Source organism: Neoarius graeffei, chromosome 2 (genome assembly GCF_027579695.1).
Source record: "Neoarius graeffei isolate fNeoGra1 chromosome 2, fNeoGra1.pri, whole genome shotgun sequence".
NCBI lineage: Eukaryota > Metazoa > Chordata > Actinopteri > Siluriformes > Ariidae > Neoarius > Neoarius graeffei.
The window spans coordinates 42,264,649-42,336,737 of record NC_083570.1 but is presented as its reverse complement, the minus strand read 5'-3'; the positions used below and the strand labels follow the sequence as shown (position 1 = coordinate 42,336,737).

Here is a 72,089-nt window from a genome sequence, read left to right as displayed (position 1 = left end):
CGATTGGATTAAGGTCAGGACTTTGACTTGGCCATTCCAAAACATTAACTTTATTCTCCTTTAACCATTCTTTGGTAGAATGACTTGTGCACTTAGAGTTGTTGTCTTGCTGCATGACCCACCTTCTCTTGAGATTTAATTCATGAACAGATGACCTGACATTTTCCTTTGGAATTTATTTTATTTTATTTGACCTTTATTTTACCAGGGTGAGTCCCATTGAGACATTCAGCCTCTTTTACAAGGGAGCCCTGATATACAGACATATAGACATTGCACAAAGTATGACGAAACAGAAACAAAGCACATACAAACAGGTTCAACAAAACATGTATAATACTGGAGAGATTAAAATACAAAAACAAGTAAGCAAATCAAGACAAATATCGCACAACACAGAAATAACTGAATGGTTAGTTAGTGAAAGCATTTACAACTGTCAGATCTAAGGTGTTTGAGTAGCTTTTTAAAATGGTTGAGAGGAATAGCAACAGATAACTTAAGATCTTTTTGAAGGCGATTCCAGCACCAGGGAGCTGCAAAGTTAAAAGCTGTCTTACCTAACTCAGTCTGTGTTCATGGTGTGTCTAAGAGTATAATATTATTTGAACTCAAACTATAAGATGTGTGTATTTGAGACAGTAGATTAGAAAGATATGAAGGCAATTTGCCAATAATACTTTTATAGATAAAAATATGCCAATGGATCCATCTGCGCAGTGAGAGAGAGCTGAAACCAGTCAACTCAGAGAGAGTGCAATGATGAGTGCGTGGTTTGGCATTTGCAATAAAACGTAGTGCACCATGGTAAACTGTATCGAGGACGTGTAGGGTGGTAGAGGCAGCATTCATGTATAAGATGTTGCCATAGTCCAGTACAGGAAGAAAGGTGGCATTTATCAGTTTCTTTCTAGCTTGAAGAGTAAAACATGCTTTGTTTCTAAAATAAAATCCAAGCTTAAGTTTCAGTTTCTGGGCCAGTTTCTCTATGTGAACTTTAAAAGTGATCTTATCATCAATCCACAAACCTAAGTATTTGTATACTGAGACTTTCTCTATACATTGGCCATCTAGGGTGGTCATTATTAGGGGAGTGGAAGCTAATCGTGATTTAGTGAATTGCATGACCTTAGTCTTTTTAGCATTTAAAATCAATCTTAGGTCAGCAAAAGTACTCTGTAATGAGTTAAAGGACTGCTGTAACAATTGGTTCGCTTGAAACAGGGTAGAGGCATCACAATTTAAAACTGTATCATCTGCATACAGATGGATCTTAGCATTTCCAACAACAGAGGCAATGGTGTTGGTGTATATGGTGAAAAGGACTGGACCCAATATTGAGCCTTGGGGGACCCCATTCATGACCTCTATGGGCAGAAAACTGACACCGTCAGCAACAACAGTTTGAGTTCTGTTGAATAGATAGTCCTTAAACCAGCCAACAGCCTTTGAGCTCATGCCAATGTTAAGCAGCCTATTTAGCAGGATAGTGTGATTGACTGTGTCAAAGGCCTTGGACAGGTCAATGAACAAGGCAGCACAGCTCATCTTCCTGTCCAGTGCCTTTATAATGTCATTTAAAACCTGTGATGCTGCAGTGATGGTACTATGCTGGGTCCTGAAACCCGACTGTGCCGGACGAAGGATCTCATGCTGTAACATAAATTCCTTAACCTGGGTGTTTACTAGGGACTCCAGGATCTTAGCAAGAACAGACAATTTTGAAATTGGATGGTAATTATCTAAATTAGCATCCACTGGTATAATTCAGAATTCATTGTTCCACCAATGATGGCAAGCCATCCTGGCCCAGATGCAGCAAAACAGGCCCAAACCATGATACTACCACTACCATATTTCACAGATGGGATGAGGTTCTTATGCTAGAATGCAGTGTTTTCCTTTCTCCAAACATAACGCTTCTCATTTAAACCAAAAAGTTCTATGTTGGTCTCATCCATCCACAAAAAATTTTTCCAATAGCCTTCTGGCTTGTCCACGTGATCTTTAGCAAACTACAGATGAGCGGCAATGTTCTTTTTGGAGAGCAGTGGCTTTCTTCTTGCAACCCTGCCATGCACACCATTGGTGTTCAGTGTTCTCCTGATGGTGGACTCATGAACATTAACATTAGCCAATGTGAGAGAGGCCTTCAGTTGCTTAGAAGTTACTCTGGGGTCCTTTGTGACCTCGTCGACTATTACACGCCTTGCTCTTGGAGTGATCTTTGTTGGTCGATCACTCCTGGGGAGGGTAACAAGGCTCTTGAATTTCCTCCATTTGTACACAGTCCATCTGACTGTGGATTGGTGGAGTCCAAACTCTTTAGAGATGGTTTTGTAACCTTTTCCAGCCTGATGAGCATCAACAATGCTTTTTCTGAGGTCCTCAGAAATCTCCTTTGTTCGTGCCATGATATACTTCCACAAACATGTGTTGTGAAGATCAGACTTTGATAGATTCCTGTTCTTTAAATAAAACAGGGTGCCCACTCACACCTGATTGTCATCCCATTGATTGAAAACACCTGATTCTAATTTCACCTTCAAATTAACTGCTAATCCTAGAGGTTCACATACTTTTGCCACTCAAAGATATGTAATATTGGATCATTTTCCTCAATAAATGAATGACCAAGTATAATATTTTTTGTCTCATTTGTTTAACTGGGTTCTCTTTATCTACTTTTAAGACTTGTGTGAAAATCTGATGCTGTTTTAGGTCATATTTATGAAGAAATATAGAAAATTCTAAAGGGTTCACAAACTTTCAAGCACCACTGTACCTCAAGGTCTCCTCTTGGTTGGACATGCCTGGAAAACCTCCAAAGGAAGGAGCCCAGGAGGCATCCTTATCAGATGCCTGAACCACCTCAGCTGACTCCTTTCAACATGAATGAGCAGCAGCTCTACTCCAAGATCCCTCTGGATGTCTGAGCTCCTCACCCTAAGGGAGAGCACAGCCACCCTATGGAGAAAGCTCATTTCAGCCACTTACAGTTAGGTCCATATATATTTGGACACTGACACAAATTTTGGGGTTTTTTTTTACCTGTTTACTGAAACATATTCAAGTTATAGTTATATAATGGACATGGACATAAAGTCCAGACTTTCAGCTTTCATTTGAGGGTATCCACATTAAATTGCATGAAGGGTTTAGGAGTTTCAACTCCTTAACATGTGCCACCCTGTTTTTAAAGGGACCAAAAGTAATTGGGCAATTGACTCAAAGGCTATTTCATGGGCAGGTGTGGGAAATTCCTTCGTTGTGTCATTCTCAATTAAGCAGATAAAAGTCCTGGAGTTGATTTGAAGTGTGGTGCTTGCATTTGGAAGATTTTGCTGTGAAGAAAACATGCCGTCAAAGTAGCTCTCCATGCAGGTGAAACAAGCCATCCTTAAGCTGCGAAAACAGAAAAAAACCATCTGAGAAATTGCTACAATATTAGGAGTGGCAAAATCTACAGTTTGGCACATTCTGAGAAAAAAAGAAAGCACTGATGAACTCATCAATGCAAAAAGACCTGGACACTCACAGAAGACAACAGTAGTGGATGATCGCAGAATAATTTCCATGGTGAAGAGAAACCCCTTCACAACAGCCAACCAAGTGAACAACACTCTCCAGGAGGTAGGCGTATCAATATCCAAATCTACCATAAAGAGAAGACTGCATGAAAGTAAATACAGAGGGTTCACTGCATGGTGCAAGCCACTCATAAGCCTCAAGAATAAAAAGGCTAGATTGGACTTTGCTAAAAAACATCTAAAAAAGCCAGCACAGTTCTGGAAGAACATTCTTTGGACAGATGAAACCAAGATCAACCTCTACCAGAATGATGGAAAGAAAAAAGTATGGTGAAGGCGTGGTACAGCTCATGATCCAAAGCATACCACATCATCTGTAAAACACGGCGGAGGCAGTGTGATGGCTTGGGCATGCATGGCTGCCAGTGGCACTGGGTCACTAGTGTTTATTGATGATGTGACACAGGACAGAAGCAGCCGGATGAATTCTGAGGTATTCAGAGACATACTCTGTGCTCAAATGCAGCCAAACTGATTGGTCGGCGTTTCATAATACAGATGGACAATGACCCAAAACATAAAGCCAAAGCAACCCAGGAGTTTATTAAAGCAAAGAAGTGGAATATTCTTGAATGGCCAAGTATTAGAAATGAACATTTTATTTACAATTATTTAATTTGTCCAATTACTTTTGAGCCCCTGAAATGAAGGGATTGTGTTTAAAAAATGCTTTAGTTCCTCACATTTTTATGCAATCATTTTGTTGAAGCTCATCTGTGGCAAGGTGCCAGGGGTGGATGAGATTCTCCCTGAGATGCTGAAGGACATTGTTGGCCTGTCTTGGCTGACGCGCCTCTTCAGTGTCACGTGGAGGTTGGGTACAGTGCCACGTGGAGGTTGGGTACAGTGCCTGTGGAGTGGCAGACCAGGGTGGTGGTTGCTCTTTTCAAAAAGGGGGACTGGAGAGTGTGTTCCAATTCTAGGGATATCACACTGCTCAACCTCCCCGAGAAAGTTTATTCCAGGGTGCTGGAAAGGAGGCTCTGACCAATTGTCAAATCTCAGATCCAGGAGGAGCATTGCAGATTCCATCCTGGCCATGGAATGAAGGACCAGCTCTTTACCCTGGCAGGATTGTTGGGGGGGTTCATGGGAGTATGACCAGCCAGTCTACATGTGTTTTGTAGATTTGGAAAAGGCTTATGACCTGATCTCAATCCAATTGAGTATGCATTTCACTTGTTAAAGACTAAACTTCAGACAGAAAGGCCCACAAACAAACAGCAACTGAAAACCGCTGCAGTAAAGGCCTGGCAGAGCATTAAAAAGGAGGAAACACAGTGTTTGGTGATGTCCATGAGTTCAAGACTTCAGGCAGTCATTGCCAATAAAGGGTTTTCAACCAAGTATTAGAAATGAACATTTTATTTACAATTATTTAATTTGTCCAATTACTTTTGAGCCCCTGAAATGAAGGGATTGTGTTTAAAAAATGCTTTAGTTCCTCACATTTTTATGCAATCATTTTGTTCAACCCACTGAATTAAAGCTGAAAGTCTGAACTTCAACTGCATCTGAATTGTTTTGTTCACAATTTATTGTGGTAATGTACAGAACCAAAATTAGAAAAATGTTGCCTCTGTCCAAATATTTATGGCCCTAACTGTATATCCATGATCAAATCCTTTCGGTCACTACCCAAAGCTCATGACCATAGGAGAGGATTGGAACAGAGATTGACTGGTAAATCAAGAGCTTTGCCTTCTGGGTCAGCTGGCTTCACCATGACAGATCGGTACAATGCCTGCATTACTGCTAACCCCGCCCCAATCTGCCTGTCCATCTCACACTCCATTTTACCATCACTCATGAACAAGACCCTGAGATACTTAAACTCCTTTACTTGGGGCAGTAACTCACTCCCAACCCGGAGGGAGCACTCCACCGTTTTCTGGCAGAGAGCCATGGCCTCAGACTTGGAGGTGCTGACTCTCATCCCAGCTGCTTCACTTTCAGCTGCAAACCACCCCAGTGCTTGCTGAAGGTTACACTCTGAAGAAGCCATATCATCTGCAAAAAGCAGAGATGCAATTCTGAGGTTCCCAAACCGGACACCCTCCTCACCCCGGCTGTGTCTTGAGATCCCATCCATGAATATCACAAATAGGATCGGCGACAAGAGGCAGCCTTGGCCAAGTCCAACACCCACTGGGAACGTGTTTGACTTTGTGTTGAGAATTTAGACACAGCTCACACTTTGGTTGTACAAGGACTAGATGGCTCATAGCAATGGCCCTGATACCCCATACTCCCACAGTGCCCCCCACAAGAGCCCCTGGGGAACACGGTCATAAGCCTTTTCCAAATCTACAAAACACATGTAGACTGGCTGGTCATACTCCCATGAACCCCCCCAACAATCCTGCCAGGGTAAAGAGCTGGTCCTTCATTCCATGGCCAGGATGGAATCTGCAATGCTCCTCCTGGATCTGAGATTTGACAATTGGTCAGAGCCTCCTTTCCAGCACCCTGGAATAAACTTTCTCGGGGAGGTTGAGCAGTGTGATATCCCTAGAATTGGAACACACTCTCCAGTCCCCCTTTTTGAAAAGAGCAACCACCACCCTGGTCTGCCACTCCACAGGCACTGTACCCAACCTCCACGTGACACTGAAGAGGCGCGTCAGCCAAGACAGGCCAACAATGTCCTTCAGCATCTCAGGGAGAATCTCATCCACCCCTGGCACCTTGCCACAGATGAGCTTCTTGACTACCTCAGTGACCTCTGTCAGAGATATGGGTGAAGCTTCCCCAGAGTCCTCAGGCTCCACCTTCTCCATGGAGGATGTGTAGGATGGCTTCAGAAGTTCCTCAAAGTGCTCCTTCCACTGCCTGACAATATCCCCAGTTTGGGTCAGCAGTTCTCCCCGGCTGCGCACAGCCTGAGGCAAGCCCTGCTTCCCTTTCCTGAGTCGCTGAACAATTTGCCAGAACTTCCTTGAGGCAAACTGAAAGTCCTTCTCCATCAAGTCAAGTCAAGTCAAGTTTATTTGTATAGTGCTTTTAACAATAAACATTGCTGCAAAGCAGCTTTGCAGAATTTGAACAACTTAAAATATGAGCTAATTTTATCCCTAATCTATCCTCAACGAGCATGTCTGTGGCGACAGTGGCAAGGAAAAACTCCCTCAGACGACATGAGGAAGAAACCTCGAGAGGAACCAGACTCAAAAGGGAACCCATCCCCATCCAGGCAACAACAGACAACATGACTATAACATTAACAGTCCTAACATAAAGTCAGCTTTGTTGATGCTATAAACCCCCACCGACGGAAACCCAAGCGCAAAACTGTTCACAACAACCGTAGTCCCAAAGTCAGCAAGTCAACTGCAGTCCTAAAGGCAGCGAGTCAACTTCAGTCCTAAAGTCAGCAAGTCAACTGCAGTCCCCAGCCACAAAAGCACCACTGCAAGAGTCCAGAGTGTCCTCCAGGCACGACCCCCAACTGTCCACATGGGGCCACCCTCCACAGGAGGAATGCGATGAGACTCCAACCAGACACAGGGCACCAAGATGGATCAGGCAGGTCCAAGGAGCAGAAGAGGTCAGCATCTCAATCTCAGGACCAACATGTAACTCAGAGGGACAGATTGGGGGGGGGGGAGAAGAGAGAGAAAACACAGGTTGTTAGGTATGCCTAATGTCACCTGAATAAGTAGGAACAGTATACATATTGCACTGAGTACAAGCAGGGACTCCAGCAACTAACTATAACAGCATAGCTAAAAGGGGAGAGCCAGAAGGTAACACAGGCATGAGGGAGCCCCAGGACATAAAGCAGCAGCCACTACACCATGAACAAACTCGAGTGAGCAAGCGAGTGGGGACTGACAGCATCCATACATCCCAGTTTACCAAAACACTCTATGTCTGAGGACCCTCCAGATCTACACCTTTACCTCATAAACACCATTAACAAAAGGCTTGACTAAACAAATATGTTTTCAGCCGAGACTTAAACACTGAGACTGTGTCTGATTCCCGAACACTACTTGGAAGGCTGTTCCATAACTGTGGGGCTTTGTAAGAAAAGGCTCTGCCCCCTGATGTAGCCTTCACTAAACGAGGTACCAGCAGATAGCCTGCACCTTTTGATCTAAGTAGGCATGGCGGGTCATAGAGGAGCAGAAGTTCACTCAGGTACTGTGGTGCGAGACCATTCAGTGCTTTAAAGGTTAATAGTAGTACTTTATAATCAATATAAAATTTGACTGGGAGCCAATACAGTGTGGATAAGACAGGGGTGACATGGTCATATTTTCTAGTTCTAGTAAGGACTCTTGCTGCTGCATTTTGAACTAACTGGAGCTTGTTTATGCACTTATTGCACTCCATGGCCTCCCCAAACTCCTCCCACACCCGGGTTTTTGCTTCAGCAACTGCCGAAGCTGCAGCCCTTCTGGCCTCCTGGTACCTTCCTGCTGCCTCAAGGGACCCCTGGGCCAACCAAGCCTGAAAGGCCTCTTTCTTCAGCTTGACGGCTTCCTTCACTGCCGGTGTCCACTAGTGGGTTCTTAGGTTACCACCACAACAGGCACCGACGACCTTTCGGCCACAACTCCTACCAGCTGCCTCTACGGTGGAGGCTTTGAACATGGTCCATTTGGATTCCATGTCCCTAACCTCCCCCGGGATGCATGAAAAGTTCTTCCGGAGGTGGGAATTGAAGTCCTCGTGAACAGATGACCCTGCCAGATGTTCACAGTTCACCCTCACTACACACTGGGGTTTGCTAGTACTGTCCGGCAGCCTCCCCCACCATCTGATCCAACTCACCACCAGGTGGTGATCAGTAGAAAACTCTGCTCCTCTCTTCACCCGAGTGTCCAAGACATACGTCTGCAGACATGATAATATGACCACAAAGTCGATCATCGATCTTTGGCCTAAGGTGTTCTGGTACCAGGTACGTTTATGCACTACCTTATGCTCGAACATGGTGTTTGTTATGGCCAATCCATGATGAGGACAGAAGTCCAACAACAAAACACCACTCGGGTTTAGATCAAGCAGGACGTTCCTCCCAATCAGCCCCTCCAGGTTTCTCCATCATTGCCCACATGAGCATTGAAGTTCCCCAGGAGAACCCCTTCCAGGACACCACCCAGCAACTCCAAGAAGGCTGAATACTCTGCACTGCTGTTTGGTGCATAAGCACCAACGACAGTCACAGTTTTCCTCTCAGCATCTTGCAGTTGCATAGAGGCAACCCTCTCGTTCTCCGGGGAGAACTCCAACACAGTGGCACTCAGCTGGGGGTTCGTGAGTATCCCCACACCTGCCCAGCACCTCTCACCCTGGGCAACACCAGAAAAGGAGAGAGTCCACCCCCTCTCCAGGAGTTTGTTTCCAGAACTGGTGCTGTGCTTGGAGGCGAGCCCAACTATATCTAGTTGCTACCGCTCTGCCTCCCGCACCAGCTCCGGTTCCTTCTCTGCCAGAGAGGTAACTGTGGCAGTGGGGCATGGCCTAGCGTTGGTTTGTGAATGGAGGGCGGGGCCAGGGAAGGTGAGTAGCAAAGTCAATGCACCTGTGGCTAATTAACGTTGTGTGTCTGTGTTGCATTGATAGAGGATAGAAAAGGAGGGAGAGAGCAGAGAGAAGGGGGCTCTCCCGACCAGAACACGTGTGTGTGTTGCGTGTGTGACTGTGAGAGTGTGAGTGCATAAAGCTGAAAAGCTCTGAAGACAAATAAAATAAAGTGTGTGTGTGAACATCAACTCCCGCCTGCTGTGCTTCTGTACTCCATCCACATAAGGGAACTGTTACAGTGGTGCCAAAACCCGGGAGATACAGAAGGGAACTACCACATGGAGTCCTCCCCATTCAAAGAGCTCATCCAAGCCCTCGCTACCACCCAGCAGAACCAGCTTCAAGCGCTGACCCCCCTCCGGAAGGAGCAAGAGCAACACTTTGAAGCCTTGATGCTGGCCCAGCAGGAAGATTGCCAGGCATTCTGGCATCTACTCACGTTGGCAGGGGCTTCAACCATCACCACGGCAGACCCTCCTCACGTCACCCTCACGAAGATGGGCCTGCAGAATGATCTGGAAGCTTTCCTCGCTCTCTTCAAACAAGCGGCCGAAACACGGGGGTGGCCGCTCAAGCAGCGCACAGTGTGCCTCCTCCCATTTCTGACTGGCAAGGCACAGCTCACAGTGCTGCAGCTCCCTGTGGACAACCAGCTCAAGTATGCCAACCTGAAGAAAGCCATTCTGCAGCGTGTCGGCTGCTCCCCGGAACAACATTGCCAGCACTTCTGGACGCTGATGTTGGAGGAGGTCAGCCGTCCGTTCGCATTCAGCCAGCAACTCTGGGACGCCTGCCAGTGGTGGTTGAAGGCGGAAGACCGCCAGGCTGATGGGGCTCATCGATCTGGTGGCACTGGAACAGTTTACCTCTTGATTTCCGGAAGGAACAGCGGAATGGATCCAGTGCCATCGCCCGGCGTCGCTAGAATGAGCCATCGAGTTGGCGGAGGACCATCTGGAGGCAGTTCAGAAGGCAGGCGGATGGTACCTCTCCTCGTTTTCTTTCTCTCTCTCCTATTCCCCCTCTCTCCCTCTCTTCCCCAACCCCTTCCCCCACCGCAGAGGCAGCGTCTGGCTCCTCCTCAGCTGGCCTGTCGCACCTGTAGTGTCCTCCCATCTCCCTCTTCCGTGTCTGTGTTTTCTCCCCCTCAGATGAGTGATGCCCATAACACCGGTGCAGAGGGAAAGCCTGGGCTGGTGTGCTGGTGTGGCGGGGAGCAGGAGCATCTCCCAAGCCAGGGCTCCACAACGGAGGTGGAAGCTGTGATCTGCATCACTGATGCACCAGAGACCGCCCCCAATCAGGCCAGAATGTATCGCATACTGGTAAGCATTCAAGGGGATACATATCACGCATTGGTGGATTCCGGTTGTAATCAGACCTCAATCCACCAAAGCCTGGTGCAAGGTGAGGCGTTGGGGAGAGCACAAGTGGTGAAGGTGTTGTGTGTGCATGGGAATGTTCACAATTATCCTCTAGTGTCTGTCCATATTCTATTTCGGGGCCAAAAGCATAGAGTTACGGAGGCGGTTAATCCTTGTCTCACCCACTTGCTGATTTTGGGGACTGATTGGCCAGGGTTTCAAACTTTATTAGAATATGTAGTATGGAGCGGGTCCTGCCATAAAACATCATGGGAAGATCTCAGTGTGACATTGACTGGAGAAGCTGTCACAGAGCCATCCACGTCATCACTGCATCAGGATGGTATGAGGAGTGAGGAGCAGCCCTCCCCTCCTCCCGCTCTTGGGGAGTCCCTCGAGGATTTTCTTTTACAGCAGTCATGAGACAAGACTCTGCAGCATGCGTTTGACCAAGTGAGAGTAATTGATGGTCAAACTCTCCAGCCAAATGTGGCACCTGTCTTCCCGTACTTCATGATTATTAGATAGACTGGATCGAGTGACACAGGACACTCAAACCAGTGAACAAATAACCCAGTTATTAATCCCTAAGAGCCGTAGGGAACTCATATTCCATATGGCTCACTTTAATCCCATGGCCGGACACTGAGGGCAGGATAAAACACTAGCCCAAATAATGGCCCAGTTCTATTGGCTAGAGATTTGCCGGGACATTCGTCGGTGGTGTGCGGCGTGCCACGAATGCCATTTAGTAAATCCACTCCAAAAGCACCTTTGCGCCCTCTCCCTCTAATTGAGATCCCCTTTGAAAGAATTGGTACAGATCTCGTTGGGCCATTAGATCGGTCAGCACAAGGATATCACTTTATTTTAGTTCAGGTGGACTATGCAATGCGACATCCGGAAGCGGTGCCTCTCCGCAATATCTCAGCATGCAGTATTGCAGAAGCGCTCTTCCATATTATCTCCTGGGTCGGGATTCCGAAAGAAATTCTGACAGACCAAGGCACTTAGTTTATGTCACGCATACTGCACAAGCTGTATGGGTTGTTGAGAATTAAATCTATCTGCACCAGTGTTTATCACCCACAAATGGATGGTTTGGTAGAGAGATTCAGTCAGACACTTAAAATTCCGATTCGGAAGTTTGTAAGTGAAGACGCACATAATTGGGACAGATGGCTCAAGCCCCTGTTATTTGCAGTACGAGAGGTCCCGCAAGCCTCCATGAGATTTTCCCCGTTTGAATTATTATATGGGTGAAAGCCACGTGGCATCTCGGACATGCTGTGGGAAAATTGGGAGGAGGAACCTTCACCTAGTAAAAACAAAATTCAATATGTTCTCGAGCTACGCGCAAAGCTCCACACCCTCGCGCACTTAACCCAGGAGAATTTGCAGCAGGCACAAGAACGTCAAGCCCAGCTGTACAACAGGGGCACGCACCTTAGAGAGTCCACTCCGGGAGATAAAATACTCGTATTATTGCCCACGTTGAATTCCAAATTAGTTGACAAGTGGCGAGGGCCCTTCGAGGTCACACGCCGAGTCGGGGACATTGACTATAAGGTGAGGCGAATGGATAGGGGTGGGGCTCTACAAATATACCACCTCAACCTATTAAGTGTTGGAATGAGGGGGTCCCTGTGGTGTTGGTATCGGTAGTTCTGGAGAAGGCTGAGCTGGAGCTAGAGGTTAAAACAACCAAAACCGCAACCCAAACCGCTCCGGTTCCTTGTGGAGACCACCTCTCACCAGCCCAACTCACGGAGGTAGCCAAGTGGCAGGAGGAATTTTCTGATGTGTTCTCGCCCCTTCCCAGCTGCACCAACCTCATTAGAACACCACATTGAAACGCCCCCAGGGGCGGTGGTGCATAGCCACCCATACCACTTACCTGAACACAAAAAAAAGGTGGTTTGGGACGAACTCAAGGCCATGCTTGACATGGGCATAATCGAGGAGTCACACAGTGACTGGAGCAGCCTGATGGTCCTGGTACCCAAGGCCAACGGGTCAGTCCGGTTCCGTGTGGACTATAGAAAAGTCAAGATGGTGTCTAAATTCAATGCGTACCCAATGCCTCACACTGATGAGTTGCTCAATTGGTTAGATGCGGCTTATGTTTATTCGACACTGGATTTGACGAAGGGATATTGGCAGATCCCCTTGACTCCTCTATCCCGAGAGAAAATGGCTTTTTCCACACCATTTGGATTACACCAGTTTGTCATGCTTCCTTTTGGGCTCTTTGGGGCTCCCACTATGTTCCAGCAGCTCATGGACAAGATCCTCCGCCCCAACATCACCTACAGTGGTGCTTGAAAGTTTGTGAACCCTTTAGAATTTTCGATATTTCTGCAGAAGTATGACCTAAAACAACAGCAGATTTTCACACAAGTTCTAAAAGTAGGTGAAGAGAACCCAGTTAAACAAATGAGACAAAATATTATAATTGGTCATTTACTTATTGAGGAAAATGATCCGATATTACTTATCTGTGAGTGGCAAAAGTATGTGAACCTCTAGGATTAGCAGTTAATTTGAAGGTGAAATTAGAGTCAGGTGTTTTCAATCAATGGGATGACAATCAGGTGTGAGTGGGCACCCTGTTTTATTTAAAGAACAGGGATCTATCAAAGTCTGGTCGTCACAACACATGTTTGTGGAAGTGTATCATGGCATGAACAAAGGAGATTTCTGAGGACCTCAGAAAAAGCATTGTTGATGCTCATCCGGCTGGAAAAGGTTACAAAACCATCTCTAAAGAGTTTGGACTCCACCAATCCACAGTCAGTCAGATTGTGTACAAATGGAGGAAATTCAAGACCATTGTTACCCTCCCCAGGAGTGGTCGACCAACAAAGACCACTCCAAGAGCAAGGTGTGTAATAGTCGGCGAGGTTGCAAAGGACCCCAGGGTAACTTGTAAGCAACCGAAGGCCTCTCTCACATTGGCTAATGCTAATGTTCATGAGTCTACCATAAGGAGAACACTGAACAACAATGGTGTGCATGGCAGGGTTGCAAGGAGAAAGCCACTGCTGTCCAAAAAGAACATTGCTGCTCATCTGTAGTTTGCTAAAGATCACGTGGACAAGCCAGAAGGCTATTGGAAAAATGTTTTGTGGATGAATGAGACCAAAATAGAACTTTTTGGTTTAAATGAGAAGCGTTATGTTTGGAGAAGGGAACACACTGCATTCCAGCATAAGAACCTTATCCAATCTGTGAAACATGGTGGTGGTAGTATCATAGTTTGGGCCTGTTTTGCTGCGTCTGGGCCAGGACAGCTTGCCATCACTGATAGAACAATGAATTCTGAATAATACCAGCAAATTCTAAAAGAAAATGTCAGGACATCTGTCCATGAACTAAATCTCAAGAGAAGATGGGTCATGCAGCAAGACAACGACCCTAAGCACATAAGTTGTTCTACCAAAAAATGGTTAAAGAAGAATAAAGTTAATGTTTTGGAATGGCCAAGTCAAAGCCATGACCTTAATCCAATTGAAATGTTGTGGAAGGACCTGAAGCGAGTAGTTCATGTGAGGAAACCCACCAACATCCCAGAGTTGAAGCTGTTCTGTATGGAGGAATGGGCTAAAATTCCTCCACACCGGTGTGCAGGACTGATCAACAGTTACTGGAAACATTTAGTTGCAGTTATTGCTGCACAAGGGGGTCACACCAGATACTGAAAGCAAAGGTTCACATACTTTTGCCACTCACAGATATGTAATATTGGATCATTTTCCTCAATAAATAAATGACCAAGTATAATAGTTTTGTCTCATTTGTTTAACTGGGTTATCTTTACCTACTTTTAGGACTTGTGTGAAAATCTGATGATGTTTTAGGTCATTTTTATGCAGAAATATAGAAAATTCTAAAGGGTTCACAAACTTTCAAGCACCACTGTGTGTGGCAGTCTACTTGGATGATATAATCGTATATACAGCAGTGACTGGCCACGGCACATAGAACACCTTAGGGCCATCCTAGAGTCACTGAGGCGAGTGGGTCTCACAGCCAACCTGAAAAAGTGTGCAATTGGGCAGGTGGAAGTACAGTATCTGGGTTTCCACTTGGGTTATGGGCAGGTGCATCCCCAAATTGACAAGACAGCAGCAATTGCAGCCTGCCCAAGGCCTAAGGCCAAAAGGGGGGTGAGACAATTCCTGGAGCTGGCTGGCTACTATCATAGGTCCAGACCTAATGATTCGGACATCTCCACCCCGCTGACTGATCTCACTAAAAAGGGAGCACCAGATCCGGTCCAGTGGACGGAGCAGTGCCAACAGGCTTTCACCAGGGTAAAAGCTGCACTGTGTGGGGGGCCACTCTTACACTCCCCTGACTTCTCTCTCCCCTTTATTTTGCAGATGGACGCATTGGACAGAGGGCTGGGGGCCATTTTGTCCTAGGAGGTGGAGGGCAAGGAACGCCCCATGCTGTACCTCAGCTGCAAGCTCTCAATGCACGAGAGTAAGTACGGCACCATGGAGAAAGAGTGCTTGGCCATCAAATGGGTGGTCCTCACCCTCCAGTACTACCTGCTGGGGCACCCTTTCACCCTCTGTTTGGACCACACACCCCTCCAGTGGCTCCACCGCATGAAAGATGCCAGTGTGCGGATCACCAGTTGGTATCTCCCCCTCCAGCCATTTAAATTTGAGGTGGTCCACAGGCCGGGGGCGCAGATGGTAGCGGCGGACTTCCTGTCCTGTAAGGGTTTGGGGGGGGAGGAGTCCGCTGCAGGCCTGATGGCTCCCCGGCCTGAGTCAGGCAGTGGGGGTATGTAGCAGCGGGGGCATGGCCTAGTATCAGTTTGTGAATGGAGGGCAGGGCCAGGTAAGGTGAGTGGCAAAATCAATGCACCTGTGGCTAATTAATGTTGTGTGTCTGTGTTGCATTGACAGAGGATAGAAAAGGAGGGAGAGAGCAGAGAGAAGGGGGCTCTCCCGACCAGAACACGTGTGTTGTGTGTGTAATTGTGAGAGTGTGAGTGCATAAAGCTGAAAAGCTACAAAGACAAATAAAATAAAGTGTGTGTGAACATCAACTCCCACCTGTTGTGCATCGGTACTCCACCCACATCAGGGAACTGTTACAGTAACGCTCCATGTCCCAATCACTAGTCTGCACTGCTGAGGATCAGCATGCCCGGGCTCCCACCTTTGCTTGCCACCCGGCTCACAATGCACCCGACCCCAGTACCTGACCTCGCAGGTGGTGAGCCCACATGGTGGCGGCTCTAAGTAATTTCTTTGGGCTGTGCCCAGCCGGGTCCCATAGGCCAAGGCCCGGCCACCAGACACTCGCCAGTGAGCTCCCCTCTCTGGTCTGGCTCCAGGAGGAGGCCCCGGTTTCCCGCTCCAGGGCAAGGTGCTGTAGCTCCTTTTTTGCCATTTCATTGTTGTTTTGAATCGCTCTTAGTCTGGCCCCTCCCCTGAAACCAATTTGCCTTGAAAGACCCTACCAGGGGCTATTGCCCCCGATAACACAGCTCCCAGGATCACCCAAACCCCTCCACCACCTTACGGTGGTGATTCTTCGGAGGGGGACTGAATGTCTTCGCTGTTCAAATCTGTTTGAATTTTGCTACATGAACCAAATAGCATATATCCTGAACAGAAAAAAACAATGCTTTCTAGTATATGTTGACTGTGTATTCACATACAGTGGTGCTTGAAAGTTTGTGAACCCTTTAGAATTTTCTATATTTCTGCATAAATATGACCGAAAACAACATCAGGTTTTCGCACAAGTCCTAAAAGTAGATAAAGGGAACCCAGTTTAACAAATGAGACTAAAATATTATACTTGGTCATTTATTTATTGAGGAAAATGATCCAATATTACATATCTGTGAGTGGCAAAAGTATGTGAACCTCTAGGATTAGCAGTTAATTTGCAGGTGAAATGAGAGTCAGGTGTTTTCAATCCATGGGATGACAATCAGGTGTGAGTGGGCACCCTGTTTTATTTAAAGAACAGGGATCTATCAAAGTCTGGTCGTCACAACACATGTTTGTGGAAGTGTATTATGGCACGAACAATGGAGATTTCTGAGGATCTCAGAAAAAGTTTTGTTGATGCTCATCAGGCTGGAAAAAGTTACAAAACCATCTCTAAAGAGTTTGGACTCCACCAATCCACAGTCAGACAGATTGTGTACAAATGGAGGAAATTCAAGACCATTGTTACCCTCCCCAGGAGTGGTCAACCAACAAAGATCACTCCAAGAGCAAGGTGTGTAATAGTCGGTGAGATCACAAAGGACCCCAGGAGAACTTCTAAGCAACTGAAGGCCTCTCTCACATTGGCTAATGTTAATGTTCATGAGTCCACCATCAGGAAAACACTGAACAACAGTGGTGTGCATGGCAGAGTTGCAAGGAGAAAGCCACTGCTCTCCAAAAAGAATGTTGTTGCTCATCTGCAGTTTGCTAAAGATCATGTGGACAAGCCAGAAGGCTATTGGAAAAATGTTTTATGGACGGGTGAGACCAAAATAGAACTTTTTGGTTTAAATGAGAAGCGTTATGTTTGGAGAAAGGAAAGCACTGCATTCCAGCATAAGAACCTTATCCCATCTGTGAAACATGGTGGTGATAGTATCATGGTTTGGGCCTGTTTTGCTGCATCTGGGCCAGGACGGCTTGCCATCATTGATGGAACAATAAATTCTGAATTATCCCAGCCAATTCTAAAGGAAAATGTCAGGACATCTGTCCATGAACTGAATCTCAAGAGAAGGTGGGTCATGCAGCAAGTCAACGACCCTAAGCACACAAGTAATTCTACCAAAGAATGGTTAAATAAGAACAAAGTTAATGTTTTGGAATGGCCAAGTCAAAGTCCTGACCTTAATCCAATCGAAATGTTGTGGAAGGACCTGAAGCGAGCAATTCATGTGAGGAAACCCACCAACATCCCAGAGTTGAAGCTGTTCTGTACAGAGGAATGGGCTAAAATTCCTCCAAGCTGGTGTGCAGAACTGATCAACAGTTACCGGAAATGTTTAGCTGCAGTTATTGCTGTACAAGGGGGTCACACCAGATACTGAAAGCAAAGGTTCACATACTTTTGCCACTCACAAATGTGTAATATTGGATTATTTTCCTCAATAAATAAATTACCAAGTATAATATTTTTGTCTCATTTGTTTAACTGGGTTATCTTTATCTACTTTTAGGACTTGTGTGAAAATCTGATGATGTCTTAGGTCATATTTATGCAGAAACATAGAAAATTCTAAAGGGTTCACAAACTTTCAAGCACCACTGTAAGTAGCTGGTTATTTTAACCAGTATGACCTAAAAATAAAGCAAAATGTAATCCAAGCATGGAGCTGTTAAACGAAGCGATACTGATACAGTTCCACAGTTAAATCCACCATACAAGTAAATTTTGGATTTGTGCAATCTGACTTTAGTTCCTTGGCACAATTTCAGTCTCATCCAATGGAAAGGGACCACAGCAGGAATACCACTGTCCAGGCAGTCTATTACTTTGTTACTGTAACCAAGAACATTGTTTAATTAAAATCTAGAAGACAATTGCTCTTAGTTATCTAACTTTAAATAAGTTTATTGAATACTGTGAAATGCAGCAAAATTAATAGCTGTTGTCAGAGATCACAAACAATTTTATTTATTTTTCATTTTGGGTTGTTCTGAAGCAAGACAATATATTTCATTCCCCTTCCATTGTTCCAACTTATAGATGGAAACCAGTTAGAATGAAAAAAATAACCCGCTATAGTAGCTATCACAGACCACTGTTGTCAGAGTTAAGGTTATGCTGCAAGAAAATGGGGGAACTGCTGTCAGACATTTAATTACAACACACCGAAAGCATATAAAAGCATTGAAATACTTACTTTTGAAATGTACAGTGTCTTGAAAAAGTATTCATCCTCCTTAGTGTTTGTCCTGTTTTGTTGCATTACAAGTTGGAATTAAAATGGATTTTTTGGGGGGTTAGCACCATTTGATTTACACAACATGCCTACCACTTTAAAGGTACAAATTGTTGTTTATCTGTGACACAAACAATAATCAAGATGAAAAAAAAAACAGAAATCTGAAGTGTGCATAGGTATCCCCTCCCCGCAAACTCAATACTTTGTAGAGCCACCTTTTGCTGCAATTACAGCTGCAAATCTCTTGGCGTATGTCTCTATTAGCTTAGCACATCTAGCCACTGGGATTTTTGCCCATTCCTCAAAGCAAAACTGCTCCAACTCCTTCAAGTTAGATGGGTTGTATTGGTGTACAGCAATCTTCAAGTTATGCCACAGATTCTCAATTGGATTGAGGTCTGGGCTTTGATTAGGCCATTCCAAGACATTTAAACGTTTCCCTTTAAACCACTCCAGTGTAGCTTTAGCAATGTTTAGGGTCATTGTCCTGCTGGAACATGAACCTTCGTCCTAGTCTCAAACCTCTGGACGACTCAAACAGGTTTTCCTCCAGAATTGCCCTGTATTTTGTGCCATCCATCTTTCCTTCAGTCCTGACCAGCTTTCCTGTCCCTGCAGATGAAAAATATCCCCACAGCATGATGCTGCCACCACCATGCTTCACTGAAGGAATGGTGTTCTCAGGGTGTTGGGTTTGCACCACACATGGCATTTCTCATGATGGCCCAAAAGATCAGTTTTAGTCTCGTTTGACCAGAGAATCATCTGTGTTTGGGGAGTCTACCAGATGCTGTTGGGCAAACTCCAAACATGTTTTCTTAAGTAATGGCTTTTTTTTCTGGCCACTCTTTCATAAAGCCCCACTCTATGAAGTGTACAGCTTAAAGTGGTCCTATGGACAAATACTCCCATCTCCGCTGTGGATCTTTGCAGCTCCTTCAGTGTTATCTTTGGTCTTTTTGTTGCATCTGTGATTAACGCCTTCCTTGCCTGGTCTGTGGGTTTTGGTGGGCGGCCTTCTTTTGTCAGGTTTGCAGTGATGCCATATTCTTTCCATTTTGCTATAATGGATTTAATGGTGCTCCTTGGGATATTCAAAGTTTGGGATATTTTTTATAACCAAACCCTGAGCTATACCTCTTCACAACTTTGTCTCTGACATGTTTGGAGTGCTCCTTGGTTCTCATGTTGCTTGCTTAATAGTGTTGCAGAGTCAGGGTCCTTCCAGAACAGGTTGAGTTATACAGACATCATGTGACAGATCATGTGACACTTTGATTGCACACAGGTGGATCTTAATCAACCTATTATGTGACTTATGAAGTGAACTGTTTGGACCAGCTCTTATTTAGGGGTTTCATACAAAAGGGAGTGAATACCTATGCACACGCCAGATTTCAGTTTTTTCATTTTAATTTTTGTTCGTATCACAATAAAACAACAATTTGCACCTTTAAAGTGATAGGCATGTTGTGTAAATCAAATGGTGCTGACTCTCAAAAATCAATTTTAATTCCAGTTTGTAATGTGACAAAACAGGACAAACACGAAGGGGGATGAATACTTTTGCAAGACACTGTATTATATCTCCAAAACCTCTGGAAGTTTATGATCCTCCAAACCATGTGGATAGCATGACAATTCAATTTATGATATTAGATTATCCATTATGAAACTATACACAGTGCTATAATTCCAACACGGTTCACCAGATTTGGATGCAAATATCCTCAAATTAATACTGAATTAAAAAAAAAAATGGCGGTGCGTACACATGCAGCATCTCCTCTCTGTCCCGACAGAATGGTGTTTTCATGTTTTTTTGTGCTTTAAAACAGCGTGCATCTGTTCGTCTTTGTCGCGTCCGTCAGTCTTAAGGCACACATACTCCCGTGAGTTTCTGCTTGACATCCGCAGAACTATATTCATGGATATAAATCCAGCGGACGCTGAAGTGCTACAGTATGCAATTAAGGTTTGCTCTGGAGGCCTGCTCAACCACCGAACCCCACTCCTGCATCCAGCCCACAGTGGAGGCACCACAGGGAGAACATGAGGAAGCAGAAGAGGGGCAAGCGCAGAGGTATCCGGGCTAGGCTAGCGGTTAGCCCTCACTGGCCGGCTATCCCTACCATCACTCTGGCCAACGTACGCTCGCTGGACAACAAGCTGGATTATGTCCGCCTACTCCGCTCTTCTTCTAAGTCTGTGAGTGAGTGCTGTGTCCTTGTGTTTGTGGAAACATGGCTTAACAACAGCATCCTGGACTGTGCCATTCAGCTAGCTTGGCTAACATGCTACCGGTCAGACAGAGCACTAGTCGGGGGGGGGGGGGACTCGCAGCGGAGGACTCTGTGTTTACATCAGTGATGCCTGGTGCCGTGATGCTGTTGTGGTCTGCTAACACTGCTCACCACTGGTGGAGTTTATAATTATTAAGTGCCGACCATTCTACCTGCCGAGGGAATTTACAGCCATATTGCTGGTAGCAATATACAGCCCTCCCGGCTCCAATAACAACAGGAGTGAAGCACTGAATGAACTCTATCAGCACACCAGTGAGCAGCAGACAGCCCACCCAGATGCTTTCCTCATCCTGGCTGGGGATTTCAAATCATGCAAACCCCAAGAGCGTGTTTCCCAAACTCTATGGACATAATCAACTTTCCCCACACATGGAAACAATACTCTGGACAATGTTTACACCATGCATAAAGGCGCCTACAAAGCCCTCCCCCTCCCCCACCTTGAGGCCTCAGATCATTCCACTGTTATGCTAATGCCAGCATACAGGCCACTGGTTAAAGTCACCAAACCAGCTACAAAGCAGGTACGTGTGTGGCCAGAGGGGTCCTCAGAGGCACTCCAGGACTGTTTTTCCACCACTGACTGGAGCACGTTCAGACAGGCGGGCACCTACAACAACACTACAGATCTCCAGGAGTACACGGAGACCGTCACTGTCTACATGAGGAAGTGCATGGATGACGTTACAGTCACCAGAACCATCTCCATTAGGGCAAATCAGAAACCATGGCTGACAGGAGAAGTCCACATGCTCCTGAGGGCTCGGAACACTGCCTTCAGAGCTGGGGACGAGGTGGGCCTGAGGACAGCTAGGGCCAACCTGTCACGAGGCATCAGGGTGGCCAAGAGACAGTATTCCAGGAACATTGCCAACTACTTCAATGATAGCAGAGACACCAGGAACCTGTGGCGGGGGATTCAGACCATCACAGACTACAAGCCCTCGCCGCAGACCTGTGATAATTCCACCTCTCTGCTGAATCAGTTGAACGACTTCTTCGCTCGCTTTGAGGCAGACAACAGCACCACAGCACAGAAGACCCCACCACCTCCTGGCGACCAGGTGTTGACGCTGTCCCCAGACAGCATGAGGAGAGCTCTCAGGATAACAAATGCATGGAAAGCCCCGGGTCCTGATAACATTCCTGGTCATGTCCTGAGAGACTGTGCTGAGGAGCTCACAGATGTCTTTACAGACATCTTCAACATCTCGTTGAGCCAGGCTGTTGTCCCCATGTGCCTCAAAGCCACCACCATCATCCCGGTCCCGAAGAAGCCGTCTCCCTCCTGCTTCAATGACTACTGCCTGGTCGCACTCACTCCCATCCTCATGAAGTGCTTCGAGCGGCTAGTCATGTGGCATATCAAGTCTGCCCTCCCCCCCGCCCTGGACCCTTTCCAGTTTGCATATCAATCCAACCGTTCGACCGATGACGCCATCTCCACTGCCCTCCACTCAGCCCTCACCCACATGGAGAAAAAAGACTCGTACGTCAGAATGCTGTTCATAGACTTTAGCTCAGCATTCAATACAATCATTCCTCAGCAGCTCATTCATAAACTGGACCAGCTGGGACTCAACACCTCCCTGTGCAACTGGCTGCTGGACTTCCTGACGGGGAGACCACAGGCTGTACGGGTCGGCAGCAACTCCTCCAGCACCATCACACTGAACACAGGGGCCCCCCCAAGGATGTGTGCCGAGCCCCCTCCTCTTCACTCTGCTGACCCATGACTGCACACCAATATCCAGCTCCAATCTCTTCATTAAGTTTGCGGATGACATGACTGTGGTGGGTCTCATCAACAATGGTGATGAGACAATCTACAGGAGTGAGGTGAGCCACTTGGCTATGTGGTGCAAGAACAACAATCTCCGCCTGAATGTGGAGAAGACAAAGGAGATTGTTGTGGACTTCAGGAGAGCGCACACCCAGCATGCTCCACTAACTATCGACGGTGCTGCAGTGGAGAGGGTGAGCAGCACCAAGTTTCTGGGTGTGCACATCTCTGAAGACCTGTCCTGGAGCAACAACACCGCATCACTGGCCAAAAAAGCCCAACAGCGTCTGTATTTCCTCTGCAAACTGAGGAGAGCAAGAGCCCCGGCCCCCAACATGCACACATTCTACAGAGGCACCATCGAGACCATCCTGACCAGCTGCATCAACATGTGGTATGGCGCCTGTACCGTGTCCTGCTGCAAGACTCTGCAGCGCATCGTGAGAGCAGCTGAGAGGATCATTGGTGTCTCTCTCCCCTCTCTTATGGATATCTATAACTCCCGCCTCACCCGCAAAGCCATCAGGATTGCAGGTGACCCCACCCACCCATCTCACAGCCTCTTCAGCCTGCTGCCGTCGGGGAGGAGACTGTGGAGTCTCTGGGCCAAAACCAGCAGGCTCAAGGTCAATTTCTTTCACCAGGCGGTCAGGAGGCTCAACTCCCTCCCTGTTCTGCCCCTCCTCCCCCCTCTGCCCCCTGCCACAGATTCTGCCTGCTCACACCCCTGCCCCCCCCTTCAGCATCTGACATCATGTCACCCTCACAGTTCCAACACATACATACACACACATACATACTCCCAACACTTATTCACACACTGAACTCAGGGACTGCACATTTCACTTTACCTTGCTTATTTGCACTATTCCGCACTACCTCACCTTAACAGCTATTAGTTTATTGCTTATACTGCTTATTTCATGTTTACCTGCTATACCTCAAGTGCCCTTGATGGTTTATTTTATGCCATTTTGCTCCAATTTGTGTGTGTATATATATATAAATAAAAGTGTTTAGTCTATGTCTGTGTCTGTTTCTTGTCTAGTGTTTATACTGTTTATATTGTTTTTCAGTTATTCTATTTTTATTTATTGCATTGCCTGTTTGCACCGTGGGTCAGAGAGGACTGAAATTTCATCTGTGCTGTATGTCGAGCATGTATAGCATATTTGACAATAAAGTTGACTTGACTTGAATGTGAAAGCACTTTGAGGTCATATTCATTATTTAATTTTAACTCCAATTTTACTGTGCTGGACATAAAATAACTTTGTCAGTGTGTACACTCACTGAACACTAGTAGGAACTCCTGGACACCTATCATTCATGCAATTATCTAATGCGCCAATTGTGTGGCTGCAATGCATAAAATAAAATCATGCAGATACAGGTCAGCAGCTGCAGGTAAATGTTCACACCAACCATCAGAATGGGGACAAAACGTGATGTCAGTGATTTTAACTGCATCATGATTGTTGGTACCAAATGGGCTGGTTTGAGCATTTCTAGAACTGCTGATCTCCTGGGACTTTCACAAAAAACAGTTTCTAGACTTTAGTCAGAATAGTGCAATAAAGAAGAAACATCCAGTGAGCAATATTTTTGCAAATACCTTGTTTATGAGAGAGGCCAGAGGAGAATGACCAGACTGGTTCAAGCAGACAAAGGCTACAGTAACTCAGATAACCACTTTGTACAATTGTGGTGATCAAAATGCACAATGTCAAACCATGAGCTTGATAGGCTATAACAGCAAAGATCACGTCAGGCTACACTTTTGTCAGCCAAGAAAGTAAGTTGAGACTGCAGTGGGCACAGACTTCCCAAAACTGGACAGATGAAGATTGGGAAAATGTAGCCTCTTCTGATGAATCTAGATTTCTGCTGATACATACAGACGGTAGAGTTAGAATTTGGCACCAACAGCATGAATCCATGGACCCAACTGTTCTTGTGTCAACAATGAAGGCTAGTGCAGGTGGTGTAATGATGTGGGGAAAGTTTTCTTGCCACATTTTGGGTACGTTAATACCTATCAATCATCTCGCGTGCCATAACCCATTTGAGTATTGTTGCTGGCCATGTGCATCCCTCCATGGCCACAATTTATCATCATCATCATCATCATCATCATCAAACGGCTACTTCCAACATAACACACCATGTCACAAAGCAAATGTCGTCTGAAACTAGCTTCATGAACATGATAATAGATACTAAACACATTACGACTGGTGATTCCAAACATGAAAGGAATCAGATCGATGTGTGTTTATATATCCCAAGCATACAATCAATAGAATTTCTGACAAGCACACAATTCTGCAAAGCTGGCTTACTCTGCTCTTACATACACAGGGTATCTGCACATTTTTCAAGTACAAATTTAAAGACTTTTAAGACCTTTTCAAGACCTCTAAATGGAAAAATTAAGACTGTACCATGGCAAAGAAAATGATAAATACGACAACTTAAAACTGTTTTCTGCAATAGCTTTTTTTACTAACTTTAAAAAGAATGCACACAATTGGTGAACAACAGGGTGCATCAATGGCAACTGTTAGACATGCAAACAGCTGAAGCAAAGTCGTGTGTTTTGGGCCTGCAGAACTACTGTAGCAGCAAGGAGAAGACTGGTGTTTACTGGAGAAAACACCACGAATCATTTCAAAAACGAAAACAATAAACGGCAAGTAGAACCAGCTGAACAACCTTAGCCGGCATTATTTCAATCCCCAAAGATTATCTTTGATGTGTGATTGTGTCCGACAGCAAAATCAGTCTGAGTGTCGTACAGTATACAGCTGGCTGAGGAAGTTCTCAAGTATCTTCTGCATTATAGCAGGTAACAGCATAAACCTGTTTATGCAGTCATACAGTCATCAGAACGTTACATTAAACACAGAAAAACAACTGTCACCTTTCATAACCATTATCAATATTAAGCAATGTATTGTAATAACTAAACTAATTATCATCAGTGCAATTGTTATATCAATGTTCATTATCCAAAAATAATCATTAATTATCTATAATCCATGAATAATTGTTTGTATTACTACTACTACTAATAACTACTTTTTTAATAATAATTAAAAAACCCTCAATTTTATAACATTTTAATAATCACTACTTATTAGCTATATTAATTAATAATTAGAGTAGCAATTATAATTCAGTATTAATTACTACTTAATTAATAAACAGTGATTATCAAAATGCAATTTAATAAGTAGTAATGATCAACTACTAAATTATACTAATAAATAATAAGTAGTGATTATTAAAATGCTATAAAATTGAGTTATAAGATTAGTTAAAATTATTATTAAAAAATTATTATTATTATTATTATTATTAGTATTATTAGTATTAGTAGTAGTAATACAAACAATTATTCATGGATTATAGATAATTTGTTTTTAATAGTGAACATTGATATAACAATTGAACTGATAATAACATTAACAAGTATTACTAGTAGTATTATTGTTTATTATTAGTAGTAGTACAGTTATTTTATATCAGTGTTCACTATTTAAAAAAATTATCTATAATCCATGAGTATTTGTTTGTATTCTACCAATTACTACTTTTTAATAATTTTTAATAACAATTTTATAACATTTAATAATCCCTAGTACTTATTAATCACTAATTCATAAGTAGTAATGATTAATAATCAATAATAATTAATATTACTACTAATTATTATTAGTGGTTGTTAATATTATTCTTATTATATTAAAAACACTTGTAGACGATAAGTAATAAAACAAACTTTTTGTACAAATTTATACTGTACTATATTTAGAATTATTGTATTTTCTGGAGTTCTTTTTAATTGAGTTTTGAAATAAAGGTTGTTTATATATTTATATTAAACAGTACAATAAACAATGTTAATTATGTAAAAAAATGATGCTAATCATTATTATTATTTCCTATAAGCCCCATTTTCCACCTGACTCTTGTGCGCATGCGCGAACCCCCCTGTGTTTCACTCCGGAGTGCTTGACCTCTAACACACACACGCGCGCGCGCCTCGTGTCTGTGAAAAACCAGTTTCCCAGTCCGCAGTGTCCCCAGTGCTGCGTTACCGTCTTTAAAACACATTTGTGCGATCCAGCGCTTTTTATCGCAAACGATTCTTCTCCTTATTTTGGAGGTATTTGTCATCCCCCAACCACTTGTCGTTAAACAGACATCTTCCTATAATTATCAACGCTTTCTAGTGCCCGCGTAAGCTACCTGCGTGTCTCTCACGCTTCACAACCACCACACCACACCACACCGCCTCCAGTAGCCTCCTAACATTAGTTCTTGATCTACGGAATGCACAGAACGCACAGAACCAATGCTGCCCCCAAAAGGTACGCTGGTCACTTTTAAAATTATGGATAAAAAAATACCCCAAACCAGATGGAGACATTTCACTTGTTCGGTCCAATATTAAATTTAATACCTCCCTTTCGAAAATTCCAGTCATTCCAAAAACAATTTAAGATGTTTTTAGGCCTTGAAAACCGAAAGTTGTATTTAAAGGAACAGTCCACCGTACTTCCATAATGAAATATGTTCTTATCTGAATTGAGACGAGCTGCTCCGTACCTGTCCGAGCTTTGCGCGACCTCCCAGTCAGTCAGACGCGCTGTTACTCCTGTTAGCAATGTAGCTAGGCTCAGCATGGCCAACAGTATTTTTTGGGGCTGTAGTTAGATGCGACCAAACTCTTCCACGTTTTTCCTGTTTACATAGGTTTATATGACCAGTGACATGAAACAAAGTTCAGTTACACAAATTGAAACGTGGCGATTTTCTATGCTATGGAAAGTCCGCACTATAATGACAGGCGTACTAACACCTTCTGCGCGCTTCGACAGCGCATTGATACCGTCACTCCTGAGTGTAGCTAGCTGAGCCTAGCTACATTGCTAACAGGAGTAACAGCGCGTCTGACTGACTGGGAGGTCGCGCAAAGCTCGGAGAGGTACGGATCAGCTCGTCTCCATTCAGAAAAGAATATATTTCATTATGGAAGTACGGTGGACTGTTCCTTTAAGACTTTTTAAGGACCCGCGGGAACCCTGGTACATATTGAATACATTTTATATATCAGCAATACAGAGCACAGCCATCTATCATGGAAAGAAAATTACAAAGTAGCGAGAAAAAAAATTAAGAATTTCTGGCTTTCTTCAACACTTCTCTGTATGAAACATACAGCTACTGTGTGTGTTCATTTTTCCATTTGGGCACAGAGTTTTAATCTTAGTAGCCTCAGACAAAGATTTGTTTGAGGACAGAAGGATGAATTTCTGAATTCTGTAGGTTCTGGAGTAGATGCTGGACTGTAGCTCTCCGACCCTGAGTCTGCTTCCACATCACCAGAGCTGCCAGCACCTGACTATGACTGCTGTGAGGATGATCTGCACGGCAGCGGGAGATGTCCACCGATGTCAAGCCCAAATCCAGCATCACCATTTCCCACTCCAAGCCGAGCCGAGCCGAGCCGCCAGCCTATTTAGTTGCTGATCAGATGGAACCATTTGGAGGACATGTTCAGGAATGGCCCACTGAGCTGGGGGGAGAGAGAGAGAGAGAGAGAGAGAGAGGGTCATTTTAACCACATCTCCAAACTGTATCCGATTTATCATTTAAATCTAATGTAATTAATTTTTGAAAATCTAATATTCGAGGAAGTATAATTTTAGCTGAGGCCATACTACTACAAACTTTTTAGGAATATAGAAAAAAAGCAAGCAAATAGAGAAAACGAACCAGTTCAACAACACCACAAATACAAAGGATATACAAATTTACAGTTATGCAAAGTTCTAACTACCACTGGAATTTTCATATTTACAATTTGAGCATTACCACATTATCTAATCTTTTTTTGTTCGCAACAAGTTAGACATGATTGCTTCAATTTCTGCTGTTCAAACAAAGTTAGTACACATGCCCAGTTTCTTTTGAGAGACTTTTCAAACACCCCACAAAAGCAAGGACAGCGAGGAGCAGAGTTAGGGTGATCAGGGACCCTGTGCTTGAACTATCGTTGGGACCCTAAACACCATGACATGAATCTACAATTGCTCTAACCAGAAAAAAAAAGGCAAAACAGCAAGTTTTCACTGAGCAACACAGAGAGAAACTGAAAGAGATGGGCAAAGGAAGAGTCTAAAATTATAATTACTAGCCATCAAAAGATGGTGACAAAGGTGAGCAAGTCATTTATCAGAAATGTGTGTGTGTATTAGAGAAAAAGAAGAGATTACCATGGCAAGAAAAAGGGAAAAAAAGACAAGACCAATAAGAGCAGCAACTCTTACTGAGTATTCACAACACACACACAAAAAAAATAAAATAAAATATACAGAAAGCATGAAATTGTTTCATGACATTCTAGACAAGACAAGCTACACAATATTGCACAACTTCTTTTGGAACAATAGTCAAATATTCAGAAGATAATGGAAAAAAATCACAGACATTTTCACAGAGCACATACACTGCAGGAGCACACCTAGATGAAGCGTGCACACACATGCACACCCACAACCAGACAAAGTACTGCTTCAGTGAAAATCTTTAACTAACTAGAAAATGTCAATTTCAACAAGACTAGCTAACATTAAATAACATTTGGTAAGCTAACAGTTTTATAAGCCTATTGCCTCAGTACATCTAAAATGAATGTTGTTTATTACATTTAGATTTTAGTCAAACCCGATGGTCACATCCCAGCATTTTATCAGGACATGTACAGTTTGACAAAAAAAAAAAAAAACTAGAAAATGTAGCCAGATTTTTTTTCTTAGATTTTCTGCCTTCACCTCAAATCATCTATAGCTATAAGTTATCCTGAGGATAGCTGGCTAGCCGTACATGTTCAGCCTCTCTCGGTCAGTTCTCCAAATAACATGAGCCACCAATGGTATTTAAATCACACGTTTTCTTGTGTTTATGCCAGTCAGTCACCAACTAATTTTACTGATGTGATGTTCTAGACAAATCAACCAGTTTATCAACCAACATTAACTTACCCCATATAGTTAGCATCACCATTTAACTGTAGCTACCTAATTCTCCTGATAAGAATACCAAGATAACCTTCCTGAACACACCCTCACACAAACAGACACCAGACACAATATTATGGTAGACGAATTTATCATCATTTCAATGGCCGATGGAATACATTCCTTTCTGTTTATGGTTAGATGGTGGATGTTAGATGTTGATCTATAGCAGGGGTGTCAAACCTGATCCATAAAGGGCCGTGTGGCTGCAGGTTTTCATTCCAGCCATGCAGCAGCACCCTGATTTGGCTTATTCAATCAACTGACACACCCACCCTTTAATCAAGGGTGGGTGTGGCTGCAAGTATTTGACTGTGTGAAGACAGTTCAGTTGATTGAATGAGCCAAGTCAGGTGTGCTGCTGCATGGCTGGAATGAAAACCTGCAGCCACAAGGCCCTTTATGGATCAGGTTTGACACCCCTGCTCTATAGAGTACTGCAGTGCATAAGGAGTGGGTTATGTAGTTTAGTGTTTCCAAGATGGCAGCGCGGCAGTAGCACACAGCAGCCTCTCCGGATCCAAAATGATGCTTTTTTTGGTGTGTCGTTTTGTTCTTCTGCTCGACCCTGTACAGCACATGGACATCAGATCAACTGGTGTTCATATCCACCATCGCCAGACACGCCTTCAATGCAGATACCACGCATAAGTCATAAAAAATAATCTGCCGGAGAAGCTAAGCGACCTCGGCCTGCTGCGAGGAACAGGCCTCCAGTCCTCGGCCTCGCCTGAAGCTGGTGACACGGGGATGAGTCATCGAAAGCGGTGTGCGAGGAGGTGGAAACACAGCAAGCGTGGGTGTCTCTGTGCTAGGCTAACAGCTAACCCTAGCCAGCTGGCTTTCCCATCCATTCTACTCTCCGATGTCTGCTCCCTAGAAAATAAACTAGACTATATCTGGCTCCAACAGACTACCTGGCCTGAGTTAGAGACTGCTGCGTCCTTGTTTTCACGGAGATCTGGCTCAGCAACCGAGTTCCGGACACCGCCATTCAGCTGGATGGGCTAGCTTTGTTCTGAGCCAACAGAGATGCGGTAAGACTCGCGGAGGTGGCTTGTGTATTTACATCAACACAGAATGGTGCAGGAATTCAGTGCCAGTCTTTGGTTATTGCTCATTGCTAGTGGAGTTTGTGACTGTTAGGTGTAGACCGTTTTATTTACCACGCCAATTCACTTCCACATTCATAACCAGAGTTTATATTCCCCCCGGCGCTAATACGAAGAGTCAGATAGAACCAGCATATAACATGTGACGAGTCTCACCTGTGTCTTATTACTGGCATTTTATTTATATATGTCTCTTGTGCTCTTGCAGCGAAAGGTCTGTAACTAGAGAGAGAGTTGAGCAATCAAGCACCGTGTGTGCACGCTTGCATAAAGCAAAAGAAGTCACTGAAAAGTGAAGTAAAGCAGAAAATAATAAAATGCACCTTTTCTCAAGCCTGTCTCCCACTTCCTCATTCCACACAAGCTCCCAAAGTGCTACATCATCTCTTGATCTCAACCCCAAATGTCTTTACCCAAAGAGTATATATTCCCCAGAGTGCATATTCACTCTTATTCTATCCACATTCACTGGATATGAGCAATTGCACGCTCTGATTGGCTACTCTACTACTAGGCCATCAGCTCATATATCATAAGTAGAGAAAAACAAAATGGCAGTGTGTGTTGCTGAACCAACCAAGGATGAAATAAAAACTCTACTCAAAAACAAAACGCCAAAAAATACAAAAAACTAGATAGAACTCGACGCCAACAGTGTCGATGGGGATGCCTCCGCCTGGTAGACTACACGCCTTATTAAGTTGTGATTTGGGGATGGACATTTAACCTCACAATAATCTTGACCTGGTGAAATTACTTGCATTAGCCTTGGAGACATTGTGCTCACAAGGTTTTCAGACAGACATTTGACCTCACAGTGACCTTGACCTTACACCTTTTGATCTCAAAATCTAATCAGTTTATCTTTGTCCCCAAATGCACAAATGGTGAAAGTTTGGTGAAATTCCTTTGATTTGCCTTGGAGATATTGTGTTCACAAGGTTCTTGGACAGACATTTGACCTCACAGTGACCTTGACCTTAGACCTTTTCATCTCAAAAACTAATCAGTTCATGTTTGTCCCAAAGCGCACAAATGGTGAAAGTTTGGTGAAATTCCTTTCATTAGCCTTTGAGATATCGCGTTCACAAGGTTTCGGGATGGACGCACGCATGGACCAGTGGCGGCTGGTAGTCTTTCAAACAGGGGAGGCTGGTCGGTTACGCTATTTCCAGATTTTAAAAGAAAAAAGAAAAAACACATCAATTTTGCCCATACTCTTGCCTCTGATCTGGCTGATTGTTGGCAGGGTCACAAACTGTGAAATAACAGGTTCTTTTGGTCCATTAGCCTACTGTCCAATATACATGATGGTGGTGTTGGGGGGGGTATATTTTAACATTTTATATTTTAAAATTGTGGCATGTTGTTTAAAAATTGATTATTGAAAGAAGTTCTTTGTCAGGAACCTCAGCAGTACCAGCAGAGTGTTCTGGAATAGGCACAAGCACTGACCTTGGGGAGCCAAACATAGAGCTGGGTGCCACACATTTCATTCATTCAATGACACTTTCCCTATATTTTACTTATTTTGACTGAGGCAAGGCAAGTTTATTTATATAGCACATTTCATACACAATGGCAGTTCAATGTGCTTTACAGAAGTAAAAACAAAAACAGTAAACAATAGAGAAATAAAATTACATAAAATAATTTTATTTTAATTCTAAAACAATTAATTAAAAGAATTAAAAGAAATTAAAAGAAAATAAGAATTAAACAATAGTAAAAATAAAATAATAAAATGAAGTAGTTCAAATAAGATGAGAAAGAAAGAAGAAAAAAAACCCAGCAGAATAGAATAAAGAATAAAATAGGATAAAGTTAAAGTAAATTTAAAACATGCAGAGAAGTAAAGATTATAAAGAATGTAAAGAAGACAATATTAATTATTTAACAGAAAGCATCTGAAAACAGCTTGGTCTTTAACCTAGATTTGAAGCTGCCAACAGCAGGAGCATTTTTAATGTCCTCTGGGAGTTGGTTCCATAGCTGCACTGCATAGTAGCTAAAAGCTGCTTCACCACACTTTGTTTTAACAACTGGTTTTAATAGTAAATTTTTCTGTTTTGATCTGGTAGATCTGATTGGGTTAGGCCGCTGCAACATATCAGAGAGGTAATTGGGCCCTGTACCATTTAGAGATTTGTATACCAGCAGCAATACTTTAAAGTCAATTCTGTATCTGTAATTCTGAAAAATGTTTTATTGACAATTTTGATAACCCTTCACTTTTTATCCACGTCTGTAGTGTGAAATGTTCTCGGCTGTGTTTTTGTTTAAAAATGTTTTCCAAATTGTAGCTGTGTTTAATTCATATCCAGAAAAATATATATTCCAATATAATATACTCAGCATAAACATTTTAAATAGATTCTATATTTTTGGTCCATCCATGACATATTACTAAAGTAGCCTATTTACTGTTGTTGATGTGGGTCACTTGCTGTTAGCCAATTCACTTTCTCGTACCAGGAGAGCTGAAAGGAACGAGTATTATTCCCTACCTTTTTCACCTAGTCAATTTGAGATGTTGGTCCACCCTGCTCTTTAATTTTAATTTTTTCCTCGAAAGGAAGACTGGCAAATACTTCGCCAAAATTAAATCAGCAATGCTTGGCATCCGTGCGCAGCTTTCTTGCTAGCTGACTAGCCCCCTCAAGTTCAAGTTCAGTCACTCAAATAAACGAAACTTCTGGAACTAAGATAGAAACTTGACAACACTATATTTACACTTTATTTACAATGAAAATATATACAAACTAAAAAAGTTGGTAGAAACCGTATGTAATGAATGAAATCGAAATGTAAGCTGATCTCTTACTATACACCACAGTACTTGCGAATCTGCATGGGACTGAACTGAGATTCACCGCTGCCTGTCTATATTTGAAACGAGCTGTCAATCAAAGAAAATATCTGGCCGCTTTCACCAATCACCAGTCTCCTCATGGAAAGCTTTGCCATGTCCCTCCCACTGTGAGACTGGGAGTCCGTGGGGCGGGCGTTTTCGCAGTATTTGTCCAATAACCGTCTTGCATTTTGATATTGAAAAGCGCATAGCTCCCAAATGCCATTGAAGTCCACTGAGGCTGGGAGTCCGTGGGCGGGCGTTTTCGCAGTATTTGTTGAATAACCGTCTTGCATTTTGATATTGAAAAGCACATAGCTCCCAAATGCCATTGAAGTCCACTGAGGCTGGGCTGCATCGCGCTGTCACGAGGGGGAAAAACTCACACACACATTAGGCGAACTGGGGAAAGTTATAACGGAATGATTTCGCACTGTAGTTGGGTTGAGCACATATTTCTATGATTGTGGATCTGAAATAGCAATGTTATAAGGTCGGCTATAACATAAGCCTAGCGCAATTCATCCTACACGATGTTCGTCATTTTTAGAGGAGGCTGAGCCTCCCTCGTTGTCTTAGAGCAATCGCCCGTGGCATGGACGGACGGACGCACAGACAACCTGAAAACATAATGCCTCCTGCACCTTACGGTGGTGCAGGCATAAAAACAACAAATTATGGAATAATAGTATTTAATGGTAAAAACATTTTTTATTTTTCAAGAATTATTATAGCATTTTTCACAAATTGCTACTGTCATTTTGCCAGTTTGTTTACATTCCAAGCGGAAATGAGTGCAGAATGTTTTGTATAAAGTTTTTATTTATCGAATTTGCAAAAAATAAAAATGTTCCATTTCTCAAAATCCAGTGATTGTGGATAGAATAAAACAGTTTTTCCGCTCAATCTCATTGTACATGGCTTACAGCCAACCCGGTGCTACGCACCTCATTGGCTATCAGCTCATGTACGACTCGATTTTGTGGAATAGCTTATTCACTGTAATGTCACCAAAATCACTGCACACATCAACAGTCTCCTGTTAGTGATTTTGCTGACATTACAGTGAATAAGAGTGAAGTTATTGAATATTTTTTTAGCATGTCTCTTCAGTCTTGCACTTTTTAGACAATCCCTGTGCACTTGTCTCACAGCTGGCTGTACACAGAGACCAGTGTTATTTGTCCAGCTTGGAGAGCAACTCATTTTGATTAAAATTAGGCTGTAGCTTGTTGTCTACCTTAGTACAGTAGGAAAAAGACATCTATTGTGTTTTAACAATGTTTCACCTAAGAGTTTTTGATCCGGGAAGTTTCAATCTGTGAATATATTTCCAACTTTACCGCAGTTCAACCCAAGCATGAAATACAACTTGATGAAATCATGTAAATGAGCCATTTTACCCAGTTTATTCTCTATGCACCTCATTCAAACCATAGGTTCAAACATGAGTTTAAAGTTATCATGTTATACCAAATTATCATGTAATAACATGAAACATTTCACGTATCCATCCAGCCATTATCTGTAGCCGCTTATCCTGTACAGGGTCGCAGGCAAGCTGGAGCCTATCCCAGTTGACTATGGGTACACCCCAGACAAGTCGCCAGGTCATCACAGGGCTGACACATAAACAATCATTCACACCTACGGTCAATTTAGAGCCACCAATTAGCCTAACCTGCATGTCTTTGGACTGTGAGGGAAACCAGAGCACCCGGAGGAAACCCACGTGGACATAGAACATGCAAACTCCACACAGAAAGGCCCTTGTCGACCGCTAGGCACGAACCCAGGACCTTCTTGCTGTGAGGTGACACTGCCAACCACTACACCACCGTGCCGCCCTATATGTCACGTAATAACGTGAAAAATATATATTTTTACAACAAACTTTTCAAGTTATTAGGTGATACTGATTTTTTTTTTTTGTCCTGGTGTGGCAGCAATATGCTTCTGTAATTTTTGAGCCATTTCTGTCTCGTCTCTTCTCGTCTTCTTCCACTTATCCGGGACCGGGTCGCGGAGGCAGCAGTCTAAGCATGGAAGCCCAAACTTCCCTTTCCCCAGACACCTCGGCCAGCTCCTCGGGAAGAACACCGAGGCGTTCCCAGGCCAGCCAAGAGACATAGTCCCTCCAGCGTGTCCTGGGTCTTCCCCGGGGCCTCCTCCCGGGGGGACATGCCTGGAACACCTCCCCAGGGAGGCGTCCAGGAGGCATCCAAAAAAGATGCCCGAGCCACCTCAGCTGGTTCCTCTCGATGTGGAGGAGCAGCGGCTCTACTCCGAGCTCCTCCCGAGTGACTGTGCTTCTCACCCTATCTCTAAGGGAGCGCCCAGCCACCCTGCGAAGGAAACTCATTTCAGCCGCTTGTATCCGCGATCTTGTTCTTTCTGTCATTACCCAAAGCTCATGACCATAGGTGAGAGTCGGAACGTAGATCGACCGGTAAATTGAGAGCTTCGCCTTTTGGCTCAGCTCCTTCTTCACCACGACGGACCGGTAAAGCGACCGCATCACTGCGGAGGCTGCACCGATCCGCCTGTCGATCTCACGCTCCATCCTTCCCTCACTCGTGAGCAAGATCCCGAGATACTTAAACTCCTCCACTTGTGGAGGAGAGCCATTTCTGAATTTTTTTTATTTTTTTTAAATTAACCTGGGCACCAAATTCTTGTTTTGTATTCTATTAAAGATGTACAGTTAGGTCCATATATATTTGGACACTTACACAAATTTTGTTTTTTTTACCTGTTTACTGAAACATATTCAAGTTATAATTATATAATGGACATGGACATAAAGTCCAGACTTTCAGCTTTCATTTGAGGGTATCCACATTAAAATTGGATGAAGGGTTTAGGAGTTTCAGCTCCTTAACATGTGCCACCCTGTTTTTAAAGGGACCAAAAGTAACTGGACAATTGACTCAAAGGCTACTTCATGGGCAGGTGTGGGCAATTCCTTCGTTATGTCATTCTCAATTAAGCAGATAAAAGGCCTGGAGTTGATTTGAGGTGTGGTGCTTGCATTAGGAAGATTTTGCTGTGAAGAAAACATGCGGTCAAAGGAGCTCTCCATGCAGGTGAAACAAGCCATCCTTAAGCTGCGAAAACAGAAAAAAACCATCCGAGAAATTGCTACAATATTAGGAGTGGCAAAATCTACAGTTTGGTACATCCTGAAAAAGAAAGAAGGCACTGGTGAACTCATCAATGCAAAAAGACATGGTCACTCACAGAAGACAACAGTGGTGGATGATCGCAGAATAATTTCCATGGTGAAGAGAAACCCCTTCACAACAGCCAACCAAGTGAACAACACTCTCCAGGAGGTAGGCGTATCAATATTCAAATCTACCATAAAGAGAAGACTGCATGAAAGTAAATACAGAGGGTTCACTGCACGGTGCAAGCCACTCATAAGCCTCAAGAATAAAAAGGCTAGATTGGACTTTGCTAAAAAACATCTAAAAAAGCCAGCACAGTTCTGGAAGAACATTCTTTGGACAGATGAAACCAAGATCAACCTCTACCAGAATGATGGAAAGAAAAAAGTATGGCGAAGGCGTGGTACAGCTCATGATCCAAAGCATACCACATCATCTGTAAAACACGCCGGAGGCAGTGGGCTTGGGCATGCATGGCTGCCGGTGGCACTGGGTCACTAGTGTTTATTGATGATGTGACACAGGACAGAAGCAGCCGGAGGAATTCTGAGGTATTCAGAGACATACTGTGTGCTAGGGCTGAACGATTTTAAGAAAAAATTGAATTGCGATTTTTCTGGCAGATATTGCGATATCGATTTCAACCACGATTTTTTTTTCTTTAAATCAAGTTTCAGTGCAAATTAATTAATACAATGAATTCCATAAAGCTAATGCAAGAATGAAAACTGAGGTCAACAGATTTCAAATGTAGGCCTGTTTATTAACATTGAGTGCCTGAGGAACAAGTTATAATAACTTAAAATAAAAATAAAAAGAGAGCCATCTTTCTTAAGTAAACTTTTGCTTCTTTTACTTTTCCCATCTACAACATATCATACATAAAAAAAGGATCAATGGCTCAGCAGCATCAAAATATTGCACTTTTGTAAAAGAATGTACATAAGCATTATAAATTATAACTAGAGACAATTCCCCTGTGGGAAATTGTGAGAGTGATGCAGTGCGCGTAGCAGTCACAGTTGCAGGAGCTCTGAGAGGGAGCAGCCCTATGGAATGCCATTTGAGACTCATCGGTCTTCTGTTCGCTCAAAATAGGTGCCATGCGCTCAATGTTGGTTTTCTGTTTGCGCATAAATGAGTCTCAAATGGCATTCCATACCTCCAAACAACGGGGATTTACACGAAAACGGAAGGAGATATTCACAAAATTCTTTCACACTGAGTGCCACAAGGCTTTCCTGAACACAGTGATGTAATTTTTTTGTCTGTAGTGTAAAAAAATGGACAATTTATTGACAAAACAAAACATGGGTCAGTTTAGGAGCACTGAGAAAAAACGCGGCTTTGACGATCCCAAAATCGTGTTGTCTGAGATCGCGATTTTCGGTCGAAAATGATAGATCGTTCAGCCCTACTGTGTGCTCAAATCCAGCCAAACTGATTGGTTGGTGTTTCATAATACAGATGGACAATGACCCAAAACATAAAGCCAAAGCAACCCAGGAGTTTATTAAAGCAAAGAAGTGGAATATTCTTGAATGGCCAAGTCACTCACCTGATCTCAACCCAATTGAGCATACATTTCACTTGTTAAAGACTAAACTTCAGACAGAAAGGCCCACAAACAAACAGCAACTGAAAACCGCTGCAGTAAAGGCCTGGCAGAGCATTAAAAAGGAGGAAACAGCGTCTGGTGATGTCCATGAGTTCAAGACTTCAGGCAGTCATTGCTAACAAAGGGATTTCAACCAAGTATTAGAAATGAACATTTTATTTACAATTATTTAATTTGTCCAATTACTTTTGAGCCCCTGAAATGAAGGGATTGTTTTTAAAAAAATGCTTTAGTTCCTCACATTTTTATGCAATCATTTTGTTCAACCCACTGAATTAAAGCTGAAAGTCTGACCTTCAACTGCATCTGAATTGTTTTGTTCAAAATTCATTGTGGTAATGTACAGAACCAAAATTAGAAAAATGTCTCTGTCCAAATATTTATGGACCTAACTGTATGTTGTGCAATCATTCTGCCACAAGAAAAGAATAGTTCAAAGAGAACACTTGAAATCCAAATATTGCCAAGACATTCATGTCTCTGGGGTAACACGGTGGTGTAGTGGTTAGTACTGTCACCTCACAGCAAGAAGGTCCTGGGTTCGAGCCCAGCGGCTGGCGAGGGCCTTTCTGTGTGGAGTTTGCATGTTCTCCCCGTGTGTGCGTGGGTTTCCTCCGGGTGCTCAAGTTTCCCCCCCCCACAGTCCAGGTGGCTCTAAATTGACCGCATGTGCTCTGCTGTTTTGATGTACTGCTTCATTGCTTGTATGTGTGGCTGTTCATTGCACGGCTGCGTTGCTGATCTTCTACTCTAGTGCAGCATCAAGCTTTGAATTTCACTTACTTCGGCCACACTTGCTTTGCTGCTTCAGGCATGACTCCTTCGTTTGTGTCTGCCATGTTCACACTCGGTTGTGTTTCGCCGTTGGTGGCTACATTCATGGAGTTTGGCCAACGGTCCCTCAGTCTTCAGTAGTAGTCCCTGAACTTTATCGGTAGCTTTTGTATGTTTGTTTTGTTTCTTTATGTCACTCACTATCATATCACAACACAATGGAAGGAAGTGTATCTATTATCACAGAAGTCAAACGATTCATCCTGAATGTCGTATATGGGCTCCGGTGTTCAAGAGTTTAGTTTAGTAGTGTTTTTATTTTTGCTCTTTTTCCCCATTTTATCCACTTTTACATTTCTGATTAAATGAGGTTAAATGTAGCTGGTCGCCCTCTTTTTTTTTCTGGTGATGTAGTGGTTAGCACTGTCGCCTCACAGCAAGAAGGTTCTGGGTTTGAGCCCAGTGACCGAAGGGGACCTTTCTGTGTGGAGTTTGCATGTTCTCCCCGTGTCTGCGTGGGTTTCCTCCACAGTCCAGGTGGCTCTAAATTGACCGTATGTGTGAATGTGAGTGTGAATGAATGAATGTTTGTCTCTATGTGTCAGCCCTGTGATGACCTGGTGACTTGTCCAGGGTGTACCCCGTCTCTCATGCATAGTCAGCTGGGATAGGCTCTAGCTTGCCTGCGACCCTGTCAAACAGGATAAGCACCTACAGGTAATGGATGGATGGATTCATGTCCCTGTATGTAAATTTCTGACCACGGCTGTATACTAGTGCATCTCAAAAAATTAGAATACCATGAAAAAGTTCCTTTTTTTTCATAATTTAATTCAAAAAGGTAAAAAAAAATTATATATTCTACAGTATATTCATTACATGTAAAGTGAAATATTTAAAGCCTTTTTTGTTTTAATTTTGATGATTATGGCTTATAGCTCATGAAAATCAGAAATCCAGTATCTCAAATTATTAGAATATTCCCTAAGATCAATCAAAAAAAGGATTTACAATACAGAAATGTCCAACTTCTGAAAAGTATATTCATTTATACACTCAATACTTGGTTGGGGCTCCTTTACCATGAATTACTGTATCAATGCGGTGTGGCATGGAGGTGATCAGTCTGTGGCACTGCTGAGGTGTTATTGAAGCCCAGGTTGCTTTGATAGTGGCCTTCAGCGTATCTGTATTTCTGGGTCGGGTGTTTCTCATCTTCCTCTTAACAATACCCCATAGATTCTCTATGGGGTTCAGGTCAGGCAAGTTGGCTGGCCAATCAAACACAGTAATATCATGGTCAGCAAACCATTTGGTAGTAGTTTTGGCACTGTGGGTAGGTGCTAAGTCCTGCTGGAAAAGGAAATCAGCATCTCCAAAAAGCTCGTCAGCAGATGGAAGGGGAAAGAAGACGACAGCCTCCACATGGCCTCTCCTGCAAGTAATGAGAAATGGTGAAAGACCAGCTCATGAAACTAATGTCGCCACCAAATCGTCACGCTGCCAGACCAGGGCGCAAGAGGTCGGGGGGACGCAAGCTCACGTCAGGGCGGGCGGCCATCCCGACCATCAAGCGTCAGGATCTGTCAGTGTTTCAGCTGAATGTCGAGGGCCTCACCATCGCCAAACTGGACATCATACGCCACCTTGCCGACTCCCACGAAGTCGCAGCCGTCCTCCTTCAGGAGACGCACTGTGAAAAAGCAGACTTCCTCAGGTTGCCCGGGTTCCACCTCGCCAGCTCCATCCTCAGTAGGCAGCATGGGATGGCCACCTTTGTTAGGTCTGACCTCAGCTGGACAGCCACAGGCCAATCCCCACCAGGCTCCAGCCTCGAGTGGATGTCCACGAGGATACAGACAACAAAGGTTGTGAATGTGTACAAGCCCCCACCATCAGTACTGTCCACATCAGACCTCCCGATTGCCCCGGCACCTGCCATCTACGCCGGGAATTTCAACTGCCAGAACACCGATTGGGGTTACACCCATACAACACCAGACGGTGAGACACTGAGTGAGTGGGCCTCCACCGCCAATGCCCGGCTCCTGTTTGACCCCAAAGAACCACCAACCTTCTACTCCTCCAGATGGAACACACTCACCAACCCAGACCTTGCCCTTGCTGGGTTCCACAGTAATGACCTGTTGCCAGAGAGAAGGGTCATTGACAGGTTCCCCCGATCACACCACCGACCGTCTGTCATCAGAATTCCATCACTGGTGCAGCCGGTCTCGGGGAAACCTGGCAGGAGGTGGAACTTCCAGAAGGCCAACTGGCATGCATTTGCTGCAGAGACTGAGAGAACATCCACCAGTCTTCCAGACCCAGACACTCCTGATGTAGATGCCACATACGCGGCCTACTGCGAAGTGCTGATGGGGCAGCGAAAAAAATCTATCCCACGAGGCTATAACAAAAACTACATCCCAGGTTGCGACGAAGAGTGTAACCACCTCCTGCGAGCCCACCAGCAGGCTGGATCAAGAGCTGAAGTGGATGCAACGGCACTTCTTGAGAAGCTGGATGTCACCCGCAGGGCCAGATGGATGGAGGTCGTCGAGTCGATTGACTTCACCAATTCCAGCCGTAAGGCGTGGCAGACCATTAATCAGCTCTCAGGTAGAAGTACAATATCCCCCAAGTGCCCGGTGACAGCAAATGCCATCGCAGCCCAACTCCTAAAAAATGGCCGCTTCCCAGGTGCAGATAAAGACTTTGCCCGCCTAACATCTCGCGAGGTATCCGCCCTCTCCAGGGCGGCCAGTATTAATGCCAACCTGTCAGGGAAATTTACATCAACCAAGCTCACGGATGCCATATCCAAACTCAAACAAGGCAAGGCACCAGGCCCCGACAACATCCATCCAGAGTTTGTGATCCACCAGAACGAAACAACATCCGCCTGGTTGTGCGCATTCTTCTCGGCGTGCCTCCAAAAGTCCAAACTCCCAAGGACATGGAGACTGGCGGATGTCATAGCCCTGTTGAAACCCAACAAACCCCCGGATGACCCCAAGGCCTACAGGCCAATCTCGCTGCTCTGTGTTCCTTTTAAAATCTTGGAGAGGATGATTCACAGCCACATTGAACCTGTAGTAAACCCACAGCTTCCGAGGGAACAGGCTGGTTTCCATCGGGGCAGGTCAACGGTGGACCAAGTAACCCTGCTCACGCAAGACCTTGAGGACAGCTGCCAGGCCAAAGCAAAAGCAGGGGTTGTCCTACTGGACCTGACCGCCGCCTATGACACCATGCGGCACCGCGGACTCCACCTGAAGCTGCTGAGAACCATCCCGGACCGTCATATGGTAAATTTCATCATGGAGATGCTGTCAAACCGCAGCTTCATCCTCCAGACCAGTGACTGCCAGTGTAGCAGGCTTAGGAGGCTGAGAAACAGGGTCCCACAAGGGTCTGTTCTTTCACCAATGCTCTTCAATATATACATCCTTGACCTACCTGCAACAACATCCAGAAGGTACGGGTATGCAGACGACCTAGCCATTATGCTGCAACAACCAACATGGAAGGCGGTGGAAGAGGGCCTAAACCAGGACATGGGCATCTTGGCTGCCTACCTTCGCAGTTGGCGCCTGTAGCTCAGCATTGGGAAGACGGTGTCCACAGCATTCCACCTCTGCAACAAGGAAGCGACAAGGGAGCTGGAGATTTTGGTGAACAGCAAACCCCTGGAGTTCCAACAGGCCCCAAAGTACCTTGGCGTATGCCTGGACAGGACTTTGTTGTATAAACAACATCTCGAGGAAGTGAGGGCCAAAGTAACCTCAAGGGTCTCACTTATCCGTCGCCTCGCTGGTACGACCTGGGGTGCCTCCGCAAAGGTATTACGTATCTCCACACAAGTCCTCGTCTTTTCTGCTGCCGAGTACCGTGCCCCAACCTGGAGCAGAAGCCCACACACCAAGATGGTGGATGTGGCCATTAACAATGCCCTGAGGATCATAACTGGCTGCTTCAGGGTTCTCCAAGGATTGAAAATATAGGGGGGTGGGGGTCAATCGGATGACCTTGAAACAAATTTGCATAAATTTACATATGTCATTTGCATAAAATTTGCCAGGTTATATCCTCATGGTTTTATAGGCAATATCACGCTTGCTGCACCAACTTTGAACTTTTTGTTTTTATCCTTTATTTCTCTGCCGACAATATCAGTTATCTCGAACTTGGTGTCGATTCACACGTTATTATAAAGGCGTGTTATCTCCCGGCGCAAGAACAATGTGTCAAAAATGCCAAAGTGTGAAACGCTTTTCTTAGACTATAATCGTCAGTAGGGCTGAACGATTTTAAGAAAAAATTTAATTGCGATTTTTCTGGCAGATATTGCGATTTCGATTTCAACCACGATTTTTTTTCTTTAAATCAAGTTTCAGTGCAAATTAATTAATACAATGAATTCCATAAAGCTAATGCAAGAATGAAAACTGAGGTCAACAGATTTCAAATGTAGGCCTGTTTATTAACATTGAGTGCCTGAGGAACAAGTTATAATAACTTAAAATAAAAAGAGAGCCATCTTTCTTAAGTAAACTTTTGCTTCTTTTACTTTTCCCATCTACAACATATCAGACATAAAAAAAAGGTTGATCAATGGCTCAGCAGCATCAAAATATTGCACTTTTATAAAAGAATGTACATAAGCATTATAAATTATAACTAGAGCCAACAATTCCCCTGTGGGAAATTGAGAGAGTGATGCAGTGCGCGTAGCAGTCACAATTGCAGGAGCTGAGCTGTACTGTGTGAATGTATGATTTGCCATGAGGCTACAAGCCTGTGTCTCTCTGAGAGGGAGCAACCCCTCCCTCCTGTGTGTGTGTGTGTGTGTGTGTGAGAGCATCCCCTCCCCCACCCGCGCGCTGCGAGCAGAGAGTCACACAGAAAGTGAAGGATTTTCTCAGAGTGCTCCCTCCAAACAACGGGGATTTACACGAAAACGGAAGGAGATACTCACAAAATTCTTTCACACCGAGTGCCACAAGGCTCTCCTGAACACATAGATGTAATTTTTTTGTCTGTAGTGTAAAAAATGAGGACAATTTATTGACGAAACAAAACATGGGTCAGTTTAGGAGCGCTGAGAAAAACCGCGGCTTTGACAATCCCAAAATCGTGTTGTCTGAGATCGCGATTTTCAGTCGAAAACAATAGATCGTTCAGCCCTAATCGTCAGACTGACTAAACTAATTGCTGGTAAATGAGTTTCACACTTGGGTGTTGTCACGTTGTCGGTACTCCAACAGAGAAAGGCTATCTGTCACAAAGAAAACAAAGGGACGTCTCTTCCTTTTGTAAAGGGGCGGCAGAAATTAAACGGGGGCGGGAATCACAGAAAGGGGGGTGGCCCGCACCTCTAAAACCCCTCGTGAAGAACCCTGTGCTTGAAACCCACCCCCGTGTCCTGCCTGCCAGTCCTAGCAGGAATTGCGCCAGCCAGCCTACGGCAAGAGACTGCCACCCTCGCCCTGGCAAGGAAAGCCCAGGAATATGATTGGCACCTCCTCCATAACACCACAACTATGGCAACACCTCCAAGCAGACTCAAGTCCCACCACCCATACAACTTGGCGGCCCAAGAGATGCTCACTTCTATCCCAGAGGACCTGTCAACTAAAGCCTGGCTAGCGGCGACATGGAAGCAGGAATGGGAGTCGGTAGGTCAGACATGTATACACCACTACATCCAGGATCCTGGAGATGGCGCTGAAGGAGAAGCCCTACCTCGCCGGCAATGGACTCTTCTGAATCACCTACGCACCGGGGTTGGCTGCTTCAAAGCCTCTATGAAGAAGTGGGGGCTAACAGACAGTGCAGCATGTGAGTGCGGGGAGCCTGAGCAGACTGCCAACCACATCATCACCGCTTGTCCCCTGTATTAGACCACCTTCAGAGGAGGGCCTCTTCCGAGTGGGACCTGAGACGAGGGCATGGCTACACGACACAAAGCTGGACATATGATGATACACGAAAGAAAGAGCAGATGGAAGCATGAAGTGCTCTAAAATCTCCTGGTAGATGGCTGTGTTTACTTTGGACTTGATAAAATACAGTGGACCAACACCAGCAGATGACATGGCACCCCAAATCATCACAGACTGTGGAAACTTCACACTGGGCTTCAAACACCTTGGATTCTGTGCCTCTCCACTCTTCCTCCAGACTCTAGAACCGTGATTTCCAAATTAAATGCAAAATGTACTTTCATCTGAAAAGAGGACTTTGGACCACTGAGCAACAGTCCATTTCTTTCTCTCCTTAGCCCAGATAAGACACTTCTGACATTGTCTCTGGCTCAGGAGTAGCTTGATATTAGGAATGCGAAAGTTGTATCCCCTTTCTTGAAGATGTCTGTTCGTGATGGGTCTTGATACACTGACACCAGCCTCAGCCCACTCCTTGTGAAGCTCTCCTAAGTTCCTGAATCAACTTTTCTTGACAATCCTCTCAAGACTGCGGCCATCCCTGTTGCTTGTGCACCTTTTCCAGCCACCCTTTTCAGCAATGACCTTTTGTGGCTTACCCTCCTTGTGGAGGGCATCAGTGATCATCTTCTGGACAACAGTCAAGTCAGCAGTCTTCCCCATGATTGTGGTTGTGTGTACTGAACTAGACCAAGAGATACACGGTGTTCATACTGTTTTACTCAAACTCGAAATGAAATATTCTAATATTTTGAGATGGGTTTTTTATGTTTTTGTACTGTATGCCATACTGATTAAAATTAAAATAGAAAAATGCTTGAAACATTTTAGTTTATGTGTAATGAGTCAATAATATATAACATTTTCACTTTCTTAAATAACTGATGGAAAATATTGAACTTTTTCACAATATTCTAATTTTTTGAGATGCAGTAGTATAATCAGTTCCACACTGCAGAATTTAGTTTCCTCTAAAACTTTACATGCACATTGAACTTCTTCATAAAGGCCAGTTAATGCAAATACTTTCATCCTTAAACAGCTGCAATTTAGAGGAAACATAGCCGTATGATCATAGAGCTTTTAGGCAGCATCACCGGTGGTGATGAGAGCGAGTACAGGATGGTGGTGGACAACATTGTCACGTGGAGCAGGAAGAACCATCTACAGCTCAACGTGACGAAGATGAAAGAACTGGTGGTCAATTTGAAGAGAATCAGGGCTCCGGTGAACCCTGTTAAGATCCAAGGGGTCAGTGTGGATGTGGTGGAGGAATACAAGTACCTGGGGGTGTACTTTGATAATAAACTGGACTGGTCCAAAAACGTGGACACTGTATACAAAAAGGGCCAGAGCCATCTCTATTTTCTGAGACAGCTGAGGTCCTTCAACATCTGCCGAATGATGCTGCTGATGTTCTATGAGTCTGTGGTGGCCAGTGCCATCCTGTACGCTGTTGTCTGCTGGGGCAGCGGCTTGAAGGTGAAGGACACAGACTCAAAAAGATCATCAGGAAGGCCGGCCATGTTGTAGGTGTGGAACTGGAGACTCTGACAGTGGTGTTAGAGAAGAGGACACTGTCCAAAATAAAAACAAAATCTTAGTCCTTCCCACCCTCTACATGAGGAGCTGATCAGCCACAGGAGCACATTCAGTAAACAGCTGATTCTTCCACGCTGCACAACTGAGAGACAGGAAATCATTCCTACCGGTTACAGTCAAGCTGTACAATGCTACTGTACAACTGTGGTACACTGTCTTACCATGTATACTGTATCCTTAACTCAGGTGCAATATATGTAGATAGGAATCATTGTATATAAAATCACTTCATTTTGCTTTTACTTAAGTTCTTCTTCTTCTTCTGGCTGCTCCCGATTAGGGGTCGCCACAGCGGATCTTTCGTCTCCATTGCTCCCTGTCTTCCGCATCCTTCTCTACCACACCTGCCACTTTCATGTCCTCTCTCACCACATCCATGTATCTCCTCTTTGGCCTTCCTCCTTTTCGTTTGCCTGGCAGCTCCATCCTCAACATTCTCCTTCCAACATGCTCTGCATCTCTTCTCAGGATGTGCCCATACCATCTCAGTCTCATCTCTCTTAACTTAATTCCCAAGCTCTCCACATGTGCTGTCCCTCTGATGTGCTCGTTCCTTATCCTGTCCAACCTCCCATCGCAAACCTTAACATCCTCAACTCCGACACCTCCAACTTTGCCTCCTGTCTCTTCGTTAAGGGTACGGTCTCCAATCCATACATCACAGCTGGTCTCACTACTGTCTTATACTGTACATCTTACCTTTCACTCTTGCTGGGACTTTCCTATCACAAATGACTCCCAAAATCCTTCTCCAACTGCTCCACCCTGCCTGCACTCTCTTTCTCACCTCACTATCGCAGCCCCCATTTTCCTGAAAATGGGGGCTTTGCTTTTATTTAAGTTATTGAACTTATTTAAATTTATTATTTTTCGCGGTCTGGTTTCCATCAAATCCTGCGCTCTGATTGGCTGGCGAGCGGGTCCGTATCCTATGATACGGACCCCGGTTATGGACCTCTGGCGACTCGCTCGTTCACAACAACAACAAACATAGTAGCATTTTTTGGTCAACATTTATCTTTTTTTTAATAAGATTTATTTATAAGATTATCAAAAATCTTATAAATTTTTGCCAGCATTTCTCAGGAGAGCGCACACCCAGCATACTCCACTAACTATCAACGGTGCTGCAGTGGAGAGGGTGAGCAGCACCAAGTTTCTGGGTGTGCGCATCTCTGAAGACCTGTCTTGGAGCAACACCACCGCATCACTGGCCAAAAAAGCCCAACAGCGTCTGTACTTCCTCTGCAAACCGAGGAGAGCAAGAGCCCCGGCCCCCATCATGCACACATTCTACAGAGGCACCATCGAGAACATCCTGACCAGCTGCATCACCGTGTGGTATGGCGCCTGCACCGTGTCCTGCTGCAAGACTCTGCAGAGCATCATGATAGCAGCTGAGAGGATCATTGGTGTCTCTCTCCCTTCTCTTATGGAAATCTATAACGCCCGCCTCACCCGCAAAGCCATCAGGATTGCAGGTGACCCCACCCACCCATCTCACAGCCTCTTCAGTCTGCTGCCGTCGGGGAGGAGACTGCGGAGTCTCCGGGCCAAAACCAGCAGGCTCAAGGACAGTTTCTTTCACCAGGTGGTCAGAAGGCTCAACTCCCTCCCTGTTCTTCCCCTCCTCCCCCCTCTGCCACAGATTCTGCCTGCACACGCCCCTGCCCCCCCTTCAGCATCTGACATCATGTCACCCTCACAGTCCCCCCCCCAACACACACACACACACACACACACACAACATTCATGAACACACTGAACTCAGGGACTGCACATTTCACTTTACCTCACTCATTTGCACTATCTCACCTTAACAGCTATTAATTTATTGTTTATACTGGTTATTTCATGTTTACCTGCTATACCTCAAGTGCCCTTGACTGTTTATTTTATGCCCTTTTGCTGCAATTTATTATATATTTCTATGAGTGTTTAGTCTATGTCTATTTCTTATCTAGTGTGTTTATACTGTTTATATTGTTTATTTCAATTATTCTATTTTTTATTTATTGCATTGCCTGTTTGCACCGTGGGTCAGACAGGACTGAAATTTCATCTGTATATCGAGCATGTATAGCATATTTGACAATAAAGTTGACTTGACTTGAGAATAGCATTAACTTTACAGCATGGATAGCGATAACGACAGTCTTCACAGCGAAAGCGAGTTTTACTACCCTGAGGAAGAAGAAATAAAAGAAAACATTTCAGGAGAAAGCTAAAAACCAGTAACTTGCTAACGCTGAGTAAAATCATGGCTGAATCCTAAATGACTCAATTTTGTATAAATAGGGGACTACAGTACATGGGCGGCAAAATGTAGTTTTTTTTCCTGCCATGGTAGTGCACTTGTATACCGAGGAGGAAGCCATTTGCATTACAGCCGTGAATGAGGATTCAAAATGGCGGCTCGGCTCGGTTTTCCCTTTCGGGCGATCCCGTTTTCTGTTAGAATTTGGTAAAGAAAAAAATAAATGTATTATTTACCAGCTTAAGGTCTGACCGTATGGTGCAATCATGGTATTTTACGATACGGACCTGCCAGCTGGTAAATAAACATATGTATTTTATTTTTATTTATTCTTTTTTCAGACAATTTTATCTTCTATTTTTAGACATGTTTACTACTTCTTTGATTTAGGAGATTGGTAGCAAATTTGAATTTCCTTCTAGGGATTAATAAAGTAATTCTGATTCCCAGCTTTATTTTACAGGCATTGTGCAGGACATTTTAGATCTCGCCCATTTTTAGTAAGTATTTAAAGTTCACCTTAGTCAGCTGAGTGGTATGATTTATAATATCCCTTTTTGTTTGGTCTTTTCTTGAAGATCTCAGTATTAAAGTGCTGATGACACGTTTTTGACATCTTTGGCGATGTTTTATAACATAAAAAGTAATTCCCAATGATCCATACATTAATTCACGAAGGCGCCTATTTTACAAGTTATGATAAAAAAACACGGCTATTTGGGCAAATTTGACGGGGCTGCAGCACCCAGGAGACGAAGGAGGAGGAGGAGCTATATGACGTCAGCGAAAGAACCTTCCTCCTAACTTACCAGTTTATTGTTGATGCGACAGGTGTTCAGTTTGTCATTATTAGTATTATATATATAATTATCTCTAGCCGCTTTATCCTTCTACAGGGTCGCAGGCAAGCTGGAGCCTATCCCAGCTGATGACGGGCGAAAGGCGGGGTACACCCTGGACAAGTCGCCAGGTCATCACAGGGCTGACACATAGACAGACAACCATTCACACTCACACCTACGGTCAATTTAGAGTCACCAGTTAACCTAACCTGCATGTCTTTGGACTGTGGGGGAAACCGGAGCACCCGGAGGAAACCCACGCGGACACGGGGAGAACATGCAAACTCCACACAGAAGGGCCCTTGCCGGCCCCGGGGCTCGAACCCAGGACCTTCTTGCTGTGAGGCGACAGCGCTAACCATTACACCACCGTGCCGCGCGCTCTCTCTCTCTCTCTATATATATATATATTTAAAAAAAAAGTTATTATGCCTTTGCGTTGTGTTGCTGGCTTTTGCTCCAAAACTTACAAGGATGGGGTAAGTTTATTCAAGTTTCCCAGAGATCCCGAGCTGCATGCGAAGTGGGTGAAGCAAGTCAGGCGCACTCGTGACAAGTGGGAGCCCTCACCAACATCCGTCCTGTGCTCTGAACACTTCGATTTGGATTGTTTTGACACCCTTCCCAGCTTAAAAGAATCTCTTGGGTGTTCAGTTCAGCACAAACGTGTGTTACTACCATCAGCAGTGCCCAGAGGGGGTCTACTAGTAGCTATGCCGGATCCAAAGACAGTCCTCCTGTCAGAACATGTGTTGTGAAACGACATAAGATAAAGGTACGTAGAGCTATAGATTCTACATGATAATCATAAATGTAATCATAAAGTCGGCGTGATATCAGTCATGTATTTGCTTGTGAAAGCTTGCGGCTTTCATGTAACTGCCGCCTAGCAACGAGAGGCAAAGGGTAAAGAGGGTAGGCTATCATAGATTCTATTCGGAAGAGATCAGCACAATTCTAGACTCTCAGAAGAAGAAGAGCTAGCACTAGAGAGTTCACCGGCGTTTTCATGCGCCATTTCCATTGAGTAGAACCAGAGTAGTTCGATGTCTATGAGTTAGTGGTGTGTCATTCACGAACGAACCGTTCTTTTTGAACGAGTCTTCGAAGTGAACGACTAGAACTAGTTCGCGCTGCCTCTCGTTCTCGGTCGTTCGCGAATCAGCAGTCTCTGCTCGCTGGCAGCAGGGCGGTCGCTGAATCTCGGTCGTTGGCGAATCAGCAGGATCTGTTCAGTAGCAGAAGAGCGTCCAACTTGCATTTTGATCTGTGCAGAGCAGCGCCACTTTACTTCTTTCAGGGCTATTTGAGCCCTATTATCAGAGCGTTGACACATGCCAGGTCTTTAGTTTACAATTTAGAGCTCTCACTCAGCAATACATTTCAGTTCACAGCGAACGAGCTCAGCAGTTCGCGAACGAACGAACAGCCAGCAGCCAGCCTGCCTGCTGCCATACTGGGCTGGGCGCATAGCAACGGTTTCCATGACTGTGATAAACAATGAAGAACGTGGCTCTGGAGATCGCGGCATACTGTGTTCGTTTTTTTAATGTTAATGCAATTTGTAATAAAGTGGTTTGTTCTTTGTAATGAGCGTTGCTGTTGAATATGAGCAAAATGGGTGTTACTTAATGGGTTTGAACAACTGCATGAAACAGTCTGCAAGGCGGTCTCTTGCTCGAACAGCTGGAAAAGGTCTCGCTAGACGTGACGTCAATCGAATGTTCGTGCATAACAACCGTTTCCATGTCCATGACCAGGCCAAACAATGAATGATCATGAATGCAGCAGAGAGACATCGCAGGCTACTGTTCGCTGAATACGATGACTTGTAAAGTTGTTTATTCTCTGAAATGAGTGTTGCTGTTAAATAAGCAATTTTTTTTTTTGCTTAATGGGTTTGAGAGAACAACTGCATAGCCGGCAGACGATGGCTCTACTAAAATAAATATAATAAATATAAAAACAGCTTTATTCTCATCTACATTTAATTAACTTTCAGAGCTTTGTTTATGTAGTCTTTTTCAGATAATGCTAGGATAATGTTTTTCTTCCATCTTTTTCTCAAGCACATTGTAATGTATGAAAATCTATTGTGAATGGCACCTCTGCCGCCTCTCGTTCACTCAAGATGAACTAAACTTCGGACGACAGCCATTGTTGTGCCGCTTTGGTGTGACGTCATCAAAATGAACAAGTGAACGAACTGAACGAACGAATTTCTTTGCTGAACTGACCGACATGAACGAACTGGCGGAAATGAATCGCCATGTCCCACCAATACTATGAGTAGAACAGCCAGTGAACCGCAGCGTGTTCTCCCGCTGACGTCACAACATGGCCGCGAGCCACGGACCCAGTTTTCTTGCGCTGTGCAATTAAAAGTTGGATATTTGCGTAACAACAGCTTCTTTTCACGTAATTATAACAGAAATCTAACATGTTTGCCATGTTGTATAGTTTATTTAAGAAATTGCATAGAGTCATGTTCGTATCATCAGCACTTTAAAGTCCCTGCTGTGCTGTTTGCTGTGTGAGTGAAACTCACCGGTGGTGTTGGACAGCTCTGTTCCCCTTCCCCCATCATCATCACTCTCAGCTAAAAGCAGTAGCTTCTCTTTAATCCAGGGAAAGTCCTGCTGGAGGGATTCTACAAACACATTAAAAGCACTAAGCAGCATTAACGTCTTGTTTTTGTTAGACTTCTGTGACTGAATTTCCTCCACTTGGCACTCGGTTAAAATGTCCTCCTGATACAAATACTGGACTACCGTATCATCCACTATGAGCTGCTCACACAGATAGAGCCTCTGAGCTCGGAGGAGCTCTCTGTGCTTTGGCTCCATCTTTTTAAATGATAACACAGACAGTTAATAGAGTTAAATGAATGGTTACAAAGCAGGTCATTTTGGCTTATGTGATGCTAAGGAGCTAATAACTTACAGACAAAACAAGCGTTTGACTATAATTAACATATGGCATGCAGAGCTTTATGTTTTTTCTGTTTGATTGTTATTTTATTTAAACAGGTGGTCTGGAGAACTCAGTCCCTCTGTTTCCGCATCACTGCGCATGTCTGAAGTCTTCTTCTGTCGGTTTTTATTGGCGGTTTACAAACGGTGTGTATTACCGCCATCTACTGGGCTGAGGTGTGAGCCAAGGGATATTAAATCACAGATGTCTCATCTTATTCTCATTCATTATCTCTAGCCGCTTTATCCTGTTCTACAGGGTCGCAGGCAAGCTGGAGCCTATCCCAGCTGACTACGGGCGAAAGGCGGGGTACACCCTGGACAAGTCGCCAGGTCATCACAGGGCTGACACATAGACACAGACAACCATTCACACTCACACCTACAGTCAATTTAGAGTCACCAGTTAGCCTAACCTGCATGTCTTTGGGGGAAACCGGAGCACCCAGAGGAAACCCACGCGGACACGGGGAGAACATGCAAACTCCGCACAGAAAGGCCCTCGCCGGCCACAGGGCTCGAACCCGGACCTTCTTGCTGTGAGGCGACAGCGCTAACCACTACACCACCGTGCCGCCAATCACAGATATGTTATTAAAAAAACCAACACCACTAAATTCTTCTTGCTAATTGTGTTTCCCTTAAATACTGTATTAGAGCTGTCATTTCTGGTTGTGTATTAGGCTGACTTAATAAATTATTCATAGTTGCAGGTTTCCTTATTGCCCTCCTCATCTTCTCTCTTTCAGTAGAATACTGTCTGCAGTGGGTGGTGGTGTAGTGGTTAGCGCTGTCGCCTCACAGCAAGAAGGTCCGGGTTCGAGCCCAGCGGCCGGCGAGGGCCTTTCTGTGCGGAGTTTGCATGTTCTCCCCGTGTCCGCGTGGGTTTCCTCCGGGTGCTCTGGTTTCCCCCACAGTCCAAAAACATGCAAGTTAGGTTAACTGGTGACTCTAAATTGACCGTAGGTGTGAATGTGAGTGTGAATGGTTGTCTGTGTCTATGTGTCAGCCCTGTGATGACCTGGCAACTTGTCCAGGGTGTATCCCGCCTTTTGCCCATCATCAGCTGGGCTGGGCTCCAGCTTGCCTGCGACCCTGTAGAACAGGATAAAGCGGCTAGAGATAATGAGATGAGATGAGACTGTCTGCAGTGTAAAAGAACATGCTCCACTTTTTCCATGTGCCCACAGGCCCCTATGGGATACAACCTACCATTTAGACTTGTGTGCCCAGTCCTCAGCCTAGTCATCCATACCTCCTCCTGCCGTTTCAGAAAGAAAAAGAAGAAAGAAAGCACAACTTTATTCATCACACACTTGTGAAATTTCCTCTCTTCATTTAACCCATCTGAAGTAGTGAACACATACATACATGAGCACACACACATACCTAGAGCAGTGGCCAGCCATGCTAACTGGGGAACAGTCAGGAGCCTCAGTCAAGGGCACCTCAGCCCAAGGCCATCCCATATTAATCTAACCGCATGTCTTTGGACTGTGGGGGAAACCGGAGAGACGATGCAAACTCCACACAGAAAGGCCCTTGCCGGCCGCTGGGTTCAAACCCAGAACCTTCTTGCTGTGAGGTGACCGTGATAACCACTACACCACTGTGCCGCCCACAGTTCACCACTCCTTCTTGTTATTACCTCCTTTTGTAAATTATACAGACGTCTTCCTTTCTCCTCTGTACTCCGTCTATCCTGACATATTCTATTGATGTTGTCTTTAATTATTACTTTAATTTCTGGTTTACTTAATGGAACCTTAAGTTCAAGCTCATTTGCCTTGGTGGCTTCTTTAGCCAGTCTGTCCACCCTTTCATTTCCCTCAACCCCCTTATGTGCTGGAACCCATGTGAACTGAATAAGTAGCTTTTGCTGATTTATATTAAATATGAGGTGATTTATTTAATCTAAGAGGTCTTGTCAGCATGTGGATTTTCAGCTTTGGATACTGGTTAAGGAAGACATTGAATCTGAACAGATAACTGCTTTACTAGGCTTCACCTCCTCCACCCACTGCAGGGCCAGTATGATAGCCATCATCTCTGCTGGGAAAATTGACAGATGATCTGATGTCCTTTTTTTGATATTAACATTGTAGCTGGGGATATGTACTGCTGCTCCTGTTTTACCAGTTTCGTCTTTTGAAGCATCCTTATATATCTGTGTTGTACCATCATACATTATTTCTAAACACTGCTGTACATTCTGATAAACGCCTCTAGATTTTACTATCTCCTTTGTTTCTATTTATGTTTTTTCTGTTTGATTATCATTTCATTTAAACAGGAGGTCTGGAGAACTCAGTCCCTCTGTTTCCGCATCACTGCGCATATCTGAAGTCTTCTTCTTCTTCTTCTACTACTACTTTTATTGGCAGATTGCAACTAATGTTTGGTGCATACTGCTACCTACTGTACAGGAAGGTGGAGAAGGACAACATCCATCCATCCATCCATTATCTGTAGCCGCTTATCCTGTTCTACAGGGTCGCAGGCAAGCTGGAGCCTATCCCAGCTGACTATGGGTGAGAGGTGGGGTACACCCTGGACAAGTTGCCAGGTCATCGCAGGGCTGACACAGAGACACCTACGGTCAATTTAGAGCTACCAATTAACCTAAACTGCATGTCTTCCCCCAAAGAGAGAACATGCAAATTCCACACAGAAAGACCTTCACCAGCCACTGGGCTCGAACCTTCTTGCTGTGAGGCAACAGTGCTAACCACTACACTGCCCGAGAAGGACAACAGAGTATGTTTAAAGCTATGCTGCCTTTCAGATTTTTCAAGTGTAGGTCATAAAAAGAATTTTCCCTGACACCCCATTATCTTTGTTTAGTGGACCAAAAGCTACTGAATTCAAATCACAGACTTCCAATTTTATTCCTTTTCTTAAATAGAACAATTACTAGAACGTGTCCCTAAATTCTCCGCTATTTTTTTCCTGCTTCATCATGATCCAATTCAAAATACTACGTCATGCATGACGTGGTGGGCTTTCCCCATTCACGCAAGGCATTGTGGGATACAAATTTGAAACATGAGAGGAAAACGGAGAATGTGAGTATGCAAATGAAACGTGAAAGTGAGAAGAAAAGGCATTATGTTGCAAAGGAAAGGAAACGCAGGACCAAACTAATAAATACCAGCGGTCAATGAGCACCTCGGCAGAGGTGGACAGTAACGAAGTACATTTACTTGAGTACTGTACTTAATGACACTTTTTGAGTATCTGTACTTTCCTTGAGTAGTTTTTTTAAACTTATGACTTTAACTTCACTACATTTGAAAGACAAATATCATACTTTTTACTCCACTACATTTCTGTCAAGGTCCTCGTTACTCATTATTATGAAGCAGCTTTGAAAGTGGATGTTTTTTCTTTTCTTTTCTAAAACGTGATTGGTTTTTTTGCAGGTGACACTGAGACAGCCTGTCAGTAATCACTAGGGTCACGTCATGTCCATGGACTGTATAAAATCAAGTTTAATGATTTCTCAGCAGCGTTATTTGAACATGATCAGTTGATGGCAGAATGGAAGGAGGCGGTTCTTCTGAAGATTGCACGCACTCGTGGCTTTACCTAGAATCCATGTTTCAGTTTTCTGAAAGGATTAAAGATGCGTTTTGTTCTAAATGTTTGCTTTGTTTGCCAAAAACGAACCACATCACAGCCTACAAAAACTCGCCATCTAACCTGCGGAAGCATATTGAGGGATATAAACGTTTTGTTCCCAGAGAAAGCTTGCAATGAAATTTTATGTGATTTTAGAGCTAGCGATAACGTTGCAATAGCTATGCAGTTTGGTTAGTCAAATTACTTTCTATGGATTTGCCCGCCAAGTTGCCACAGCCTTGTCCACGGCTAACATTTACACATAGCTAATTAACTTGGACACTGTTAGTTAGCATGTAAAAACAGAGTTACGCTAACATGAATAATGCTAACTTATCTGAAGTCCTTTCAGAAATATGTTTTAGCATAATCTTGCCAAATAAACAGAATGTAGAAATCTTTCTTTTCTAGTAGCGTTAGCTACCCAATATGATTTTGAGTTTGAAAAGAGTTTGCTAGCATGTCAGGTGGAGCATCACTGACTAGCTAGCTAAACGTTAAACCACCATGATGGCACAGCATGTGTTCAATTTGTGAATTCACATTTCTGTCTTTGGTAACAACATTAGGTTTTGTAAGCACTGTGGCAATAATACAACGATGCGTTGACAGAATATCTCATCTCATCTCATCTCATCTCATCTCATCTCATCTCATTATCTCTAGCAGCTTTATCCTGTTCTACAGGGTTGCAGGCAAGCTGGAGCCTATCCCAGCTGACTACGGGCGAAAGGCGGGGTACACCCTGGACAAGTCGCCAGGTCATCACAGGGCTGACACATAGACACAGACAACCACTCACATTCACACCTACGGTCAATTTAGAGTTACCAGTTAACCTAACCTGCATGTCTTTGGACTGTGGGGGAAACCGGAGCACCCGGAGGAAACCCACGCGGACATGGGGAGAACATGCAAACTCCGCACAGAAAGGCCCTCACCGGCCACGGGGCTCGAACTCGGACCTTCTTGCTGTGAGGCGACAGCGCTAACCACTACACTTGACAGAATATGTACTTTTAATCAGGGCTTTGAACCAGAATTTTTTTCCTATTGGTTCGTTCCGAACAGAAACGGAATTTTAACGTTTCCGGTTTTGGGTTCCACCATTAAATAGACATTCCCGAACCGGTTAGAACAAAAAAATTTCGTTCCTGGAACGGTTAATTACGTTCCCTGTCAGCTGTTTAACAAAATGGCTATAAAATTATGTCTCTGTCTCATCCAGCTTAAGCCAAATGTAGGCTAATTCTATTACAACCTTCATTAAATAAGACAAGAAATAATTCAAAACAATTATTATTTCAAATGTTGGCGATTTGGATTCTCAGTATGTCTTCTCATCTACACAAACAGAAAAAGTGCCAAAAATGAAAGATAATTCGTTTAGTGTGTTACCAAAGGCTAGTCAGGCCCTATAGAGGGCTACCGCATGACATCACCGCGCTGCGAGATTGTTAGGCGCCATATTGGAAGACCAAATACACATCTATGCAAGTACATACATACATAAAACAAACTACACCTGAAATGTAGCCAGGGCCGGTTCTGCCCTAATCTGGACCCGGGTGCAACATCACGCAAACCCCCCCCCCCCCCCCCCCCAAAAAAAAAAAACCAGTCTAAATCAGGACAACCATCACATAACTATAAACATTTTATATAAACTATTTTAACTAAATGGGCTATAATAAGGCTGCAGGCAGCCACGGCGGGCTGCCTCAGAAAAGTAACCATTCAATGACACAACTGAAAGCCTGCAGCCACGGCGGGCTGCCTTAAAAAGTAACCATTTGTCCTACCTTAAAACTCGTTTTGCATTTTCTGCCTCCTTTTTTGTATTTTCGACCCTCCGTTTATTTTCTTTCCTTTTCTGAAAACCCGATTTGTGTCCAGACATTTTGTTCTGCTACCAACGAACTAACTCGTCAGGTCTCGTCTCTCGAGCCCGCGATGATTCCCCGTGGGAAGGGCAACAATTGATACATTTTTACAAACAGCCAATAGGGAGGTTGCAACGTTCAGGCTCTCCTTTGCTCAGACACTCAGTAATGCACTTACTCACTTATTATCACGTGGAGACATGATAGTAGTCCACCTTCCTGCTCTCTCCATTCAATCAGCGAATGTCACACAGGAAGTGAACCTCAGCGGGTCATAGAAACTTGCGCAGGAGAAGAATGACTTTATTTGTAGGCTACAGAAACTTTGAGGAACGAAATAAAAACCGGTATTAACCGGTTACCATTATTTTTAATAAGCGTTTCTGTTCCGGAACATAAAAAATAATAAAGTTTCTGGTTTCGTTTCTGTTCCATGTGAAATAGAAAAAGTTCCCGGTTTTCGTTCCTTGAACCGGTTCAAAGCCCTGCTTTTAATACTTAAGTATTTTTAAAAGCAAGTACTTCAGTACTTTAACTTAAGTAAAAAATTGACTGTACAACTTTCACTTGTATTGGAGTAACATTTGACCAGTGGGATCTGTACTTTGACTTAATTAATGAAGTTGGGTACTCTGTCCACGTCTGTCAGGGAGGAACTTTACTCAGGGCTATCACAGACCTAAATTCTAACTCTTTAATCCCATATTGTTCTGCTATATGATTTATATTCCATCCAAATCCTTTTGCTTTTGTGTAGTATTCCCAATTATTATTTAAACACTGACGCTTCTGGATTATTATTATTATTATTATTATTATTATTATTATTATTATTATGCCACAGCACATTATTTGCTGTTTTACCTCATGGATTTTTTCTCTAAATAAATGCTTATTTCATTTGTTATTCTTGCAACACATTTCCAAAAGAAGTTTGGATGGTAAAGCATTTACCACTTTATAATGTTGCCATTCCTTCCCAGAACACTTTAAAAATGTTTAGGGACTGAAGACACCAAGTGATGAAGTTTTTCAGTTGTTAATTTTTTTCCCATTCTTCCTGCAAACAGGTCTTAAAGTGTGCAATAGTACAGGGTTGTCGTTGTCCTATTTTTTCGCTTCAAAATTCACCACACATCCTCAACTGGGGACAGAAGGGACAGACGTTTGTAATGTTTGCAAAATGTGGTTTTGTATTATCTTGTTTAAATATTCCTGGAAAAGATGTTGTCTTGAAGGCAGTATATGCTGCTCTAAAATCTCGATGTACTTTTCTGCATTAATACTGTCATCACAGAAGTGTAAGTTATTTTTGCCAAAGACACTGACACAACCCCATACTATGACAGACCCTGGCTTTTGGACTTGTTGCTGGTAACAGTCTGGATGGTCCTTTTAATTTTTTTCTGGAGCACATGGCGTCAATTTCTTACAAAACAAGACCTGGAATACTGATTTGTCTGACCACAATACACATTTCCACTGTGTGATGGTCCATCTCAGATGCCTCTGAGCCCAGAGAAGTCGATAGCACTTCTCGACACAGTTAATATAAGGCTTACTTTTTGCAGAGTAAAGATTTAACTGGCATTTGCAGATGTAACTCCATATTGTTGTGCTTGACAAAGGTTTGCCAAAGTAATCCCAAGCCCATGGTTATATCAGCTATTGATGAATGATGGTTCTTGATGCAGTGCCATCTGAGGGATCGGATATCACGGATGTTCAGGCTTATGCCCCTTCTCTTTACGCACCAAAATTCCTCCAGATTCCTTGAAAAGTTTAATGATATCATGCACCATAGAGGATGAAATATCCAAATCCTTTTGTATCTTTCTTTGAGAAACATTGTTTTTGAACATTTCAATAATTTTTTTTGGCTTTTTTTTTGACAAACTGGAGATCCTCAGCCCATCTTTACTCCTCAAAAACTAGGCCTTTCCTGGATACTGATTTTGTACCAGATCATAATTACCATCACCTGTTGTCATCACCTGTTTCAAACCACATCATTATTTAATCATTTTATCTCATTACTGGCCCTAAATGCCCCTGCCCAAACTTTTTTTGGAATGCGTTGCAGGCCTGAAATGAAGGAATAGATGCATATTAACAAATGAAACTAAGACATTTTCTGCACTTTTCTCAGCCTCTGCTCTGTTACTGTGGTGTGCATGCATTTTGAATGTATTGACATTATCCACTCCATAATCACCTTTCCCAATATACTGTTGTAACATTTCCACAGTTCTGGGGAAATGAGGGAATGGGAAACAGGCTTGTGACAACTCAAGGTGCATTTTATTTCCTTGCTTTCACTTTTCAGCAAGTTAATTTTACTTGAAGCACACATGAACATACAGTGGTGCTTGAAAGTTTCATAATCCTTTAGAATTTTCTATATTTCTGCATAAATATGACTTAAAACATCATCAGATTTTCGCACAAGTCCTAAAAGTAGATAAAGAGAACCCAGTTAAACAAATGTGACAAAAATATTATACTTGGTCATTTATTTATTGCGGAAAATGATCCAATATTACATATTTTTGTGTACACTTGGAAAAAAGTTTGTGGTTTTAACTTCTGTCGTAAGTTAAAGTGAATCATTGGCTGTAAAAGAGTGTTTTTTGGGCTCAAATTGGTCGCCGTCGAAAGAAATTCACGTGCGAAATGGCGGATTTCTCAGGTATGTTTATAACTTATAATTTCTCCTTTTCTACCTTTATAATTCGCTTACTGTGTGAAGATTCTTGAAAATAAATACAGATATATCTGTAGATGTGTTTTTAGCCGATAAGAAGCAGATTTAAAAAAAAAAAACTCTCTTTTACGGCCAATGATCGCTTTAACTCGTGTTTTTGAATAAGGGCTATTGGAATTAATCTGATGATGTTTTAAGTCATATTTATGCAGAAATATAGAAAATTCTAAAGGATTATGAAATTTCAAAGTTAAAACCACAAACTTTTTCCAAGTACACACACAAATTTTGGTAAAAAAAAAGACAGTAGAAAAGGTAAAAACAGCTATTACAGAAATGGATTGCTTCACATCGCCAGTCAAACTCTTATGGTTGTCAAGGAATGTCAAGTTAGCTTGCCCACCACGGGCTTGTTGCTATGGGGAAAATTGACATGTGACCAATTCCTGCAAATGACCTATTGTAAATAAACACACACATGAATGAGTTTCACTTGATCTTTAAACAGAACTTCAGCCCTCATAATGTCCCATTGTGGAATAATAGAGCTATATTAAGTCGGAGGAAATCTATATTTATGGAAGAATGGATGGGAAAAACAGATATGGTCTATTGTATACATTATGGATGGAAATGGCAATACACTTGAATTAAGTGAATGTAATACTAAATATGATATGGATTGCTCCATCGAGACTTATAAGAAAGTGACACAGAACATTCCAATAGCCCTTATTCAGTCAATAAAAAATAATATATTAAACATACTGACACCGAGATTACGCAATATTAAAATTGATGATGTGCAACAATAGTGCAACAAATAAGTTTTTGACAAAATATTTAGTTAACATTATTTCCAGGTATAACAAGGAGCACATTTAGTCTTCAAAATTATGACAAATCTAAAATTTCAACTATCAGAACAAATTTCTTAAAATTTCCAATCCCCCCAAATATAAAGAAATACATTTTAAAACAATTAGCGATATATATCCCTCCAATGGGGCGGCACGGTGGTGTAGTGGTTAGCACTGTTGCCTCGCAGCAAGAAGTTCTGGGATCAAGCCCTGTGGCCAGCGAGGGCCTTTCTGTGTGGAGTTTGCATGTTCTCCCCGTGTCTTCATGGGTTTCCTCCAGGTGTTCCAGTTTCCCCAACAGTCCAGAGACATGCAGGTTAGGTTAATTATGGCCCTTTTCCACTACCCTTTTTCAGCTCGCTTCAGCTCACTTCAGCCCAACACGGCTCGCGTTTCGACTACTAAAGAACAGCACGACTCAGCCCTGCTTAGCCCCTAAAACTCGCACCGTTTTGGAGTGGGGCTGAAGCGAGCCAAAGCAAGCCGAGTGAGGCTGGGGGCATGAGCAGACACTCCCCTGTGCACTGATTGGTGAGGAGGAGTGTCCTCACATGCCCACACACGCCCCGCGAGCACGCTGGGATCTGTAAACACCGTAAACCCGGAAGAAGAAGAATTACGAATTGTGAGAATTTCTGAAGCCTTATGCGCCTCGCCTCATCTATACGCTCTTGCCAGTATCTGTTGGCGTTGTCGGTGACAACAAGCCACAGAACCAAGACCAGCAACACTAACGACTCCATGTCCTCCATGTTTATTGTTTACTATTCGGGTCGTGAGACTACCACTTAAAAGGTCACTGATGTCACTGTTTGCGCCGCCTAACGACATCACGTGACGTCCACCCACTTTCGCTAACTCCACCCAATGTGTGCACCCACTTCCAGCCAGCACGGTTCAGCGCGGTTGTAGTCGAAATGCAACTCCAACAGCCCCGCTCAGCTCGACTCAGCCCAATTCAGCACGGCACGGCTCAGCCGCGTTTGTAGTGGAAAAGCGGCATTGGTGGCTCTAAATTGACTGTAGGTGTGAATGTGAGTGTGAATGGTTGTTTGTCTCTGTGTCAGCCCTCTGATGATCTGGCGACTTGTCCAGGGTGTACCCCGCCTCTCGCCCATAGTCAGCTGGGATAGGCTCCAGCTTGCCTGCGACCCTGTAGGACAGGATAAGCGGCTACAGATAAGGGATGGATGGATGGATATCCCTCCAATGAATTTATAAAAAAAGATTTCAATTCGAAGTAGAAAACTGCTATATTTGTACCACAAACATAGAAACGACAGAACACCTGTTTTATGCTTGTGATGCAGTTCAGAACTTATGGAAATCCCTTCACAATTGGATATCTTCCAAATCCATAAGTATAGATTTCTTTCCCTAACAAAATATTCAGGTGGGTGTGATTGTGAAAAATAAGAGCATTGAGTTTCTAGTGAATAGTCTTATTATAGTTACAAAATATTACATACACAAATGTCGATTTAGAAAGTGCTCTCCATTATGGTCTGTAATTAAACAGGAATTGTCTTTATTTCACAAATGTCTCAAGAAAATTAACAATGCCCAGGCTAAGAACTTATGCTCACGTATATTGCCGTATCAGTTGTACTAACCCCTTGTTATATATTTTTTCTTTTATTTATTTTCTGTGTCTTACATATCTTTAATCCACTCATTAGAGGAGGTGGGATTTTGGTTTTTGATAAATTTGTTAAATGTATTGTAAAGAGTTTGTCGTTGTATGTATCCTTGTGTTTAAAAAAAAAAATTAAAAAAAGTGAATGAGTTTCACTGTTATGACAGAAAGCATGAAAACATTTGAAACACGAATTATTTACATCTTTATATTTAGAGAGTTTAAATTGATAGTAATAAATAAATATATGTTATTTACCAGCTGGGAGGTCCGTAAGGTGAAATACCGTGACCGAGGTTTTGAAAGTACTGAGCGAGGCCCTCTGGGCCGAGGTCAGTATTCAAGGCCGAGGTCACGGTATTTCACCATACAGACCGACCTTAAGCTGGTAAATAATATATTTATTTTTTTCCTTTACCAAATTCTAACAGAAAATGAGAGCACCCGAAAGGGAAAACCGAGCCGAGACGCCATTTTGAATCTTCATTCACGGCTGTAATGCAAATTGCTTCCTCCTCGGTATACAAGTGCACTTCCATGGCAGGAAAAAAACTACATTTTGCTGCCTATGTAGTCCCCTATTTATACAAATAGGAGTCATTCAGGATTCAGCCATGCTTTTACTCGGCGTTAGCAAGTTAGAGGTTTTTAGCTTTCTCCTGAAATGTTTTCTTTTATTTCTTCTTCCTCAGGGTAGTAAAACTCGCTTTCGCTGTGAACACTGTCGTTATCACTATCCATGCTGTAAAATTAATGCTTTCTCCATGTTATGGGGAAAATGGAGTTTTAGCATTGTGATCTGACGGTCCCTCCTCCTTGGCTTTCAGATCTCTGGTTGGCTTTCTATTTGTTTGACATGTTTTTGACAGTCTTCCCTGGCTGTTTTTGAGCATTGTGTAAACGGAATTATTTTCTCGTACGGGGAGGATTAGATACCCGTTTTCATAAATACCCGGCTACGTGTAAACGAAGTATTAGTATTTGCTTTGTCTTTGTTTCCATTGTTTTGGCCTGTTTCAAATATCCTACCAGAATTCTGCCAGAAGCTTACTGATGGTGACCAAAAGCATCTGGTCAAGGTCAAACTTTCTAAGGGATATTTAACCAAATATTAGATGTGCTGCATTTTTTTTTCCCCGACCATGTGTTTCTTTCAGAAAAGCCAAAATATATATTTAAAAAAAATTCTATTAAAGATTGTACATCAGTCATACAGTCACTGAAAAAGAACAGTTCAGAGAAATCATTGAAAGCCCAATATTGCCATGACATTCATGTCTGTATACTAGTGCATCTCAAAAAATTTGAATACCATGAAAAAGTTCCTTTTTTTCATAATTTAATTCAAAAAGGTAAACTTTCATATATTCTATATTCATTACATGTAAAGTGAAATATTTCAAGCCTTTTTTTGTTTTAATTTTGATGATTATGGCTTATAGCTCATGAAAATCAGAAATCCAGTATCTCAAATTATTAGAATATTCCCTAAGATCAATAAAAAAAAAGGATTTACAATACAGAAATGTCCAACTTCTGAAAAGTATATTAATTTATGCACTCAATACTTGGTTGGGGCTCCTTTAGCATTAATTACTGTATCAATGCGGTGTGGCATGGAGGTGATCAGTCTGTGGCACTGCTGAGGTGTTATTGAAGCCCAGGTTGCTTTGATAGTGGCCTTCAGCGTATCTGTATTTTTGGGTCGGATGTTTCTCATCTTCCTCTTGACAATACCCCATAGATTCTCTATGGGGTTCAGGTCAGGCAAGTTGGCTGGCCAATCAAACACAGTAATATCATGGTCAGCAAACCATTTGGTAGTAATTTTGGCACTGTGGGTAGGTGCTAAGTCCTGCTGGAAAAGGAAATCGGCATCTCCAAAAAGCTCGTCAGCAGATGGAAGCATGAAGTGCTCTAAAATCTCCTGGTAGATGGCTGTGTTGACTTTGGACTTGATAAAATACAGTGGACCAACACCAGCAGATGACATGGCACCCCAAATCATCACAGACTGTGGAAACTTCACACTGGGCTTCAAACACCTTGGATTCTGTGCCTCTCCACTCTTCCTCCAGACTCGAAACGTGATTTCCAAATTAAATGCAAAATGTACTTTCATCTGAAAAGAGGACTTTGGACCACTGAGCAACAGTCCATTTCTTTCTCTCCTTAGCCCAGATAAGACACTTCTGACATTGTCTCTGGCTCAGGAGTAGCTTGATATTAGGAATGCGAAAATTGTATCCCCTTTCTTGAAGATGTCTGTTCGTGATGGGTCTTGATACACTGACACCAGCCTCAGTCCACTCCTTTTGAAGCTCTCGCAAGTTCTTGAATCAACTTTTCTTCTTGACAGTCCTCTCAAGACTGCGGCCATCCCTGTTGCTTGTGCACCTTTTCCAGCCACCCTTTTCAGCAATGACCTTTTGTGGCTTACCCTCCTTGTGGAGGGCATCAGTGATCATCTTCTGGACAACAGTCAAGTCAGCAGTCTTCCCCATGATTGTGGTTGTGTGTACTGAACTAGACCGAGAGATACACTGTGTTCATACTGTTTTACTCAAACTCGAAATGAAATATTCTCATATTTTGAGATTTTTTTTTATGTTTTTGTACTGTATGCCATACTAATTAAAATAGAAAAATGCTTGAAACATTTTAGTTTATGTGTAATGAGTCAATAATATACAACATTTTCACTTTCTTAAATAACTGATGGAAAATATTGAACTTTTTCACAATATTCAAATTTTTTTGAGATGCACTAGTATGTAAAGGTCTGACCAAAAGTGTGTATAAAGATATAAACAGACCCCGTTTCCAAAAAAAGTTGGGACGCTGTGTAAAATGCAAATAAAAACAGACTGTGATTTTACAAGTCATGGAAATATTTCATTGAAAATGGTACAAAGGCAACATATCAAATATTGAAGCGGAGAAATATATACATTTATTTTAAACATTTTTGAATTATAATGCTAGGAAAATGTTTCAGAAAAAGTTGGGACAAGGCAACAAAAAAAAATGGAAAAGGGGTTGCGGGTGCAGTGAGTTTATTTATTTATTTATTTATTTATTTTTTAAAGCAATACAAACCACCATCTGGGCTAACGCCAAGCAGAACCACATGGCTTGTTAAATGCATGTAGGCTTTCTGCTCAAACAGAGGGGAGGGCTTTACAATGGATTTCGTTCCAACATTTTGGAACAATATCTCCCACACAAAACTATTTATTGTATCATAAAGTTATAAAGAACACTATAACTGAAATCCAAAAAAACTTCCTGCAGTTTGAGATATACGACTTTTAAGTTGACAAAAATGCTCAAAATGGACGTTTTAGCATCTGAGCACTACTTTGACCAGATATAAAAGAATACTTGACTGTGGCAGCGGGGGCGTGGTCAAGCGTTGGTCTGTGACCAGAGGGCGGAGTCAGGGAAGGTAAGTGGCAGAATCACTGCACCTGATGTTAATTAATGTGTTTGTGTGTCTTCCCCAGTGACCGCGCCCTATTTAAGGAGAGAGAGCAAGAGCAGAGGGAGCTCTCTCCCCAACCAGACAACTAATGTGTGTGCATGTGTCTGAGTGTCTGGGAGAAGTGTACGCTGAAAAGTGTCACAATAAAAAAGAGTTTTGTGAACTCAGTTCTGGCCTGCTGTCCTTCTGTGCTCCACCCACCCTTACGAACTGTCACAGTGGTGCTGAGACCCAGAACGAGCACAGAAGAGAACAGCCCCATGGAGTCCTCCCCCTTCGCAGACCTGATCCACGCCCTCACCACGGCCCAACAGAGCCAGCACCAGGTGCTGCTCACCCTCCAAAAGGAGCAAGAACAATGGTTCGAGGCCCTGGTGCTGGCGCAACAGGAAGATCACCGGGCGTTCCGGCACCTCCTCGCGTCGGTAGGGTCCACCAACTCCACCGCCACGGGCCCTTCCCCCCTCACCCTAACGAAGATGGGCCTGCAGGACGACCCCAAAGCCTTCCTCACGCTCTTTGAGCAGGTAGCAGAGACCTCGGGGTGGCCGGTGGAACAGCACATGGCGCACCTCCTCCCCCTGCTAACGGGAGAGGCGCAGCTGGCCGCATTACAGCTCCCTGCCGACCGCCGGCTGGCCTACGCGGACCTTCACCGGGCCGTCCTCCAGCATGTGGGGCGCACCCCCGAGTAACAATGGCAGCGCTTCCGCGCTTTGCACTTGGAGGAAGTTGGCCAACCGTTCGCGTTTGGGCAGCAACTCCGGGACGCCTGCTGGCAGTGGTTGAGGGCTGACAACCGCGATGCCGCGGGGATCATCGACCAGGTGGTACTGGAGCAGTTCATCGCGCGTTTACCAGCAGGAACCGCAGAGTGGGTCCAGTGCCACCACCCGGCATCGCTGGATCAGGCAATCGAGCTGGCAGAGAACCATTTGGCGGCTGTCCCGACGGCAGGACAACAGACAACCTCTTCTCTCCTCTCCTCTCTCTCTCTCCCCCTCCTGTGTCTCCTCCTTGCCCCATTCCCCTACCACGGAGGCGGGTGCCGGCGCCACCCCAGCCGGCCCACCGCACCCGCGGTGCCCTCCCATTTCTCCTTTCTGTGTCTGTCTCCCCCCCCCCCCCCCCCTCAGGTGAGTCAGCCCCAGAGCACCTCAGAGCCGGGCCACCTCCAACAGCAGTGCTCAGTGATGGAGGTGGGCGCGGTGGTTCGGATCCCCGACGCGCCAGGAGCTGCCCTCGATCAGGCCGGAGTGTATCGCATACCGGTGAGTGTCCAAGGGGATACATATCAGGCGTTGGTGGATTCTGGTTGTAATCAGACCTCAATCCACCAAAGCCTGGTGCAAGACGAGGCATTGGGGGGAGCACAATTGGTGAAGGTGTTGTGTGTGCACGGGGATGTTCACATCTACCCTCTAGTGTCGGTCCACATTCTTTTTCGAGGGGAAAAATTTATAGTGAAGGTGGCGGTTAATCCTCGCCTTACCCACTCGATAATTTTGGGGACTGATTGGCCAGGATTTGGGGAGTTAATGAGTCATCTAATGAAGAGTGGGTCCTGCCATAGTTTAACAGGGGGAGGTCCCGGTGTCGCTTTGGCGGGAGCAGCTGTCACAGAGCCGTCTACGTCATCTCCGCGTCAGAGTGAGGAACCGCCAGCCCCTCCTCTCTCTATTGGGGAATCCCTCGCGGATTTTCCATTAGAGCAGTCGCGAGACGAGACTCTGCGGCATGCGTTTGACCAAGTGAGAGTAATCGATGGTCAAACGCTCCAGACAAACGCCACCCTGTCCTTCCCCTACTTCGCGATTATGAAGGATAGATTATACCGAGTGACGCTGGACACTCAAACTAAAGAGCGAGTCATGCAGCTTTTGATTCCGAAGAGCCGCTGGGAATTGGTATTCCAGGCGGCTCACTTTAATCCCATGGCTGGACACTTAGGGCAGGATAAAACACTAGCCCGAATAATGGTCCGGTTCTATTGGCCAGGGATTCGCAGTGATGTCCGTAAGTGGTGTAAATCCAGTAAATCCAGCGGCCATTTCAAAAGCGCCTTTGCGCCCTCTACCGTTAATCGAGACCCCGTTCGAAAGAATTGGGATGGATCTCGTCGGGCCATTAGATCGGTCAGCACGAGGGTACCACTTTATATTAGGTCTGGTGGACTATGCAACGCGATACCTGGAAGCAGTGCCTCTTTGCAGTATCTCAGCACGCAGTATTGCAGAAGCACTCTTCCGCGTTATCTCCCGAGTTGGAATCCCGAAAGAGATTCTGACTGAACAAGGCACCTCATTTATGTCACGTACACTGAACTAACTGTATGGGTTGTTGGGTATTAAGCCGATCCACACCAGCGTGTATCACCCACAAACAGACGGTTTAGTTGAATGGTTCAATCGCACCCTCAAGAATATAATTAAAAAATTCATAAGTGAGGACGCACGTAATTGGGATAAATGGCTCGAATCCTTGCTATTTGCAGTGCGAGAGGTCCCCCAAGCCTCCACGGGGTTCTCCCCGTTTGAATTGTTATACGGGTGTAAGCCACACGGCATTCTAGATGTGCTGCGGGAAAATTGGGAGGAGGGACCTTCACCAAGTAAAAATGAAATCCAATGCGTTATTGATCTGCACGCAAAACTCCACACACTCACACACCTAACTCAGGAGAATTTGTGGCAGGCCCAAGAACGACAAACCCGCCTGTACGACAAGGGTACGCGCCTTAGGGAGTTCGCACCGGGAGATAAAGTACTCGTACTGTTGCCCACATTGAGCTCCAAATTGGTCACCAAGTGGCAAGGACCCTTTGAGGTCACACGGCGAGTCGGGGACGTTGACTATGAGGTGAGGCGAACGGATAGGGGTGGGGTGCTACAGATTTACCACCTCAATCTACTCAAACTCTGGAACGAGGAGGTCCCCGTGGCGTTGGTGTTGGTGGTTCCAGAGAAGGCGGAGCTGGGGCCAGAGGTTCAAATGGGAACATTGTCATCACGTACCTCTCCGGTCCCCTGTGGAGACCACCTCTCCCTGACCCAACTCGCGGAGGTTGCCCAGTTGCAGATCGAGTTTTTGGACGTGTTCTCGCCCCTGCCTGACCGCACCAACCTCATAGAGCACCACATTGAGATGCCCCCGGGGGTGGTAGTGCGTAGCCGCCCTTACAGGTTACCCGAGCACAAGAAAAAAGTGGTTCAGGAAGAACTCGAGGCCATGCTCGAAATGGGCATCATCGAGGAGTCCCACAGTGACTGGAGCAGCCCGGTGGTCTTGGTACCCAAGGCTGACGGGTTGGTCCGGTTCTGTGTGGACTATAGAAAAGTCAACGCGGTGTCTAAATTCGACGCGTACCCAATGCCTCGTATTGATGAGTTGCTCGAACGGCTAGGCACGGCTCGTTTTTACTCGACACTGGATTTAACAAAGGGTTATTGGCAGATTCCCTTGACTCCATTATCCTGAGAAAAAACAGCCTTTTCCACACCGTTCGGCTTACACCAATTTGTCACACTTCCTTTTGGGCTGTTTGGGGCGCCCGCTACATTTCAGCGGCTGATAGATAGGGTCCTCCGCCCCCATGCCACCTATGCGGCCACCTACCTCGACGACATCATTATCTATAGTAATGACTGGCCGAGACACCTCCAACATCTGAGGGCCGTCCTTAGGTCACTGAGGCGAGTGGGTCTCACAGCCAACCCGAAGAAGTGTGCGATTGGGCGGGTGGAAGTACAGTATCTGTGCTTCCACTTGGGCAACGGGCAGGTGCGTCCCCAAATTAACAAGACAGCAGCAATTGCGGCCTGCCCGAGGCCCAAGTCCAAAAATGGGGTGAGACAGTTCCTGGGGCTGGCTGGCTATTATCGTAGGTTTATACCTAATTATTCGGACGTCACCAGCCCGCTAACTGATCTGACTAAAACGGGGGCACCAGATCTGGTCCAGTGGACGGAGCAATGCCAGCGGGCTTTTTCTGAGGTAAAGGCTGCACTGTGTGGGGGGCCACTTTTACACTCCCCTGACTTTTCTCTCCCCTTTTTGTTACAGACGGATGTATCGGACAGAGGGCTGGGGGCCGTTTTGTCCCAGGAGGTGGAGGGGGAGGATCGCCCAGTACTGTATATCAGTAGGAAGCTGTCGGTGCGTGAGGGGCGCTACAGCACCATTGAGAAAGAGTGCCTGGCGATCAATTGGGTGGTCCTCGCCCTTCATTACTACCTGCTGGGATGCCCTTTCACCCTTTGTTCGGACCACGCGCCCCTCCAGTGGCTCCACTGCATGAAAGATGCCAACGTGCGGATCACCCGTTGGTATCTGGCATTCCAACCCTTTAACTTCAAGGTGATCCACAGGCCGGGGGCGCAGATGGTCGTGGCAGACTTCCTCTCCCGTCAAGGGGGGGGGGGGGGGGGAGTCGGCTGCAGGCCGGACAGCCGCCTGGCCTGAGTCGGGCGGTGGGGGTATGTGGCAGCGGGGGCGTGGTCAAGCATCGGTCTGTGACCGGAGGGCGGAGTCAGGGAAGGTAAGTGGCAGAATCATTGCACCTGATATTAACTAATGTGCTTGTGTGTCTTCCCCAGTGACCGCGCCCTATTTAAGGAGAGAGAGCAAGAGCAGAGGGAGCTCTCTCCCCAACCAGACGACTAATGTGTGTGCGTGTGTCTGAGTGTCTGGGAGAAGTGTACGCTGAAAAGTGTCACAATAAAAAAAAGAGTTTTGTGAACTCAGTTCTGGCCTGCCGTCCTTCTGTGCTCCACCCACCCTTACGAACTGTCACATTGACGTACACTGATATTTATTCACCCCAATGAAATGTCTCCAGATATATAGTCTATGAAAGTTGAGTTATAATATCTGAATGAATAGTTACAGAATAAAAAGAAGCCTTTGTCACATGCACAGTGAAATTCATCCTGTGCATTTAACCCATCTGAAGCAGTGAACACACACATAGGGCAGTGGGCAGCTATGCTACAGCACCTGAGGAGCAGTTGGGGGATAGGTGCCCTTCAAGGCACTTCAGCCCAAGGCCGCCACATGTCTTTAAACTGTGGGGGGAAACTGGATCGCCCAGAGGAAACCCATGCAGACACAGGGAGAATATGCAGACTCCACACAGAAAGGCCCCCGTCGGCCGCTGGGCT

General features: G+C 44.2%; 1 pseudogene; it reads right to left on the bottom strand.

The window, feature by feature from the left end:
• Positions 1 to 27,503: 27,503 nt before the first annotated feature.
• On the bottom strand, positions 27,504 to 52,842 carry LOC132881603 (death domain-containing protein CRADD-like; annotated as a pseudogene).
• Positions 52,843 to 72,089: the final 19,247 nt, after the last annotated feature.